This window comes from Cenococcum geophilum, assembly GCF_001692895.1.
Source record: "Cenococcum geophilum 1.58 unplaced genomic scaffold K441scaffold_49, whole genome shotgun sequence".
In the NCBI taxonomy this organism is placed as follows: domain Eukaryota; kingdom Fungi; phylum Ascomycota; class Dothideomycetes; order Gloniales; family Gloniaceae; genus Cenococcum; species Cenococcum geophilum.
The window spans coordinates 1,198,802-1,270,890 of record NW_027137607.1 but is presented as its reverse complement, the minus strand read 5'-3'; the positions used below and the strand labels follow the sequence as shown (position 1 = coordinate 1,270,890).

The 72,089-nt window shown below is 39.1% G+C and overlaps 6 protein-coding genes across 6 annotated transcripts; 4 read left to right on the top strand and 2 right to left on the bottom strand.

The window, feature by feature from the left end:
* Nucleotides 1-39,741: 39,741 nt before the first annotated feature.
* On the bottom strand, nucleotides 39,742-46,427 carry pks4 (polyketide synthase; the record flags this gene model as incomplete). Its single annotated transcript, XM_067644390.1, has 7 exons — nucleotides 39,742-41,328; nucleotides 41,382-42,152; nucleotides 42,203-44,636; nucleotides 44,687-44,952; nucleotides 45,002-45,742; nucleotides 45,792-46,083; nucleotides 46,141-46,427. The coding sequence occupies 7 exons, from the start codon at nucleotides 46,425-46,427 to the stop codon at nucleotides 39,742-39,744; spliced, it is 6,378 nt and encodes a 2,125-aa protein (XP_067499720.1).
* A 362-nt stretch (nucleotides 46,428-46,789) lies between these two features.
* Nucleotides 46,790-47,327, top strand: K441DRAFT_689655 (uncharacterized protein; the record flags this gene model as incomplete). The annotated part of the gene is made up of 3 exons (XM_067652323.1): nucleotides 46,790-46,954; nucleotides 47,011-47,207; nucleotides 47,252-47,327. The coding sequence occupies 3 exons, from the start codon at nucleotides 46,790-46,792 to the stop codon at nucleotides 47,325-47,327; spliced, it is 438 nt and encodes a 145-aa protein (XP_067499719.1).
* A 2,635-nt stretch (nucleotides 47,328-49,962) lies between these two features.
* On the bottom strand, nucleotides 49,963-51,524 carry K441DRAFT_707933 (methyltransferase; the record flags this gene model as incomplete). The annotated part of the gene is made up of 2 exons (XM_067653749.1): nucleotides 50,538-51,524; nucleotides 49,963-50,490 (listed from the first exon to the last, which is right to left on the bottom strand). The coding sequence occupies exons 1-2, from the start codon at nucleotides 51,165-51,167 to the stop codon at nucleotides 49,963-49,965; spliced, it is 1,158 nt and encodes a 385-aa protein (XP_067499718.1). The 5' UTR covers nucleotides 51,168-51,524.
* Nucleotides 51,525-51,563: 39 nt separating this feature from the next.
* On the top strand, nucleotides 51,564-53,343 carry K441DRAFT_707932 (putative O-methylsterigmatocystin oxidoreductase; the record flags this gene model as incomplete). Its single annotated transcript, XM_067653748.1, has 3 exons — nucleotides 51,564-51,854; nucleotides 51,913-52,513; nucleotides 52,563-53,343. The coding sequence occupies 3 exons, from the start codon at nucleotides 51,564-51,566 to the stop codon at nucleotides 53,261-53,263; spliced, it is 1,593 nt and encodes a 530-aa protein (XP_067499717.1). The 3' UTR covers nucleotides 53,264-53,343.
* A 442-nt stretch (nucleotides 53,344-53,785) lies between these two features.
* Nucleotides 53,786-54,848, top strand: K441DRAFT_580545 (NAD(P)-binding protein; the record flags this gene model as incomplete). Its single annotated transcript, XM_067644386.1, has 3 exons — nucleotides 53,786-53,924; nucleotides 53,980-54,564; nucleotides 54,631-54,848. The coding sequence occupies 3 exons, from the start codon at nucleotides 53,786-53,788 to the stop codon at nucleotides 54,846-54,848; spliced, it is 942 nt and encodes a 313-aa protein (XP_067499716.1).
* A 1,073-nt stretch (nucleotides 54,849-55,921) lies between these two features.
* K441DRAFT_680599 (FAD-binding domain-containing protein) lies at nucleotides 55,922-57,668 on the top strand (the record flags this gene model as incomplete). Its single annotated transcript, XM_067651382.1, has 3 exons — nucleotides 55,922-56,155; nucleotides 56,205-57,440; nucleotides 57,609-57,668. 3 exons carry the CDS (start codon nucleotides 55,922-55,924, stop codon nucleotides 57,666-57,668), a joined length of 1,530 nt encoding a protein of 509 aa, XP_067499715.1.
* Between the last annotated feature and the right edge of the window lie 14,421 nt (nucleotides 57,669-72,089).

Below are 72,089 nucleotides of genomic sequence, written 5' to 3'. Positions count from 1 at the left end.
AAACATAAGCCAATTTACTTATAACCCCTGCTTACTCCACCTTAACAACCCCACAAATTTCGGAATAGTTGGTTTATAGACTAATAATACCCTCCTACTAGCTAACTTAGTCTTTACAGCTTTAGAACAGAAGAAGATTAAGAAAGCTAAGTTCCTAACTAAGGAACGTAAATAACTTACACTAGAACACCCAATTAAGTTTAATAGAGGCATTATCTAACAATAGGATTATATAATTACGCTTATATAGGAGCGCTAATGCTAGAACTTGATCCTTATTAATATTAAGGAAGCTATTATAATAACTAGTTCTAGAGGCACTATTCGTATAGCACTTACACTTAAGGACTAATACATCGCCTAATAAGTAAGAGGAGCTTATATTGCGTCCGTATGCCAGCCTAAAGCTTCTTTTAATTTATTCTACGCTGCCTAAGTAATTAACCCTAATAAGAAAAACGCAAAACTGCTTAATAAGAGGATTTAGTGGCAAATTAAGAACCTAATAAAAGGTTTAAACTTTATTAAACTTAACATAGAGACATTATAACTACTTATATTTACTAATTCCTTATTTATAAACAATAAGGATCTCTTATTATAGATTAGATATATCCTAGTACTAGTAAACTTATTAAATAAGGCGAACATTATCTACTGGTCCTTAGTTAAGTATAAGAGAATTACTAGAAGCATACTAGCCTCCGAATTATATGCTATAGCCTATAGTTTCGATATTGGCGCTACAATTAAGGCTATAGTTAAATTGTAACTTAATATTAGCCTACCGCTTATCCTTTATACCGATTTAAAGTTAATCTATAAATGCCTTATTAAACTAGGAACTACACAGGAGAAGAGACTTATAATTGATGTTATGTGCCTACGTTAGTTATATAAAAGGCGCGAAATAGCTAAAGTTAAGTAAATTAATGGAGACAGTAACTCTATAGACGTTATAACTAAAAGCAAACCGTTATTAACTCTTAAGCGACTTATTAATATAAACCGAATTAAGTTAAAGATAGTAGAATGGGTAGAACGTGCTACTGATAATAGCACTAATATAAAGGCATAAAGTAAGGAAGGAAGGAAGAAAGGAAGGAAGGAAGAAAAGAAAGAGAAGTGTATATATAGATTTTCGAACTGCATAGTTATAGGATACTAGTCCTCCGCATTTTCTAGAGTACTCCCAGTGTAGCTAGAATATATTGCATTGCAATAGGAGGCAAGTTGCCGTTACGTATTACCGCGGCACTAGCGTGGTAAGGAACCTTAAGTTCCTCACCCTTCTTTGTATTGAAAGTTAAGATCCACCTACAACACCGCATAGTACATATTATCGTGATATATGTATTCTGCACGTTGTTAAAGCATACCAACAAATAGGTTACGCTTATAGGTATTAAGAGTGGCTGTAAATGTTTAACTTATTATATATATATATATAAATAAACGGTATAATCTAACGACTGCTATCTAGCGACTGTGGCCGTTCTATATATACTAATTAATAAAAGACTAAATATAAATGCAGCAAAAAGGTTGTAATACTAATAAGAAGAATAACTTAGATTATATTTAGCCGTTCCGCAACTTTATATAGGGCTATAATCTATTTAATATCTATAAGATAATGGCGCCTAATTTCCTACACTAGGTGCTTAAAGGCCTTACTAGTAAATACCTTATATACTAGATTAAGGGGCTTATATAAAGCAAAATATAAGCTAGAAAATATTTAGGCCTTAATATCCCGTATATAGATAGTTGCGGCTAGGAGATATTAAATGTTAATATACTTATTACTACCCGCTTTATATAGGTGGAATAATTTACTAATATAATAGTATGGGATAGCTAGGTAAATGTTGGCTAATAAATAGAAAAGATGTATAAATCTCTATTACGACAATTAGTCCCTATTATAGCACCTTTACTAAAATAGAATAAAGGCGCCATGTTATTTATCTAGGCGTTTATGGACTTTACTATACTATCTTAATATATATTACACAACGAATTAACTATCCGGTACCTAGTAGCAGCTATTTATAAAATAGATAAGATAAAGGATATATTTCTTCCGTTTTAACTAAGTAAGGTAGGACTACTATACTTTAATATTCCTAAGCTATATGCTATTACCTACTATCTAAAGAGTATCTAGCAACTAGGAGTAATTGGAGGTATAGATATAAAGTATTTAGAGTAAGTATATAAGCTATAGAAGGCATTTAACTATAGGACTAATAAACGGAACAATTATAAAGAGTAGATGCTATAATATAACACTATATATCTTAACACGATACTTTAGAATAAACTTAAACTATAGGCGTTAACTATTATAGTTAATACGGTAGACATAATAAGCGCAATATAGATAATACGGCTAGGTCCTATAGTTAATATATACGCATATCGCTTATATATATAGAACTTCGACAACTATATAGCTTAGGCACTTTAAGGCTAGAGAATTAATATATCTATCTGGCGTACGGTTAAGGAGGTATAGCGCTAGATAAAAATTACTGACTTTATATCTAAACTGGCTCCCTTTATAAGGGAATATTATAAGTAGATTAATAAAATCTAGTAAATAAACTAGGACGTTAACTAACTAAAGGCTGATAATAATTGGGTATTAAAGATACCCCTAAGTATCTATTACAGCGTTATATACTACATTCGCTTTAGGAAGGACACCGCTAATACTAATAAGCTTAATAAAGTGTTTGCTTAATATACCCCATTATAGGCTAATACTAAAGCCCCTTACTATAATACTATAATAGTATAAGAATATAAGTAGGTAAATAATAGCCTCTATAGCAATAAAGTGGGGAGGCTTTATCTACTACTTATAATCTAGGATACTAGGCGATTAAATAGCGACGGTAAATACCTAAAATACGCTGGTGCTTTAGTAGAGACCCTCTAAGTTTATAATAGTAGTAAGATTAACGTAAGAACTAGAATACTTAGAGTATAAAGTATAAAGCCATTTAACAGTAGGACGAAATATACGCTAGATGCCCTCTAAATATATAATATTAACTATATTATAAGGCCCATCTTACTTATACTAACGGATATTAACGTTATAGACTATTTCTTTATAAATAACTATAGCGATTAGGATATATATAATACTATATATAACGAAGACTTTAAGCGAATAAATAGGGTATAGGTTAATGCATATATAAAGAAATAGGCTTATACTAGGTAGTAAATAAATATAACTTAGCTAAAATAGCGTTAAGTTATAACTAGCGGCGCCGGATTATAATAAAGGGGTAGATTACTACGACTATAATAAACTAGAATATAATACTACTCTATATTGCCCTTTATGCGCTAACTACCCTTTATATCCTATATACCATACCCTCTACCTTAAGAGTAGGTAAATATTGCGAGGAACTGGGCTTTTATACGGTATAGAAAAAATATTATATAAAGTAGAACCCTATGCTATAATAACGTAATCTAATTACCCTATTATAAAGCTTAATAAATAGTTAAGCTACCCTCCTAACTTATTATTATAAGTTAGTTAAAGCTCCTTTCTATTTATACTTAGTAAGAAAAATCTAATTTATACTATAAAAGTTAACTAGGTTATTATTTAAAGTATATTGGGTATAAAACTCTAGACCGTCTAGTGTTTCTTAGAACTACTATCGTCCACCTTAACCTCGTATTTTAGACGTAGGTAAAACCTATAGCAAGTATAAAACGGGCTTATACCTATCGTACTATATTTAGTATTATTATAGGCAAATTTAGCTAGTAATAAGAGGCCTACCTAGTTACTCTACTTTTTATTATAGAATACACGGAGGTAATACTCTAGGGTTTAGTTCTGGCGTTCTATTTACCCGTCTGTTTATAGATAAAATGCTATACTTAGCCTACGTTTTATCTTTATAGTAAAGTATAGCTCTAACCAAAACTTACTAGTAAAGATACTACCTTAATTAGATATAATCCCCCTAGGGATTCTAAAACGGCGTACTACTTTATTAAGGAAGAGATCCGCAAGTTTGGTTATAGTAATAGTTTTTACTATTAGCAGATATAGGGCCACCTTAGTATAGCGGTCGACTACTACGTATATCGCGTTATATACCCTATTACCTTATCTGCTAGGCGGTAGGCCTATAATAAAGTCTATTATAATTTCCTACCACGGCTTATCCGGGTAAGGCAGCGCTTAGAGCTTACTATAAGGGCAATATTAAGGCGTATATATACGTTAGTATATATTATAGGTAGAGATATAGTTTATAACGTCCGCATTTATACTAGGCTAGTAGTACTTACGTAAAAGTAGATTTAGAGTCTTTTTCTTACTAAAGTGGCTAGCTAGGGTATTATTGTAATGGATCTGTAGGAGCTCTATATAAACTACTAGGTCTAGGGGTATATATAGCCTCCCGCGGTAATAAAGTAGTCTAGCGGAATTAAACTGCTAGACTAGCTTTAAGCGGGCGCGTTAGGCGTCTTACTGTATCTACGCTATCGCTGCGCTTTTTTAGTATAAAGTTATCTTTAGTTTAAAGTCCTTTAATAAGCTTAACAACTGTTTTTGTGTTAGACTTATAAGCACTCTCTTAAGTACTTGCTTCTCTTACTTAGGTCTTTATTACGCGCTACTTAATAGCATATATATAGGTTGCCTAGTTAAACCGTAATGCTATATTACCTAGGCGTACCGCCATTAGGTCGCTAGCTATAAGAGATATTATTATAGATACCTTGGGTTGCCCTTAAAACAACCCCTAAATGCCCCTTAAATGGTCGCCAGTTACGTGCTAGAGGCACATACCTATAGTATATAGTCTCTACGATTGTAAAGGCCTTACCTCCTTAAGGATTCGTCTCTCTTACTAATCTATTCTGTTCCAATCGTGTCCTTATAGCCCCCTATCTACAAGATCCCCTTATATTTAAATCCTTCCTACTCTTTTTAGAAGGGTAGTCGGCTTTAAGGACCAGATTATTTATTTATATCTTTTATTTATAACTACTATCCTCCCTTAAAATCTCGCGATAACCTAAATAGAAACTCTATGGATACCTTATGGAAAGCCGTCGCGCAAAGGTAGGAAGGTCCCTCTAATAGTAAGAGATTGTGACAATATAACCCTTTGGGTAAAACGGCCGAATAAGCCCTAATACCTAGATGCTCTAGGAGCTTAAAGACTCTTATACACCTATAGTTACCACTAAGAAAAATGTAGACACCCTTTATAATGGTTATAATACTACTAAAAAGTAACCGGAACCCCTCTAGCCCTACCTAGGCTAATTAAAAGATTAAGCGCTAGAGGTAACTCTAAGATCTTCCCCTAAGCTAGAAATGCTAGAGGAATATACTAATGCGTCTAACTAGGGAACCAACTAGAACCCTTCCGGAAGACTACCGGCCTATAATTAGTATAGTAATAGTATATAAACTGCTTACGAGCTAAGCGGGCTTACCCCTTTAAGTAATCTAAGCTAACTACTAACTTAAGACCCGAGCCTTATTAGGAAGCCTATACTAGCTACTAGTACTAATACTATCTTTATAGTAGGAGCTTCCTTAGGCCCGAGTTCAGAAGGTTAAGAGCCCTACACTAATCTCCTTTAAGATAGATATTGGGAAGCTATTATAAGGCTCTCGAAAGCTATATAGGAGGAAGCCACTAATAAATATATTAAAACCCTTTAAGGGCTAATCTAGATCTAGTAGGGTTTAATCTAAGCTAGGCAAATTCTTTTATAACCTAGTTAAGGCTAAGGGCTTCCTAAAAGCTACCTAGTACTTACCTAAGGAGGTATAGAAGACTTAGAGAGTTATCTACGCTATAAATAGAAAAAGGATATAGACTGACTAGCTAAGGCCTTTAGTAGTTTAGAACTTCGCTATAGACCTAATACCTAGTAGTTAGACGATTAGGTTTGTAAGGTAGATAACTTCTTTAAAATACTAATAATACGAGATAATACCAAAGAGCGTATACGCTAGATTATTAGTAAGATTAAAGACCGATTGCTAAACTAGATCGCACTTAATTAGCTTAATAAAGAGCAAATTACTATATAGCTATAGCTGCAAACCTTTTTAAAGAAATGGACTTAAGATCTGTATATTATATAATATAATAATATAGAGCTATTCTGGAATAGGATATAGCTAGACCGCTATAACTTCTACCAGTTTATAAACTTTATAGAAACTTATGCTTAGTAAATAAATCTAAAGCCCTTTAAAAATAAAGACGGTAGTATCTATAAGAAGGAGAAAATTGGGTTTATCTAGGCTAAAATTAAGCTAGCAATTTATAATAAAATTAAGCGCGTGGGAGCCCTATTGCGGATTACTATATATACGGATTTTAAACAAGTAGTTTTAAATACTAAAGATGCGGTAAGGAATTAGACCTCTTCTAGTAGAAAGCTAAGGGGTTACTAAAAGCGTAGGCACTTTAGTAGTAATATAGGGCAGACTTAACCTTTAAAGAAGCCGTTCTTAAAGAGAACTTTAGAAGGGTTAAAGTTAAAAACCTTAAATAACGGAAAAGACTCCTAGGGTTAACCTAATACCCATCTAGCACCTTTATAGGAACACTCTAAGAAGTTAAGAGAAAACTCTAAAGGTAGATTCTATTAGAAAAATAAGCAGGGCAATAACCGCACTAATAATCTAAAAAAAGAAAAGCCCTAGTTATAGACCTCTCCTAGCTATAACTAGGGCAAGATATAGAAAGAAAGACTCTCCGTATTACTATTAAGCTAAAAATAATACTCCCTATAGGTAAGGTATATTAGTTCTAAGCACTACATAATAGCAGCGTTAAAATCAATCTTATATAATATAATTTAGTAAAAGAGCATAAACTTATCCTATTGTAAAGGTGGCGGAAACTTATTATAGGCTTCCTAGATAAGTATTGGATTAAACTACACAGTACCTATAAGCTTATAGTGTTAGCGGCCGACATATATAACCGCACTAGGGTAGTTGGCCCATAACCCTTCTGGGCGGCTAACTTTATAGGTTATAACCTTATCCTTAGATACCCTTAGCTTATAAAAGTAGATTTTAAAATACGCTTTAAAATAGAAGCCTTTAAATAGTGGAACGATAAAGATTTAGAAGGGTGTATATTACTAATAAGCCTAAAGGATATCCTAGAGAATATAGCCCTAGGCGAAATAGTGTACGCTCTATACCTAAAGGAGTATTAGATCTAACCCCTATTTAATAGCAAGATAGGTATAGAGCCTAGTATAGGTAATAACCCCTTTATAATAGAGGCCCTATAGGGAACTACTAGATAGGTCGCGGAGACATTATAGGGAGGCGGCGATCTTAAAGATCTTATAAGATACTTTAACCGCTATGGGTTACTCTGGCTTAAGCAATACGCGAAGAGTATACTTTAATACCTTAAACGTTGTATTAAAGAATTCCCTACCCTTTACTGGCTACTATATATAACGGTTTAATATATAGTAGCAACTATATACAAGTAACTACTATAGCGCACAACGCTGCCTGTAAGTATCTTAAGGGAGCTTTAAAACCTATATAACAATAATGCGGAGGATAAACGCGACCCTAATTTATTAAATATTCTAGTAGGCCTAAGGGACTTACTAAGGGTATTTTCGGGCAGGAGAGCTAAAGTCCTACCGCAGAACTTAGAGTACGATTATATAATTAATCTAGAAGAAGGTAAATAACTGCTAACCCTTTTTATCTATAACCTCTCACGTAAAGAGCTTAAGATCCTATAGGAGTACCTTAATGGGTTACTAGAAAAGGGGTAAATCTAGCTTAATAAGTTACTGGTAGGCGCGCTAATCCTTTTTATCCTAAAACTAGATAGGACTATAAGGCTATACATAGACTATCGCGGTCTTAATAAGATTACAATTAAAAACTGTTACCTACTACTACTGGTTAGTAAAATGCTAGATTAACTATCTAGGGCGAAGATCTTTATAAAGCTAGATTTATAAGACGCCTATTATAGGCTCTGTATTCAAGAAGGGGATAAGTAAAAGACCACTTTTAAGACCCAATACGGCCACTTTAAGTATTTAGTAATGCCTTTTAGGCTAGCCAATACGCCTATAATATTCCAATCGTATATTTATAGAGCCTTAGGGGGACTAGTTAACCGCATATACGTCGTCTATTTAGATAATATCTTAATCTACTTAAAAGACGAGGATTAATATAAGTAACACGTCCGCGAAGTACTGGAATATTTAGATAATTAGGGCCTCTATGCTAAGGCGTTAAAGTATATCTTTAATACTAAGCAGGTTAAGTTCCTAGGTTATATTATAACGCCTATAAGTATAGTTATAAACCTAGTACTGGTATAGATAATTTAAGAGTAGCCAGAGCTAAAGAGCTACTAGGATATTTAAGTATTTCTAGGCTTTGCCAATTTCTATAGGCGCTTTATTTATAACTACTTANACGTNNCNTAATACCTATNTAACTATATTANNGAAGCTTNNTAAGACNTAACCTAAGGAGNAAAAAGCTTAAAGGCGGTAAGGAAGAAAACTAAAAAGGGACTAACTAAATAGTATGAGCTATGGTTATAGCCTAGAAAGGTTTAAAAGGCCTTTTAGAAACTTCGCGTAAGGTTTACGGAAACTCTATTACTACGGCATTTTAACCTAGATTAGCTATTAATAATAATTACTAATGCATTAAATTTTGCCCTTATTAGTATTCTACTATAACCTAATAGGCATTCGGACGCTACCTAGCTCTATTAGAGACTAGTAGCATTTTATAGTAGAAAATTCTAGGGACCTAAAGTTAGGTATTATACCCATAATAAGGAACTACTAGCTATAGTTAACTGCTCTAAATAGTAGTAATACTACCTTAAGCACGTGAGCAATACCACTCGTATGCTCTTAGATTACTATAATTTATACTACTTTATAACTATAAAGGAGCTTATACCTTAATAAGCTAAATAGGTAAAGGAGCTTGCGCGATTTAATTTTAAGATTAAATATAAGCTAGGGGAAAANAACCCNANTAATAGACCNTNANAACGGCCAGACTATACNAAAGGCTTTAAAACGGGAGAAGGAAAATAGATAATAAATATCTTACTCCCTATATTATAGAACAAGCTCTAGGTATAGGATACTTAAGCACCTATAGCTCTATATACTAAGTCTTAGGCGGTATAAGCCCTATTGGTTTCTACTAACGTTCTAGCTAGTACCCGGTCTGTTACTAATAAGGGTCTAAATATACCTAGATAGGACGTCCCTAATACATTCTCGGAACCTAGTAATACACTATCCTTAATTACTAAGCTATCCCCTTAAACTAATAGCGAAGCTATAGAGTAATTGGAACTCGGAGCCCTATAATAACTAAAGGACTTTAACCTTATAGCGGCCTTCCTAATATACGCGCATTAAAAAGTTATAAGATCTATAGTACTATCTAGTTTTATACTTAGAGTAGTATAGAATAAAATAGCTTTTACCTAGGAACCATTTAAAAGGTTAATAGATCTTATCCGTAAGGTGTAATAGAGGGACGCTTTCTATACTATCCTTAATACAGAAGTAGACCGGAAACGTAACGGAAAAAAAGCTGCTAGGCGCTACTATTAGGAACTAAACCTAATGGGCCTACTATATAGAGGTAGTAAGGTTTGGGTGCCATAAAAAGCAAATCTATAATAGAAGATTCTTATAAAGAATTACGATAATTCTCTAGGCGGCTACTATAGTTAAGTAAAAATAGTAGAATTACTTTAACGTAAATACTATTAGCTAAGGCTTAATTGGGAAGTAAAGGAGTACATTAGCTATTATAAGAAGTGTTAAGTATATAAGATCCGCAGGTATAAGCCATAGGGTCTACTTAAATCAGTTTCCCCCGCCAGTAAGCTATAGCAATATTACGCTATAGACTTTATTACGGATCTCCCACCATTTAAAGATAGCTAAGGATAAATATACAATTCGGTCCTCGTACTTATTAATAGGTTTTTAAAGTACGTCTAATACCTTCTTATTAATAAGACAATTAACGTATAAGCGCTAGCCAACCTAATTAAGGAGAAATGCTTTCTTAAAGTAGATTAGCCGTACTCTATTATTACTAATAGGGGCAGCGTCTTTATAAGCTAGTACTAGTTGGACCTATGCTTCCATTTAAAGATAGACCACCATTATAGTATAGCTTTCTATTTATAAACAGACGGGTAAATAAAACGCTAGAACTAGGAACTGGAGTTTTACCTACGGATGTATTTAAACTACTAGTAAGACAACTAGTATAAGCTACTTCCGTATACGGAGTATGCTTATAATTCAAAGCAATATATATTATATAAGTATATACTAATCTAGATTGCCTATAGCGTTTAACTATTTGGATTTAATAATATACCTAATAATTACTAGCTAAGGCCATATAATTAGTTATAGGATCCTACTGGAAAGTTTAAAGACATCTACTAAAGAGTATAAGGATACCTTTAGGAATAGGAGGAGTAATAAAAGTATACAAAGCAGAGCCTATAAGATGCCTAAAAGCAGTAGAGACTTTAGTATAACCGCAAGCACTAGGATAAGCATTTCGGAGTAAGCAATAAGGTTCTATTACGTTTAACAAATATTAAGACCCGTTAACTATTAAAGAAGCTTAATATAAGATACCTAGGTCCCTTCTAAGTTAAGGAATAAATTAGCAAGCTAGCCTATCGTCTCTAGCTACCCCTATTTATAGCCCATGTATATCTAGTATTTCATATAAACCTACTAGAGCTATAGTATAGACCACCACTAGAAAAGAACTTCCGTCTAGGCCCAATTAAACACCCTAAGGTGGTAGGCGAGTGGTATAAGGTTAAAGCTATACTATACTATAAGTCTGTCAAGAACAAGCTTTAATTTAAAGTTAAATGGCTAGGCTAGCCTACTAAGGACTCTATATAGGAACTAGAGGATCACCTCAATTATTACAAAGATATTCTAAAAGAATATTAGGACTAAGGTCTATAATCTACAAGTTATAGAAAGCGCTTTAATACTATAGTATTATCGCGACCTATAAAGAAAGCTCGTAAAAAGAGTAAATAGGTTAAATTGGATATAGAACGGACAGGCTCCGGAAACTATAGGGATAGGGCTACGGCCTAAGGCAGGATAGGTCCTTAGCCTTTTTACGTATATAGTATAGAGTTAATAGGGCATTTTGCTAGAATTATATTCCTATTTATTAATCTATACCAGGAATATTGTTCCTAGGGCTTATAAGGCCTTTCTAAGCACCTAATTAAGGTCCTTAATTACTACTATATATAAGAACAAATCCTAAAAGTCTAAACCATAAATGCCCAATCTAAAAAACCACTATGCCTTATTATTATTAGGAGTAGAATTAGTATCTATTAGGCTATTAAGTAATGGCTAATAAGAATAGGATCTAGACCCCTTAGTAGGGGTATAAGTAGGCATAAAAATAGGGGTAGGATAATAAGGTATAGCTAGGGCAGAGATCCTTAAATACTTAACACTAATATTAGGTCCAAACCAATACTAATAAAGCTCTTACGGCGTAAGCTTATAGTTAATAAAGATACGCTTAAGCCTAGAATAAACAGAGATATTGGCTAGCTAGTATAGTCCAGAACTACTAAGACCTTACTATAGTAACTATTAGTCACCTATCCGCTAGGTATCTGAAGGGTAACCTACCTAATAGCGTATTATATTATGCTCTTTTAAAACTTAACACGTATACATAAACTCCTTCCTATAGTAGACAGCGACCTTCTTCTTATTACCCCTATCCCGTACCCTATCCTTAGTATACTAACCTTACTCTTATATTAGGCGTTACTAGCTAGCTTACTAGGAATTATAGGCAGCATAGATGGCCGTGGCATAGTCTTAAATTTGGCTAAGTTATTTAGCATTTATACCGGAATAAAAAAGAGCCCAGGCGATATAGTAGTTAAAGATATTAAAGGAACGTTGCCACTTAGGCCTAGGCTATTAAAGCTTAAAGTTAGTAATGGAAATCTATTAAGAATAGAAAAGCTCACCTTAATGTAACTACCGCTCTTAGTACGCATACATCGATTATAAGGACTAAAGGTATTAGATCTAATGCAGTACGTCTTATTATAAGCCTCTAGAATCCTATTATTAGATTTCTAGTCTTTTAAAGACGTGCAGGTAAAATTATTTAAGTAGGACTAGTACTAGTTACGGGTTAGTAGGGGTTAGGGTTCTATATATAAAGGTAGGGCTAGGATATACTATAGAATTTACTTAAAAGAGCAGTTAGCAGGAGAACGAAGAGGCATATTAAATTATTAATGAAAAAGAAGAAAATCTTAATAATATATCAAAGATATGTCTAAAATTGGACGACGGTTGATGGCGAGAAGTAAGGTATTTAAGAAAAGGAGCAGCTCGATAAGCAAGGTGTCTTTATACTTTACCTTTTAATACCCTTTTAGTAAATAGCCGCAACCTTGCCGATATAACTCCGTTATAATAGCGTTATTTAGAAGGAAGGAAATACAAGCATATATTATCTGACTATTACTTCCTTATAAAAAACTAAGTACGCGGCCGGGGGAAGGCAATTAAGACATTAATTAAAGACGCATATGGGTTAAATTATACCTAAAACAATACTATAGTATTAAAGAATAATATTATAGACGTTCTTAACAGTCGTATAATAGCTATAGGTGCTATTGCGAAGAGTCCCTCCTATTTACTAGGCAGTAGAGCTACGCTAAATATATAGCACAGGACTATTAGATTTAAAAGCATATATACTAAATCTTAGGAGATAAGTCTCCTTAATTAACTAATTAATACCTTAACCGCATCTAATAGCCTAAGGGTAGATACAGGAACAATGTATTAGTAACGTAGAGGATTATATAAAACGATTACAGATTATATCTTAATAGTTAAAGACAACGTCAAGTCAAGGCTCTATATATTAAATCCTATACTAAAAGGTTCTACGGAACTATACTAAAACACTAAATTGCCTATAATACTTATAATTAATTATAGACCGGTATAAAGGCTTAAAAGCAAAGTTGCATAAAAATCCCTATATTAGCCTAGGTAGTTACTAGCATACTTCTAGTAGGCTTCTAATAGGTCTTTTAGCAATCCTTATATCTTTTTCCTAGTTATGTTTTTTCCTTATTAAGGTTTTTTAGGAGTTTAAAGCAGGGGTTAGATAGATAGATAATATACAGCGGTATACCAACACCTCTTTAATATCTCTCCGAACCTCTTCTAGGATAAGCCCTTATAATCTCCCTACCGCAAGGTAATAGCGATTAGGGGCCAACCGTAAGAAGGGGGGGGGTAATGTAAGGGATATTATTGGGACACCTTAGGTTGCCCTTAGGATAACCCCCGGACGCCCCTTAGATAGTCGCTAGTTACGTACTAGAGGTACGTGCCTATAGTATATAGTCTCCACGATCCCAGAGGCCTTACCTCCTTAAGGATTCATCTTTCTTACTAATCTATCCTGTTCTAATCGTGTCCTTATAGCCCCCTGTTTACAAGATCCCCTTATACTAGCTTATAGCTATAAAAATAACACCTTTATAGAAGGCTCGCTTTCTTATATACCTAATAGGACTTTTACTTTAGGTTAGTAGCCCTATATTTCTAAAGTTCTTTAAAGCAATAGTAGTATAGTATCTTCTTTTAGCGGACCCCCTGCGCCTAGGGGTTGCCTTAATAGCACGTCTACGGGGTTTATTTTTCCCGCCCTATGCTTAATAATAAAGTTATAGTCAGCTAATGCTATAGCCTATCTAGCTTGCCGTCTATTAAGGGCTTTTATAAAACCCTTTAGATTATTATAATCTATAAGCACTTCTAGTTGGCTTAATAGCCCCTTAATATAGTATCTCTAATGCTTAAAAGCCTCTACGATAGCTAGTAGCTCTTAATTATAGGTCTTATAATTACGCTCTACTAGCGAAAGCTTCCTAGACTAAAAAGCTATTAGATACCAAAGGCCGTCTTTAAATAGCTATAATATAATAGCTGCCAGGCCTTATATTAAGGCATCAGTCTCTAATTATATTAGTAACCCCAGCGTATAGTATTATAGGAGTGGCGCCGTCGTAAAGGCGTTGTAGAGCTAGTGTATTGCCTACTCCGCCTCTTCTAGCTAACTAAAAGGCCCAGTTTTACGGCCGTTCTTTACTCCCTTTAGGAGATTAGTAATAGGCTTTATAATAATTAAGTATTTATAGATAAACTAGTAATAGAAGTTAGTAAAACCTAAAAAGACTTAGATATCCCTATAGGATTAGGGGCTCTTCTATTTAGTAATGGCTTCTACCTAGCTAGGATCTATTACTACGCCTTTAGGACTAATAATATATCCTAGGAATTTAACCTCTTGTACGCTAAACCTATACTTCTTAAGGTTTGTATATAGTTGGTATTACTATAACCTACATAGCACTTCTAGTACGTAGCGCCAGTGTTCCTCTAGATTTTTAGAGAAAATTAGAATATTATTAAGGTAGACTATATAGAAGACATCTACTAGTCCTAATAAGGCTCGATTAATATAGCCCTAAAAGGTCACTAGTCCGTTAGTTAGCCTAAAAGGTAAAACTAAATATTTAAAGTGACCGTAACGTATATAGAACACTATCTTTTACTTATCGCCCTAATGGATACAAAGGCAGTAATACGCATTTATTAGGTCTAACTTAGTAAAGATTTTAGAACCTACTAAGCGGTCTAAGGTTTCGCTAATTAATAGTAGTGCGAGACAATTCTTAATCGTCACCTTATTAAGGCCTCTATAGTCTATACAGAGCCACAGCTTCCTATCCTTTTTAGGTATAAATAGGATAGGTACCCCTATAGAACTAGTACTTAGTTAGATCTAGCCTTTAGCTAAGGCGTTGTCTAAGTACTTCCTTAGTACCTCTAGCTTCTTAACTAAGAGGTTATAAAGCGGTCTATATAGAACCTCCTATCCCTCTTCTAGGTTAATAGCATAGTCGCCCTAATAGTATTGGGGTAGCTTCCCTGATTCCTTATATAAAAAGATATTACTAACTTCTTTTAACTGTAGGGGAAGAACTAGTAAGCTGTTATTGTCTTACTTACTAAGTATTAATCCAGTAATTACTAGGGCAAAGACCCTAGATTCCCTTTAGAGAGACTTTATAAAACCCTTAGGGGTTTATAGTAATAGGGATAAGCTATCTAGCTTCTATCGCTACGCCTTTACCTTATAGTTAATAAGAAATTAGGCCTTCTTTAACTCCGGTATACCTAGGGTAATAGTAGGGGATGCGTTAGCTATTCTATAGTAGACAAGGGTTACTTCCCTAATCCTACCCTAACTATTCTTTATTCTTAGTAGTACCTTATAGGCTTTATAGCAATATGCCTAAGTTTTATTTAACTAGGAATAGGTAGGCAATTCTACATTTAGTATTTTAAAGTTACACTCTATTATAAATCGCTAATTAATTACATTTACTTCGGCGCTAAGATTAAGCATTACTAAGGTCTCCTTCTAGGTCTGCTTAGATAGGACTTCCCCTAAAACAGTAATAGCTTCCTTATAATCTAGTAGTAGCTTACGCCCTATGGGTATAAGGGGCTTTAAAGGCGCCTGCCTTTTCCTAGCATAGAGATAGCGTTTACGCTACTTAGCGGCGGCTAGTACTATTATAGCTCTAGGCACTATTGCTACTAATATCCTAGCTTACTATAATTTTTGCAGTTCCCCTTAGGTTGGGTTAAACCCCTAGCGGTACTACTTCGCCCCGCCGTTATGTTACTAGCGGTAGTTTTAGAGTCCGCTTTCCCTAAGTTACCTAATAGGGTAGTCTTTATATTTAAGTTCGCGGCGCGCCTATTACTTCTAGCCTATAGGGCGCTTACGCTCTTCTGGTTTTCCTTTAATAGGGCAGCTAGGGAAACTAGCTAATCTTAAGTTTATAGAAATTTCTAGTAGTTAGTAACCGCAAGCTATAGCTTTAGCCGTAGCTTCGCGAATAGGTATATTATTAGATGCTTTATATTACAGGGAGGATTAATTTATACTTCTAAGGAGGTTAGGTAAGCAGTAAACTTATTTATAGGTTAATCGGTTCGCTGCATTGCCCTTATATATATTAGGGCTATATAGAGTTCTTAATTAATAGGACTTTTAATCTAGTTAAGTAGGAATTCCATTAGCTCCTCCTAGGTAAACTATATATCTAAATGGTTATCTTTATATTATAGCTAAAGGGTTTAGTTGGTCCCCTTTATATATTATATAGTAAACGCAACTTTAGTATCCTTATCCGCGAATGCGTTAAGCTCTAGGCGGAATGCTAGCTTTAAGCTATTACGGAAGTCTTAGTACTCTTATATGCTCTTACTATAATATAAAGCAATCTTCTCTATTTTAACGCCCCGTTTTAATAAAGCGCCTATTATATTAGTAGCCTTCCGCTTAAGGTTTAGATGCCTTAAGCTACCCTCTAAGTACTCTAATGGGATGCTCTAAGGTAGTGGATTTAGGTTAGGAACAGAAGTCGACGTTTTTTATTTTTTTTATTTTATATCCGTTGTATTATACTACGTATAATACTGCGCATGCAGCCTCTGGGCTATGGCGCTATAGTTCTATATACATAAATCCTTTCTAGGCAGCTTAATATGTACTAGTAGCTATATCCTAATAGTTTATAAACCCCTAAATTAGGAGTTTATAGTTTCCTAGTAAAATACTAAGATACTACAACTACTAGGGAATAAGAAAATGGTAAGAAAAACTATAAGAAATCCTAACCCCTGTCTCTGTCCTTTTGCAACTTATTTTTATCCTTTTGCTCTCTACTATCTTTTTACCCAGAAGCCTAGTAGGAGTTACCTCCTTCTAGACTCCTATTAATTTTATTCTTCCATAGAATCTTCTACGCTAGTACTATGTACTAGTTTAGCCGCTCTAAGATTCTCACAGTCTTTACTATTAGCAAAGTGTTTTTCTTTACAATTAATGCAAAGAGGGGTGGTATGCTTGCAAGGCCTGCCGCTTATTAAGCAGGTAGGACAGCAGTGGTCTTTAAATAGATATACAGCCGCACAATACCTACAGGCCCTAGTAGAGCATCTATCTCCTATATGGCCAAATTTTTGGCAGCTATTACACTGCGTAGTAGGAGAGACTTTAAGGTATTTTACTACCTTAGTAGCTGTACCTNNAATTAATATNTCTTTTTNCTTAAGGNTTTCTTGTCTTTTTTCTTCNTTCTNTATAGTAAAAACTATNGAGCCAAATCTGGTCTATAGATTGTGTCTTTTTACACTAGATAAGATCTATCTAGGTAGTCCTTATATCCTTATAGGATTAAAAGTCTCAATTTCTTCTTTTAGAAGCTTAGAGCCTCCTTCTCCTAAAAAAGGTAGGGTAGGAACCCTATAGGCTATATTACAGGACAAGGGCAGTAGCTACAAAGCGTATGTATTTAAGGAGTCTATAAAACATTACGCAATCGATCGTAAGGGTTAAGGGCGTAAGGAGGTAATATACCTACGCGTAGCTGATATAAGCTGTACGCGAGGTATACGCGAGAGCACGGGGCTCTCCTATAGAGGCCCCTGCGGTAGGGTTCCGTAACACTACCCCCCCTCTTATAGAGGCGGAGCTCCGGCGACGCTGTGGTTACTATATATATATAAAAGAGACACTTAAGGTATAAAAAAGAAAAAAAAGGGGGGTATCGCTAAAGGCTTAAAATAACGTTATATAATAGGGCTTAGCATTTAAGAATCCAACTAATTAGATAACTTTAACCGCCGGTCGAAGTTCCTGGACATCTTAACGATATTCCGGTTATGTAATCGCACTTTACCGCAATCTAACGGCAATCTAACGGCAATTTGCCCTTACGTGGTAATATACAACGGTTTAACTCTATAAGGGCTTCTATAGAGGATTAGGTATAAAGTCTTTGCTTAGGCCCGGTTTCTATAGGTTTGCGTAGTAAAAGTCGCTAATTAAATCCTTTACATTTTCGAAGTCTTCCTATAGTTACCATTCTAGCTAATCTATGTCGAATCCTGTATATATAGCTCTGTAGTAAAGCCGTCGTCCTCTGCCTTTGCTAAAGTATTTAAAGTTAATAATTTATTTAACGGTCCACTCCTTATGGTTCTTATCTTTATTCTTATCTCAGATTAGTACTAGTAGGGGTTTAGGCTATATCTACCCCAGTAAGGGGTTGGGCTAATAGAGGTATAGTAGCCATAGGTAAAATACGGGCTATATCCTATAGGTAGCTAGGGTAGGCGGGAGTTCTAGCTTATATACGGCTCCCTTATTAATAACTCATTTAATTGGATAGGGGCCGAGGTTCTTATAATTAAGTGACTTTATAGGCCTCTATATAGAGATATTGCGTGCATTTAGCTATACCTAATTACCAACACGCATCTCCGGTGGTGGCGTTTTATAACGGTTAGCAAAGTAGGCCTACTTTACTTAAGCCCAGGCCATTTCTCCCTTATAGTAGTCGAGTAGATTTTTTATATGGTCTGCATACTGGTCGGTAAGTAGCATCTTAAGGCGTTTTCTATATAGCAGTTTCTTATTAATAGGTTCTAGTGGCTCTATACCGGATTAGGGGTAATAACCCTTATTCGCGAAGAACGGGGTAAGTCCTATAGTAGTTAAGACGTAGTTATTCGCTGTAAATTTACCTAGTGGGAGGTAATCCACCCAGTTATCTTAACTATAGGCGACTACCTATCGTAGGTACGCTTTTATACTGGCATTAGCGTTTTCCGGTTACCCAGTAGTTTTATAGTAAAAGGATATAGATATCTTAACGGAGATGCTAAGGTGTTAGCAGATTCGTCTCTATACATTAGAGTTAAATTATATACCTTAGTCGGACGTAATCGAGTTAGGTAGCCTATATAGTCAGTAAACTTCGCAAAGGAAGGCGTTAGTAACGTCGCTAACGGCTACGCCTTTAGTTGGGACGTAGTGGCGCTCTTTTATAAGTCGGCATATTATTATAAAGATGTTCTTATAGGTACGGCCGTGTTATTTATAGGGTGGTAGGTTAATAACGAAATCTATAGCGATATCTGCCCATTGTCGTATAGGTACTAGTAGAGGGTATAGTAGTCCTTAGTACTTTATATTAAAGGCCTTAGCGCGCTTATAACTATAGCAGGCGCCTATAAAGTGTTTAACTAAGTCTATTATTTTTGGCTAGAAGTAGTATCGGCTAAGAAGCTTATAGGTTCCTCCTCTACCTAGGTGGCCGCTTAATCAGAGGTTATAGGCCATTTAGATTAGTTACCGTTATAAATTTTCTAAGTTAGGGATAAATAGGCGGCCTCTATAATAGAGCCTGTTCTCTTTTACTTCCAAGGCTGCTATATTAATCTAGCCTAAGCTTTAGAGGTTAATAGGCAGTGTATAGGCGCTGGCGGTCTTTGCGGCAATAAGTTAATATAGTAATGGGTTAACAGAGGCGTTATATGCCGTAGTAATAAGCTTATTAATTTCGGGAGGTAACTTTAGTTCTATAGTATAAAGCTAGGGTATAGTTAGCTCTATTATAGGTAGTATACCTAGGGCCAAATTTTATGCTTTTAGGATTATCTGTTATTGGAACTAATTATAGGGGTTATCTTTAAACTAAGGAAGGTCTTGCGAGCGGCGTATTAGGCTATTAGGTTTAGTACCTTATACTCCTAGTCTATATATAATTTTAAAGTTAAAACTAGAGAGGAACTCATTCTAATATGCTTGGCGTTAGTTTAGCTGCTTTATAGTTATAAAGTACTTAAGATTGCAATGGTCCGTAAGGACTTTAGTTGGCTAATTAGGCTCTACTAAGGAGAGTTCTAGTTAGAATTCTTTAAACGCTTATATAATTGCAAGGAGTTCTTTGTCATAGATCTCGTAGTTATACTCTTATAGTATAAGCTTAGACGAGTAGAATGCGACTAGGTAAAGAAAACCGTCGTCGCCCATCTAGGAGAGGACGCCTGCGTTAACGTAGTCTAAGGAGTTGGTTTTAAGGTAGAGTTGTCGTCCTAGTATAAAGTAAGCTAGGACAGGTGCTTTAGTAAAGGCATTTTTAAGGTCTTAGAACGCCTTCTCGCATTTGGGCGTCTAGGTAAAGCGTAGGTACGTTTTTCTTCCTTTTATAGAAAGGCCCTTCGTTCGCATTATTGCTATAAGTAGTGCTACTACGCCTAAGAAGTTATATATAAATTTCTAATAAAAGTTGGCGAAACTAAGGAAGGCTTATACGTCCTTAATATAGTTAGGGGCTTGCTATTTAGTAATTATGCGTACCTTCTTGGGGTCTATATAGACACCCTTAGTAGTAACAATTAGTCTAAGGTATTTTACTTCTGTGACTAAGAATTCGCATTTCTTTAAATTAATATAAAGTCCTACATCCCTAAGGCGCTATAGGACCTTTTAAACGTGTTCGGTATGCTTAAAGGGGTTATTACTATAAATAAGTATGTCGTCTAGGTACGCAGAGTAGAAGTCGTTAAGGTAGTCCTATAAGGCGTTATTAATATAGCTTTAGAAGGTACCTAGGCCGTTATATACGCTAAAGGGTATAACGGTATATTTAAATTAGCCGAAGCGCGATACGAATGTGGTTTTCCATTCATTACCTTCCCGTATTTAGAGATGGTTAAAGGCGGCGATAATATTAAGCTTAGTATAGATTTTGGCTTAACTAAGCCGCTTAAGGGTCTCATATATAAGCGGTACTAGGTATCAGTTTTTAATCGTAATAGCGTTAAGTCCTCTATAGTTAACATAGAATCGGATACTTCCTCCTAGCTTCTTAGCGAGAAGGATAGGGGCGGCTGCTAGTAANATGCTAGGACGAATAAATCCTTTATTAAGGTGCTCGTTAATATACTTTTTTACAACTAGAAGCTCGTCTTTTAACATTAGGTAGGGTCTCTTATAAGGTAGCATTTTTCCTTATTTAATGTTAATAGTATAGTTATTAGGTTAATATAGGGGGAGTATATCTACGCTCTTTTATAAGCATATNTNNNTAAAGTTATAGTACCTCTTAGGGAGGAGCTTACGGAGTTCTTCGTTAGTAAGTCCTTTTTTAAGCTTTATAAACTTCTTAAAGTCTAAAGGTAAAAGTCCGTAGAGTTCTATAGGGGCGTTATCTTCTAGAAGGTCAACTATATCTATCCTATTACTATAGAGGACGTAGTCCTATTCTTTATTAAGCTTATATAGAAGCTTATATAGTTATAATTAGGAAGCTGCAGTAACAGTCTAGCCTTTCTTACGTGCTATACAGTAGAAGGCCAGGGCACTTACGTAGTAGTAGTTAGTTATAGGTAGGGTAATAAGGGGTTCCTTGGGTTAATATCCTGGGGAGTAAATAAAGGCGGCTAGGCTATACCCTAGGTAAGTCTCTCTACAGTATTTAGAGTTAAAGGTTACTTCTCTCTTATTCCAGTTAATGGCGGGGTTATATTATTTAAGCTAGTTCATTCTAAGGATAATAGGGTAGTTGGTAAGTAGTGTTATATAGGCCTAGAGTTCTTCCTAGTGCCCATTTATATCTAGGTGGAGTTGTGCTATATAGGTAATCTTCTATGCGGTATAATTACCGTTAGCGAGTTATAGGGCGCGGGCTTTAGTAAGGGGTAAGGTAGGTAGGTTATAAGTACACATAAATTAGGTATCTATAAATTTATTAGTAGCTTCGCAATTAATTATAGAACGGCTTTTATATTATTTTTTGGCAGTAGTTCCTATTATAGGTAAAACTATCTATTTCCGTCCATTTATTTTTATAGAGTTATTTATTAAGCAAGCCAATATATAGATCCCTTTATTATTAGGGCGTCTTAACCCGCGACTTAGGGCTAGGATTTAGCGTTTTCCATTTCCGTATCCGATTCTACCGCTATTACTACGTCTTTATCTTATACGGTAGTGGCGTATAGCGACGTATTTAGTGTTTGGGGTATTAGGTTAGGTATTAGGCGGCGGCTACTAAACCTAGCTATTAGGCAGTTTAGGTTATTGCAATAATAGCCTTCTTAACGGCATCTATAGCAGTATCCTAGTTTCTAGAGTAGCTCGCGCTCTCCATCTAGGAGTTTCTATAGGAAGGTTAGTATAGAGAAATCGATATTAGTTCTAGTAGTACTTAAGGTAGTAGGTGTCGGTGGCTTAGTATATATGGGTTTAGTAGGCCCAGGGGGCTTCTATAGAGAGGTCTTTAGGTAAGGGTTAGTAGTAGCAATCTAATTTAGTTGTCGTTTAATCTTTTATAGAGCTGCTACTATATTATAAACATCGTTATAGTTATGGCTGGCGGCTGCGTAACTAAGGNAATAAGTAACTTTTTTAAGGAGGTCCTCCTAGTCTTTAGTATCGTCTTAGGCGAGGGCTCTAGTGTATTCCTGGAATTTAACATAGAATTTGTTAAATAATTTAGTCGGGCTTATCTTTAGGGCACGTAGTTTAGCTTGGTTAGTGGCTAATAGGTTATAGTCGCGGTATATTAGATTAAGATCATTAAGGACTTTTTAGTAGGACTACTACTTCTAGGGGCTACTAGTCTCCCATTAGGCGAAGAGTCTATTAAATAGTATACCCTTTATTCGCCTAATAATATAGCCAATCTTAGTATCTTCTATAGGAAAAAGGTAAGCGCTCTAAGTTAGTTTCTTACGGATTTACATCTTCCAGTAGCTGTATTCCTTACAGTCTCCCTAAAAAACTAGGGGATTAAGGTAGCATATATTAGACTCTATAGTGGCAGTTTAGGTCTAATTATTATAGCTTTTATCGTTGCTGCTTTAGTAGGGGTTCCTATTAGGTAAAGCTACTTAACGCTAGCCCTCTATTAAGCGTTAAGTAGGTAAAGTTGCCAGGGGCGTAAAGACTTAGGTGGCGTTATATGTAGTAGAGAGGTATTTGGCATTATTACGAATATGCTTATTAAGCTAAGATTATAGGTATTTAATTGTGCCTTCTCTTTTAGTAACTGTAGTAATTAGTGCAATCTTAGCCTTCTTTAACTATTAGACGTCGCGTTTAGACACATAGAGGTTGTCTTCGGTTTCTTAATATATATTATTAGCGAGCGCCTTATAAGCTTATAGGTCTTAGATAATATCGCGATCTTAGGTAGTACGCATCTCGGCTTGTATAAGCTTTAGGTAATAGTTCTATAAAAGGCGGTAGTATTTATTAGGGTCTTATGCTACCATTTTTATAAATATCTTGGCGTCTTATATTTCGATTTTAATGGGTAGTAGCCCTTCCGTTTGCTTGTCCGTAGTTATATAGTTAATAAAAGATAAGATATTATCGGTGTCCGTCTCCTTAGGGGTTAAGGCTAGGGCTAATAAATCAAATTCTCCTGGGATTAATTGGCGTTGTAGGTTAAGTGTAGGTATTAGATTGTTTATTACGGACGCTTTAAGTACAATATTACAACTACTTAGAGAAGAGACGGAAGAAGCTAGTTAGTTAATACAGGCACGGTCCAGGATGGAGCCGATAGAACTATATGACGAGGAATAGTAACTAAGGTTATATAATATAATCTATGTAATCTATGTAATCTATAAGATCTATAACGGAGTAGACAGAGCACACGTATATTATATATAAGAAGGATTTTATAGGAGTACGGTTATGTATTTAAGGACCCTTAGTCCCTACCTAGATAGTTCCTTCCTTATAGTAATTCTTAGAATACAATTAGAGTTAATCTATTGGGCAACTACTCCACCAGTTGTTATTACATTGTTGACTTTTATACTTATATTTCCTATACACCTAGCCTAATAACGAGCCCATCGTAGTTCTTGCTACAAGGTTTTATTACATAATTACTACCTAGTTACGGTATTAATATAAGAAGTTAAACAACATGCCACCAAAAGCAGCCACTGTAATGCCATTAACGGCAGCAACTACTTTAAAGACAGGAAATAATACTAGTATAGCAGATACTAACTTATAGCAACCTATAACAGTTAGACAGCTATAGGAGATAGTTAACTAGCTAACAGCTAATAATATAGTGTTGGAAAAAAGACTTAACGGGATAGGAGTAGCAAAGATTAAGCTACTATTAATTAAGAGATTTATAGGAAAAAGGTTAAAGCTTAAAGGATTCCTTACATAGATGCACTTTAAGGTCTTATAGGAGGGAGTAAAATTACCTACACCTATAGATCAGATAGCCTACGCAGGACTATTCTTATTAGGAAAAGCACTTAAGTGGTTTAAACCTTATCTTACGGAGATATAGGTAAACAGAATAACGACTACTAACTAAGACGTGCGATTTATGTTCTTAAGTTGGGAAGAATTCGCAGAACAACTTACATAGATATTTAGAGACCCAGAAGAAATAACTATAGTAAAAAGAAAACTCCAGAACCTCGTACAACGAACTTTAGCAATTAAGTATATAATATAGTTCTAGACACTAGCAATATAAGTAAAGTAGAATAATAGGGCGCTTATAGCACAGTATAAATAGGGATTTAAGGCTAAAGTCTAGGACGTAATTATCCTAATAGAAGATATAGATACCCTAAGGGAACTAATAGATTAGGCGATTAAAATTAATAATTAGATCTACCAAAGGGAACAGGCTAAGAGAGGCTAGGATAGAGTTCTATAGTTGTATAAGGCGTAGAGTACGCAATAACAAAAGCTAAGTTAGAAACTATGGTATAGCGCAGAGCTAATAGACCTAAGTGGTACTAAAGAAGCCTATAAGAAATAGAGTAAACCATAGAAACCCAGAGGACAAGGATTAAGTAATTAAAGGTCTAAAGAGTAGAGGCTAAATCAGGAATCTTAATAGCAGAAGACATTTAGGCGGACTCTATAGTAAGAGAAATAGTTTAAAGAAGGAGCTTACATAAATTACGGAAAATAGGGTTATTACGTCAGAGACTGTAGAAGTGGGTAGAGTTACTACGTAGTAAAAGGCACAAGACTAGTAGATAATATACACGTATAGAGGGATAATAATATACTATAAGGAACAAAAGAGTGTTTAATTAGAAGTTTTGCGTTTTATTACAATAACGTATACCAAATTTATAAGGACGCTAAGTACGGCGTAAGCTATTAGCTATAAGAGCTAGCACCTATAGGATATAGAGGAACCAACAAACCAGTTCGCAGATCGGACATTAAGGACGATAAATTTAACCTAGGTAAAACATTCCGTGACAATAAGGTAATAAGGGCCGCTTACTAGGAGCAAGTAGACCTTAGAGATGTTATACTAGAGGTAGAGGATAATTCCACTATAGAATAGGGAACATTAGTAGGGATTAAGACCCTACTAGATATAATATCTATCGCTTCGCAAGACGTAAGAGAAATAGAATAGCGAACCACTTTGGCACTTAATAAAGGTAAAAGGCCAAAGGCTTAAGATTCTTAAGACGAGATAAGAGATAACTAAGATTCTTAAAACAAGATAAGGCACACCTAAGGACCTACAATAGACAAAAACCAATAGAGTAGGGCAGTAGCTTAGTTTAGAAACATATAAATAAGCTTAGGATAGAGTTTCCCACAGGCACAAGACTCTTAAGATAAGATGAGTGAGATTTAAGACTCTTAAGACGAGATAAGAACACCACGGATACCTAGTTAGACTAAGGCGGGAGCTAAGCTTAAGTTAAAAGCAAGCTTAGGATTAAAGAATCTAAGGGACTAAGATTTCGGAGTATAAATAAGGACACCCATAGATAAGAGGCAAGGAGCTTCTTTATAGATTAGAGAATCTATAATACAAATAGCAGCTAGACTAGGAGACAGATATATAAACCCAAAAGACTTACCAGGGGAACGCAGTATTCAGCCTAAAGATCAAAAGTTTAATACTAGGATTAAGAAGTAAGATAACTTTAAGGATTAAAACATAAGGCGTAAACTAAAAGAAACTATAGAAGAGTTTAGGCAAAGAATTATTACATAGTAAGAACAGAAACTAGATAAGAGATCTAGCACATTAGGACGTATAAAGGACAGAGCACTAGTATAAAGAATTACTAATAGGCTAAGAGTAGGCATACTAAGAGCTAAGTGGCTTACTAAACTAGAAAATAAAGAGGATCTAGGGATTCTAACTAGGTTCGAGAAACAATATATAAAGGGCTGTCATAATATAGTAATAAAAAGATACTTCCTTACGGATAAGCCGTATATACTCTAGTAGCTATACCAAAAGTAGTATAGGCAGAGGCATAATAATAAGTGGGAAGATTTCTATATATAGTTAGATAAAAAAGTTATCTAGGACCACCTAATTATAGAAAAGGCCATAACGCATATTAAAGGAGCCTTAATTATAACGTTAAAGGATCTAGAGGAATATTTAGAGGACTAGAGAAGCGAGAGACGCATCTTAGTACCTATAAATAAAGTTATAACATTTAGATCAGCATAATAAAGGTTTAAACTTAGGAATAAAGACGAGCTAAGAGTTAACCTAAAGCACCTAGCACACTATACGTTATTATAGATTGCGTATATAGACGACATATATAACATATATAAGAATCTAAAGGAAAAGAATTAGAAATACCCTATAAGAATATATTAGATAACAGACGAGTAATAGTATAGAAATACTAAATATATATATGGATGGCATCCAGCAGAGGTCTAAGAGGAAGGAAGTTTAGTACTTTAACCAGGAAGATTCCTTATAGAAGAATGCTTAGACGGACAACAGTGGTAGGAATGCCCAGAAAACACGTGTCTATAGTATATTAAAGACAAAAAGCGAACTAGATATTAGCTAAAGAGCGAGCCAAGTGCACCAGGATTAAGTAGCTAATAGTTAGGAAAAGTAGAGGCCTATAGAACTAGAGGGAGCCAGTAGTAGAGCCTTAGACCCTTAAAGGAATTCAAGGACGACACCTAAATTTATAAATTAATTGGTAAGATTAATAGTTTAAAGCGCTAATAGATAGTAGAGTAACGCGAAATCATATCTTACTAGCAGTAGTTAAGAGAATAGGACTACCTTATAGATAAAAGGAGCAACCTTACCTATTAGTTACAATTTTAGGAGATCTAATAACCTATAGAGGAGGGATTATTAATCTTAAAACAGGACCTATTTAGATAACTATTAAAGGAAGACAAATCGAGATATCTTTTAATATCCTACCATTAGGACGGGATAAGGCAGTATTAGGCATACCTTGGTTACAGGAATACAATCTAAAGATCAATTGGATTACAGGTTAAGTCGATATTAGAGATACTTAACGCCATAAGATATAACAATAAGCCAAGTTAGTATGGTACTAAGTAGGAGCAACCTATAAAGAAATAGAAAAAGGACTAAGTTATATACCAAAGAGATACCATAAGTATAGCAAAAAACTATAGTCACCGGAAAGTGAAAAGCTGTTAGAATATATAGCATAGGACTATAAAATAGAGTTAGAACTAGGAATAAGTCCAAAGTTCTTTCTAATCTACAAGCTTACCGAAGAAGAAGGTAGAGCGTTAAAAGAGTTTATCCAGGAGAATCTATAAAAAGGATATATTAGACCATCGCAGTTATTAGCGGGTTATCCAGTACTATTCATACTAAAGAAAAATGGTAAACTAAGGCTGTATATTAACTATAGACAGTTAAACAGCATTACTAAGAAAGATAGGTATCCTTTACCCTTAATTAGCGAAATCTAAGACAGGATAGGCAATGCGTAAATCTTTATAAAGATAGATCTAAAATAGGCGTACCATTAGATTAGGATTAAGGAAGGCGACGAATAGAAGGCAGCCTTTAGGTTAAAGGAAGGACTATATAAACCATTAGTTATGCAATTCGGGCTTATAAACGCACTAGTAACGTTCTAAAAGCGTATTAACAGTATATTAGGAGAACACTTAGATGAATTTATTATAGTATATCTTAATATTATTATTATCTACTTAATAATAGAGAAAGAACACGGAGAATACGTTAAATGGGTCTTAAAGAGACTATAAGAAGAATAGATGCTAGTAGCAATTAAGAAATGCGAGTTCTTCACCAGGAAGACTAATTTCGTTAGATTTATTATCAAACTAGGCTAACTTAGTATAGATCTAAAAAAAATCGAGGCTATAGTGAATTAGTAGGAACTAGAGAACGTTATATAGTTAAAATCGTTCCTAGGGTTTTGCAATTACTATAGAAGGTTTATAGCGCAGTGGTTAAAAGATATTAAGCTATTTACGCGGTTAATAAAGAAAGAAGAACTATAGGCATAGGGAGAGGAGTAAAGAGAACTCTTTAAAAAAGTTAAAAAGTTGTTTACCTAGGAGCCAGTTCTTAAGATCTATTAACTAGGACTAGAGACGGTTGTAGAAATAGATGCATTAGACTATATACTAGGGGCGTACTTTATATAAAGGCATTAAGATAGATAGCACCCAGTAGCATACTATAGTCGGAAAATAACACCACTAGAGTTAAACTATAACATCTACAATAAAGAGTTATTAGGTATAGTTGCAGCATTAAAGAAATAGAGAGCATTCTTGCAAGGTATAGAGAAACTATTTATAGTTAAGACGGATTATAAGAACCTAATAGGATTCCTAATAATAAAGGAACTTAACTAAAGACAGGTTAGATAGGCAGAAATGCTTACGGAATACTATTTCAAAATTTAGTATACTAAAGGTACAGATAATACGCGGGCAGATGCTCTAAGCCGTAAAACTAAACTATAAAATAAGGAAAAGCCATTAGGGGCTTTATTGCGAAAAGATATAGACGGATTAATTAGGTATAATTATCCAAAAATTATAGCAACTTAAGAAGACAATAAATTAAAGAAAATCTACAAGATACCGGAAAGCTTTTAGGTATAAAGAATTCTAGAAGTATAGCTAGAAGATCTATAAACGGATATATACGAAAATTAAGAAGCAAAGTATATCCCAAAAAGCATAGTAGAGCAGTTCGTGGAGAACTTCCATAAGGGACTAACTTAAGGACACAATGGAGCTACGAGCTTAGTGTTAAGACTCTAGGAGGAGTACATTATTAATGGAATTTAGGGGATAGCTAGAAAAGTTATAAAGGAATATCTAGATTGCTAAAGAAACAAACTAATAAGGCATAAGCCATATAGAGGGCTACAACCTATTAAAATACCAGAGAGACCATAGGAGGTTATATTATAGGACTTTATTATTAAATTACTAAAATTAAAAGATCCTATTACCGGACAAGATTATAATGCGATCTTAGTAATAGTAGATAAGCTTATAAAGTAGGGATACTTCATAGCATATATAGAAGAAATCTCAGTAGAAGATGTCGCTAAAATCTACGTTAAGGAAGTGTTTATAAGATATAGAGCACTAAGTAAGATTATATCGGATAGAGATCCAAGATTCGTAGTAGCATTTTAGGAAGTGTTCTTAGCGGAGCAAAAAGTTTAAGCAGTAACTTCCACTATATATTATCTACGGACAGATAGTTAAATAGAAAGATTAAATTAGACACTAAAATAGTATTTAAGGCATTATATTAATTATACATAGAATAATTAGGTATCGCTATTACTAGTTATATAGTTTGCATATAATACAACACCTTAAGAAGGGATAGGCATATTACCATTTAAGGCAAATTACAGATATAAGCCAAGGACATTATTATTACTATAGTAAGTAAAGAAAATAAGTAGTACAGCTAAAGAAAGAATAAAGACGTTAATAAATCTTTATATAGACCTTATAAAATTAGTAAAGAAGGTATAAAAGAGAATAAAAAAGTACTATAATGCTAAGAGATCTAAGGGACCAGATCTTAAGGAGGGAGATAAAGTATGGCTACTACATAAAAATTTTAAGAGTTAACGACTAAGTAAGAAATTAGACCATATTAGACTAGGACCTTTTAAAATTAGGCAGAAGATTTTATTGGTTACGTTTAAGTTAAACCTACTAGCCAAAATAAAGATCTACCCTATACAGTATATTGCAATACTAGAGCTAGCATACGGGAATATTAAGCCACTAGTTTATAAAGTAGACATATATAGAGGATAAGAAGAAGATAAATGGCAAGTTTCGAAGATTATTAGTTATAAGGACATTGACGACAAAATATAGTATAAGGTTAAGTGGATAGGCTATACTAAGACTACCTAGGAGCCACTAGAGAATTTAAAAAATGCTAAGGGAAAGGTATAGGAGTATTAGAAGAGATTAGGTTAGGCAGTATTAATAAAGAAGGATCGCTAAAGAATAAGTTACCTAAGGGGGACCCAAGAAGAGCAGTTGCCGAACTACTTAGATCTATTTCCTTCTCTACTAAAAGAGAATCCGTTCTTTTATTACCTAGTTCCTATAAACCTTATTCCATAAGTTTCTACTCCTTAAAATAAACCTTCTTACGCACTTTCTTAAGACGGATTAGTCGAGCGGACGCCGCCAAACGAGACTTAAAAGCCCGTTGCTGAGTATCGGTAGCCTCCTATTTAGCGTCCCAAGATTAGCGCAATTTAGCAAGAGCAACAGACAGTTCGTTATCTAGCTGCGCAGCAGTAGATTAAATATAAAACCCTAAGATAAATTAATTAGGGAACCAGACGACTATTAAGAGTAATAGGTCGCGTATATTTAGCATTAGAAGTAGAGTAAACGTTATAGGATAAACGAATATTCGCTTTAGTACACTCTAAGTAAGAGGATAGTTGTTGCGAAGATAGGTTTGCTAACGCAATATAAACTAACCCCTCTTTTAAATAACGAGAACACGGAGACGGTATAATCTCACTAAGAGATAATATTATAGCAATAGTATAAGCACGACGAGCAGTTAAGGAAGAAGAAATTGCTTTAGGTATAATAAGTAATAATATTAACCAAATTAATTAGATGGATATTATACCTTTAATAAACGACTTAAAGATATTTTAAATCTTTAAGGACAAAGATAAAGAGGAGGGAGATAGTATTACGGACGCTTTAAGTACAATATTATAACTACTTAGAGAAGAGACGGAAGAAGCTAGTTAGTTAATATAGGCATAGTCCAAGATAGAGCCAATAGAACTATATAACGAGGAATAGTAACTAAGGTCACATAATATAATCTATATAATCTATATAATCTATAAGATCTATAACGGAGCAGATAGAGCATACGTATATTATATATAAGAAGGATTTTATAGGAGTACGGTTGTGTATTTAAGGACCCTTAGTCCCTACCTAGATAGTTCCTTCCTTATAATAATTCTCAGAATATAATTAGAGTTAATCTGTTGGGCAACCACTCCACCAGTTATTATTACGTTGTTGACTTTTATACTTGCATTTCCTATATACCTAGCCCAATAACGAGCCCATCGTAGTTCTTGCTACAAGGTTCCGTTACATTGTTCTTTAGGTTTAACATAGTAGCTAGTAAGGGATATCGTCTTACTATTATAGGTTCCTTAGAAGTATAAAGTAAGGTAATTTATAGACACGCTGCTTTTAGCAGCGCCTGCAGTATTACAGAGACGTAAAATTGGTCGTAGGCTAAGCGTCGGTAGTAAAAAAGGCGCAACGTAATGTCACGGGACGAGGGCAGTGGCTATAAAGCGTATGTATTTAAGGAGTCTACAAGACGTTACGCGATCGATCGTAAGGGTCGAGGGCGTAAGGAGGTGATATACTGTCACGGAACGAGGGCAGTGGCTACAGAGCGTATGTATTCGAGGAGTCTACAAGACGTTGCGCGATCGATCGTAAGGGTCGAGGGCGTAAGGAGGTGATATACCTACGCGTAGCTGACATAAGCTGTACGCGAGGTATACGCAAGAGCACGGGGCTCTCCTATAGAGGCCCCTGCGGTAGGGTTCCGTAACAGGCTATAATTTAAACCCATGGTTCTAGTTTTTGTTCTCTTTAAAAGGTAAAGCAGTTATGCCAGATTTCCTTATATTTGACTAGGAAATCTATATTATACTCTTCCGTAGTCATAAGGAGAATATTTTGTTTTCCTTTAGTTCTAGCTATAGATGCTAAAACCGGTTTTTTTTACTTGTAGTTTTAATACAAATAGTTAATTAACTTTATTTCGTATAGAGAAGGTATCTAAAGGTTAGTCCTTTTAGTCTATAATTAGGACTAGCTTTCTTTCTTATAGCTGCTTTTTCTTACTTCTAGTAGAAGTAGAAGGAGTAGGAAATAGTAGTAATAAAGAGGGTAGAGAGGACGAAGTAGGGAGGTCCTTTTTTAGCCTCTCTGCGTAGGTTTCTTTAGTAGGGGCTACCTCTTTACGGAGAGCTCTTACTTCTTCAACTAGTCCTTTTAGGACATCTTTTGTCTTTTCTTTTCCTTTTATAAAATGATTTTCTCCTACTAGAACACTACGTGTATAGTCCTTTAGCTATTTAACTTATTTCTTTTTATCTTCTTCTTCTTCTTCTACTAGCCCTTTATAGGCCTAGGTTAGGCTATCTAGAGCCTTTTATAGGTGTTATTCTGGAGAAAGGGTAGAGAAAGATATACTAGGTATNCCAGCCGTAAAAGTTATTAGTTTAGTTGTCTTTTTTGCAGGTTTTTGGTTTTCTTTTTTAGTAGAAGACTAAGGATGTCCTCTTTTTTCTCCTATCCCAAATAGGCTAGGAGAAGGAGAAGGGCTAGAAAAAGTGAATGTAGATATAGACTCATTATCACTTATTTCTATAGGAGGTTTCTTTTTAGGCCTACCGGGCCTTGGCATTGTATCTCTTATAGGGGGGTTTTCCTAGTTTTTACTATCCTTATACCCTTTCTCCTTACTAATCCTACTAGAAGATTTCTGGAGATTAGGCTAAGAGGTAGTAGGGAAACTAGCCCCTATTTTGTAGTTTTGGTATTAGTAGTATTGGTGGTAGTAGTAGTAGTTTTGGTGTTCCTGTCCGTGCCTCGCTTATAAGCTAGGGCCACCCTTAAAGAAATTTTTCTGTTAGGAGAAAGGGGGTAAAACAACAAATAAATCCACCTCTAGCTTGCTAGGCAGTAGGAATTAGGTCTTAAAAGTTAGAAAATCAATTGTTTTTAATGGTAAGATGGGTATGCGTAAGTTTTGGAGTGTGGCGTTACCTTTTAGTAAGGTTGTATGTGTGGTGTAAGCTTTAGAAGTCGACGTTATTTCGCCGCGTTAACGCCGTCTTAGCATTTCCACCTCTTCCCTAAGCAACTATAGTTTTCCTTACTCTAGAAGTTGTAGCTTCTTATTTTCTAGCCGTTATATTTCTTCCTATATAATATTCTCGCCCGTAGGTTTTGGTTTTATCCGGGATATAGGTCTACCTATATCGTTCTAAGGCTAATCCCCAGACTTGGTACTACGCACTACGCTAACATTACGCCTACGTCTCGCCATTAGGTTAGTAGACTATAATATAGTTAAGAAGTATAGGTTATCTTTTTAATAGAGGGCTATCGCTACGTAATCGCAGCCTTAGCAGACCACTATATTACCGGACCGCTACCCCTAAAAAGGGATAAGAATTTAGAACTATAAGGACGCTAAGGCCCTAAGGGTATATAGTAATGTAATAATAGTAGTGGGATGTAAGGAGTATCTGGTTCTTAATAAAGTAGAACTATAAAACTAAATTCTGCTATTCTCTAATACTAGGCAACTACGTTTTGTAGGCGCCTCGCCTACGCCTCGCCTACGCTAAGCCGGTTACGGCTAGTGCGTCTTTATAGCCTAATACTTTTATTCCTAAATCTATATAAATCCTCTAAAGAGGCTAAGGGAGCCTTTTCTCCTATCTCTATATAGGGGGTTTCTCCTACTAGTTCTTCTAGTGCTAGGACTTTTACTTCTAGTTCTAGCTCTTAGGCTAGCTCTACTAGAGAAGTAAAGAAAATCTCCTAGTTTGCCTTTTTTATAGAGAATAGAGTTTCTTAAAGAGGGTTTAGGTATCTTTACATCTCCCTAGTAAATAGAGAGAAGGCTATAGTCTTATAGTTAGATCCTATTTCTTCTATTATAGTCCAATTATCCTAGGTACTTTCTTAAAAGTTTCCTAAGTAAAAGGCTAGGTCTATAGTAGATTTTTCTCTTATATTAGATCTATAAAAGGTCCCTTCTTATTTATTAAATTTTAGTAGCTAGCAGTTGTGTTTATTTAACTAATTTACTAGTTCTTTAGCCTCTCTGGTTAAGTTCCTAGCCAGCGCGTTCCACCTTATATAGTATAGGTTATAGTCTCCTACTAGTAGAACGGGGAGGTTTATTTCTAGTTCTAGAATGGCCCTAGAGATAGTAGATCTACTATTTCTTTAGGTTCTAGAGTTCTTGTCTAGTTGTCTCTTATTATAGATATTAAGCAGTAGAAATCTTTTAAATTGGCCATAGATTTCTAGTGCTATAGTATCTATATCTTTATAGATATCCTCCTTATTTCTATATTATAAAATACTAGAACTAGTTTTCCTTATATAGATAGCTACCCTAGGGCGAATAGCTAGATTATTAGGGAGGATAAGGTTAAATGTAGGATGTAAAATAGAGAAGTAGGATCCTTTTTGTCTATTATTTTAGGTACTAGGTTCTTATACTAGAATAATATCTATTTTTCTCCTAAATCCTATTTCTAGTAGGGGTTTCTGTACTTCTTATCTTTTTCCTACATTATATTATATAAAGGAGATTTCTTCTCTAGCTTTAGAAGCTGGGGAGATTTCTTCTTTTTTCCGTATATAACTTTCTAAGTATATACTTATTAGTATATTAACTTAGCTGCTTTAAAAGACTCGCAGTCTTTACTAGTAGTAAAATGTTTTTCTTTACAATTAATGCAAAGAGGGGTAGTATGCTCGCAAGGCTTACCTATTATATTACAACTTGAACAGGAGTAGTCTTTAGATAGGTGTGCTACTATATAAAACTGACAGGCCCTAGTAGAGCATCTATCTCCTATATGGCCAAATTTTTAGCAGCTTATATACTGTGTAGTAGGAGAGACCTCTAGGTATTTAACTACCTTAGTAGCTACCAGTTATACTAAAAGTAGTATTAATAGAGAAAGAGCAATAACTAGGAAAGATTTTATAAATAGTTAGACGGGTATATTGTACCGGATTAAGCCATTATAGAAAGATAGATACCTATACTGGCTCCTAGCTTATATAGGGCATCTAATTTTATATAAAAAGGCCTACTATAATTCTAATTTTATAATATAGAGCTTTCTTCTCCTCCTCCTCCTTTAATATTTACGTGTTTAGTAGCTTTATTTACCTATACCTATACCGCGCTTACGCGTTTCCCCTCAACCTCTTATAGAGATAAAGTCTTTTAAGAATCTTCTTACCTTATAGTCTACTTTATAGTTAAAGGAATCCCCCTTAGCCTCCTCCTTCTCCTCCTCTTATAGCCTTTAGAATAAATTTAAGGCCTAAATAACGCGGCTATAGAATATTTATAAGGCCTAGCGTTTAAAGAATACTATAAGGGCGTATAAGCTAAAGTAGAAAAAGTAGGAAGACTAGTACGTAAGACTAAAAGGTAATATAGACGGCGCCCAGGTAATAGAAGATAAACTTTATCTATTTTTAGAGTAGTAAGTTATTAACTAAAAATTATAGGCTGCTGGCTATTAAAAATAGAAGTTAAAACGGAAAGAGATATAGAAAGATAGTAAGTAGGTAAAGAAGAGGTAGAAGATAGTTAAGCAGGTAGGGCAGCTAGGGGGAAAGGCAGCTATAGGGGCAGCTGTAGTGGCAGCTGTAGGTATAGGGGAGGAAGCTATAAAGGAGGAAGGGGAGATATAGGATAAGGAGGCCTTAGACGCCCTATTTAATAAAACAGTTTAATACTTAATTATAAATAGCTATGTCTTCGCTATTACTAAGCTTTATATATAATAGCTAGAAGGTAAAACCTCGCAGCCGTTATAGGAGGCGAAGCTCTTAGCAGTACTAGACAACGTTTACTATAATAAGAACCTAATTTAACGCGTTAACTTTATTAATTAAGGCCTATTTACAATGTCTAATGGCTATAACGTTAAAGGGCTTAAAAAGGCAATTAGTGCTAAGAGACGGGCTCTAAGATACTAGGTTTAGTTAAATCTTACCTTTTAAACTGCAGCTAAGTATTTATTAGGTTTATATATACCCTATCTAGTCTATATAGCTACCGTTTTCTAATCTATTTCTTAGGCTATACTACCATTACCTATAGTAAAAGTAGATAAGACGTTTAGCTTAATAACCTTATTTTTATTAAACTAGAGAACGAAGGGCCTAAACTAGATAAGTTAGCACTATATATAATTATATTAATAATATAAGGGAAACAGAATTAGTACGGCAAGGTTAAGTATATAAGCTATATACGGAACGCTAACCCTATCCTTTACCCTCTCTCTATAATAGCCTTCTACTTCTTTAACTGCTAGGGTAAAGATAGCGCTAAGAGCTTCCTATCTTTTTAGTAGCTAGAAGACTACTATAACCTATATATCTTCTCTAGTAGTATTAAAGTACCACAACGGCCGCTAAGCTATTATATATAGTTTAAATAGAATAAAAAAAATTCTAGGAGGTAGGAATTTACTTAAAGAAGAAAACCTATAGCGCCTATAAGCAGAGCGTCTGGTATACTAAGCTTAGCGGTATTAAGGAGACTTAAATTAAATAGGCCTGACGCTAGAATATAGACGCGATAATAGGAGCCTACCTTAGCTACCTACCCTATACGTTCATATGGTTAATTACCGGCTTTCTAAAGAAAGGAAAGGGCTACTTTTTCCCCACGCACGGGAGGTACTAGAGAAGGCCCTTTATTTAAAGATATGGCCTAAGACTAATATCTAGCTAAAATATATAGAGTCCTACTACCTAGGTAAGGTCGATAATAAGGTTATATAGCTTAACCTTATAGGCTTAGGATTTCTACACCTCCTCTACGCGCTTAGGGTAATTCTATTACAGGACTTAGTAATTTTACGTAGGCAGTTCCCGCTCTACCCCCTATAGAAGGACCTCCTCTTTAGCTATAAGGAGTACTAGAGGTTTACCGCGTGGGTAGAAAGCTTACTAGCTAACGTAGTTACGCTAAATAAGCTAATAATGCGGAAATACTAGCCCGCCTATAAGGCCGTAGCTAAGCTAAGATATAAGGCCGCGATCTTTAAGATAAAGGGGGTTTAATTACGCGTGTAAATAATTTTAGAACGCCTTAGCAAGATAAAAAGGTTATTAGCATTATTCGCACCTATATAGATCTAGTAAGGGAAGATAGGTATCTAGATAGGGCCTATAGAGTCTATATATCCACCTTTAGGCAAGCTCACACCGTTTACTATATTTGTATTGCCCCTACTAGCGCAGGTATAAGCTAATACTTAACTATCTCTCCTACTTATCCTTAACCTATAGGCGCCGCTAAGAAAATATTAAATGCTTTAAGGCGGTAATTCGGTCTTCTAGCTTTAGACTAAGTAGATTTTAGAGCTAGTAGGTAGGCCGTTAATTAAAGCTCTTAATTACTGCTAGGGGGCACGTTAGTGGGTTAACGGTGAGGCTATATTCTATAGCTGTCGCCGTAGAATAATTAAGGATATAAGACGGCGCGTAGAAGATGGTATGGCAAGAGATAAGAGATAGGCTATTAACTAGCTAAAATAGCTACGAGGCTGGCGTTCTTTAAATTAGCTTTATAAGAATATCTAATTACTAACTAGCCGTTAGGGCGAGGGAGGGAAAGGGAGGGAAAGGCGTCTGTATTAAGTAGTATATATATATATATAATACTATTTTACTATAGGACTACTATAGTAACTAAGACGTCTTAATATAGGACTCTATTAGTAACAAAGACGTCTTAATATAGAACTGTACTGTAGTAACCGAGACGCCTTAATATAGGACTATACTCTAGTAACTAAGACGTCTTAATATAGGACTGCACCGCAGTGACTAAGACGCCTCGATATAGGACTATACTTTAGTGATTAAGACGTCTTAATATAGGACTGCACTATAGTAACTAAGACGCCTTAATGTAGGAAGAGAGCCCGTTTAGATGTTGTAAATTTAGAGTAACATTACGCGACTATCCAGAAGTACTAATCTAACACAAATTATATACCTTTTCGCCCAAAATCGCGTGCGAAAGTACTTGGGGGCGGTCGCTGCGCGACCTCGTACGGGGTTCGGGTGCGTTACTGTCCTTTGCAAAAGATCGTGAACTCGCTTAGGGCCGAACGTCGCGCATCTCCCACCCTATTAAAACGATACACCCCTTATAACTCTACTAATATAACTTTATATTTTATAAATAGGGCCTTATTTTATAGCCCTTTACTAGAGCTATAAAACTAGCCTCTATTTGTATAAATTAGAGCTATATTGGTAGGGCTGTTGGGGGTATTATAAGGTACTGGCTTTTGGGGCGGGTAGCTAAAATTAGTCAGCGCAGAGCCTCAATTTGAGTTTCCACAGCTCCACTAAGACACCCCCCGCAGCTCCACCAATATGGCTTTATATTTTGAAAATAAAGTCTTATTTTATAGCCCTAGAATCAAGCTATAAAATTAGCTACTATTTATATAAATTAGAGCTATGTTAGTAAAGTTATAGGGGGTGTATCGTTTTAATGGGGTGGGAGATGCGCGACGTTCGGCCCTAAGCGAGTTCACGATCTTTTGCAAAGGACAGTATTAGTAGGGGTGGCCCTAACCTCGTATTAACCCGGGTCGTAACCGCGCCAAATCAGCCCCCCCGATATGTGATAGATATTATATCGATAGTGGATCGTCGATCCGTATCGTAATAAGATTAGATTTCGCCTATACTGATTAGTAGTGTTTTAGGGGGTATTAAAGAAGAGTTCTTCTTAATTCTAGATCGCGACTTATACGCGAGAAGGCTCGGCGTAGTAGAATAATTTATACGGAGTGAAACTTAATACTAAAAGTGTATTACTTGATTACACTCTTATCTAAAATCTTATATATATATTTCCTATCAAGCGGGTAAGCATGTAAGCAAACTGGGCCTAATTAGATTTGCTGGCTTGCTAAAATTAAGCCTTTTAGCTTGCTGGCTTACTTGATTACTAATTAAGCAAGTAAGCAAGCTAGTCAAGCTAGCTTGCTTGTTACCAACTCTGTCTACCTTATAACGCCAAAAGGGCAGTTAGCACTAGCTATAGCAATTCATTAGATACTACCGTACGACAGTCATTTATAGTATGAGACCGAAAAGACAGTTAGTAGGCCTATAGCAATCTATCGGACCACTACCGTATAAGGGCCATATTGGACTTAAATGGAACAACAAGGACGTAACACGACGAAGAATCGAAGCTCGCGCGGACGTAAAGTCACTATTGGAAGGAATCGGCTACCTTACGGTCAACTAAATATTAGGTCGACGAACAGTATCGCACGACATACATGGTAAGACGTCTACTAGACGTACACGATTATTAATAGCTTACGCATTGGGTCGTTATCGGATGGGATAGGCCACCTTAGGGTCATATATAAGATACTGCTGCGAAGATAGAACGGCTGCTGAATCAGGTTCGAAATTTTAAACGACTAACTAAATACTGCTAGTAGGTGTCGACCGCTCGATTCGACTTGCTTACACTAAATATCGACATCGAAACCCCGCTAAAGACTTCATCCCGCCAGGTAATTTGCAATGAGCTGGCTCACAGCCCGCGCACTGTCGGCCGCTGCCACCATAGTATAATGGTTCGCTTCGTCCACCACGCTAACCCGCAAATTCTTCCCCCCTACTAGCTCCCTCCACCCTCCGCCGCTGAAATCAGTACGGTTATTAAGCAGCCAGTGCATCTCGCGGGCATCATCCGGCCGCACCTCTGGGCGCGGGTCCCCAGGATTCTTACAAAGCCCATCGCGTGCATAGATTATATGCGTCGTAGGGGTCGTCTTCCCCGAGAAGGCGACGGGACGATATTGGTCCAACATTGTAATGAACGCCGTGAAATGAGGCCGCAGCCAGCTCGGGGGCTTGCGACCGTTCAAGCCAAACATGTCCAGCGACTCCAAGAAGTCGTACATGCGCTGCGGAGGACTTTGGATTCCAACTGGGTCTGGAGAGTCGAGCAGGATGAGCTTTGCCGTCGTCTGGCCCTCTCGTGCGAGCTGTTGGGCTGCCTCATAGGCCAAGATGCCCCCGGCAGACCAACCACCAAAGTAATATGGTCCAACGGGCTGTCTGCGATGGATCTCGGTGATGAACTTCGAAACGTATTGCGGGAGGGAGCAGCGGAGGTCCTGGGGGTTTTTCATCCAGGGACAGTTGAGACCGTACACGACCACATCGGGAGAGATTGCTGGCAGCGGTGTATATGAAGCCGCTGATCCTGCTCCATCAGGGAAGAGGAACAGCGTCCTTCTGGGATTGCTCGAGGACCCTTGAAGCCGGACGGAGGTTGCATGGGGAGAACCATCAAGCGCGATTGGAGTGAGGCGATCTGGCGCCCTGTCTTGCGCCAATACCGGTAGATCTGGTGCTTGAGGCTTGGGCAACATTCCATTCTGAGATAGCGTCTTTTCGATTTCTTGCAGAGTGTGCTTCTCCGCTAGAAGGTCTGAGGGAACCTCGACACCGAGCTCGTTGAGTTTTCCTATGATGGTCAGAGACAGGAGGGAGTCAACACCGAGCTCAGAGAGATCTGTGGTGGCAGTCAACTCTTCGAGGGGAACGCCGACTTCCTCTGCGATGGTAGCGCGGACTGTGGCCATGACTTCAGGCTCCTCATCAACTGAAGTGGCGTCAGTCTCATCCCCCAGATCGTCTTCGTCTTCCTCGGGATACGGCGTTGAAATGCCTGAAGTAGATGATGATGCGGGCTCCAACGGAGCAACGTGATTGACCATATCGTTCAAAGTAGAAAAGTCGACGAAAGATGAAGACGACAAGTTCAATCCCAGTTCGTCCTGCAGGCGGCTGGAAATAGTGAGCGATAGCAAGGAATCGATACCGAAATCGGCGAATGAAGTGTCCGAATCCAATTCCGCAGTGTCGATGCCGGCCTCTTCGGAGATGATTGCTTTGAGCCGAGTGATGACGGTATTCTGAACTGGTACAGGCGCAGGCTTCTGTTTACGTGGTACCACTTTGGGTTCCGGTATGGGTATCGATTGTATTTTCACCGAGCGCTGCTGAACTCCCGTGGCGTTTGGCCGAGCCTTAGATGGCAAGAGATGGTCCAAAACAGAGCGAGGGACGCGTTGAAACTGGAAGCAGTCAGCAAGATGATGTCGCTACAGGAGAAGCCCAAGCATCGTACTTTCACTCCCTCGAAGATGGCCACAATCATGCCATTTTCCAATATGTACGTGTCACCGACATACATGTTGCCTTTCTCGTCCTCGGGCTGCATCTTATTGTATGTCTGGTACGTTTTACCGTACTCAATTCTCTTCCCGCACCGCATGGCACTCCAGCCGTGGTTGACAAAAACGTGATCTTTCGAGTGAATGTTGTCGTTGCCGTTCATGATGAAGCCAGCGATATGCCCAAGACTGTCGATCCAGCACGGATTCCAAGAAAAGCCCTCGTCCCCAACTTGAAAGACGACCCGCGCAGTAGCTTCAAACCCCTCGGTATCCAGGACTACCTCCTCCATGCCTTGGTAATTGTTTGCATACTCGACAAGAGAGCTGAAGAGCTTGTAAGCCAAACCGCGTTTCAGCTTGTGAGAATAGCCATCGTCGACACTTCTCTGTAGAGAGGAGATTCTTCCCTGGATGAGGTGGGTTAGTCGCTTCCACTCCTGCAGCCAGAGTGCAGCTGGAGCCTGTGTGACTTTCACGGTGCAGATCGCGTGGTCGGCAATCCTCCGCGACTCTGCATTGACCGAGAAGAGTGCGAGCGATACCTCACCTCGAGACCAATCCGCAGATGCCGAGACCCGGAGCAACTGAGACGTAGAATCCGGAGATGCGATTAAGGGGCGATCAACCTTCATGTTTGTACAGTCTAATCCTATATCGGCTGGCATATTATTCGCCTGGAGCATATACCGGACGACAGTGAGAGTCATGTCGGCGTAGAGTGACTAAGCCGGTTAGTGATATTCAGGGCTTCCAATTTCCAAGCAAAACTTACCGATGGGCACAGAGCCGCGCCATTAACCTTGTGACCCTGAAGGATCGGGTAGAGGCGTGGATCGTGAATATCGGATTCCGTAAGCAACGTTGACTTGTCTGTTGCATGGCGCTCTTCAAGGACACGGTGCACCGAAGACGACAGGTAGGGAGCTGGTGGAGCTTCCACCAACTTCTGTGTTGGCACCGTCTCGTTGCCCTTAGTAAGGCAAAAGTTTCCTCGGTACATGATCCAGTAGTTTTTCAAATCCCATTTGTAGCTCGGAAGGGGAAGTACCTGGTGAACAACGGAGAAACCCCGATGGTATTCATTCCAATCAATCTCAAGGCCACCAAGGTAGAATGTCTGTACCGCAGGTACCAGGGTTTTCCACGGATCTGTGGCCTGTCTCAGAGACGGTATGATGATGGTTTTTGAGCCCATGGTACGCTTGATGAAGCTGGAGCAAGCCGGGTGGGATCCAATCTCGAGCCAATTCGTCTCTTCGTTGACAATTCCAGCGTCTCTCGCAGCCTCGATAGCGCCGAAGAAGTTGACAGTAGCCCTGCAGGCCCGGGACAGGTAGGATCCGTTCAAGACGCCCGCTTCACCAGCCGAAACGGTTCTCCCAAGTAAAGGCGATATGTATGGTACAGTGGGTACATGATACTGTATCTTGCTAGCTGCAAACTCGAACTCATCGACCCAGGATTCAACCTGGGCAGAATGAAAGGCGAACGGAATGTTAAGTAGGACGCACTCGAGCCCTTCGGCGCGTAAATTCTCCGTGATGCGGTCGACCTCTCGACTTGGCCCACTAATAACTGTGTCCGTGGGTGAGTTGGCGCACGCTACATCGCAGGAGGATGCCGAGATAGTACGCTCTATGGTGCTTAGGGGAGCTTTGACGGCAAGCATGCAGTGACTGCCCCTAGCGCAATGGAGTGACAAGAGCTCCGCGCGGACACCAACAAGATAAATCGTATCGCTAGCGCTCAGTACTCCTGCTGCATAAAGAGCTGGGTATTCTCCCAGACTGTGTCCGATGGTAAGACTTGGGACTACACCCCATGACGCCCAGAGGTGATGTAGAGCCATTTGTACGCAGACAAGTGCGACATGAGCTACAACAGTGTCGACTTCTTCAACGATAAGCTCATCGGGCCCGGATGTGATGAGTGGCAGGAAACTCGGAAAGCCGTGTTGCTGTGCAATTCGATCGAAACGAAGAATATCCTGTCTGAAGGAGTGGACTGTCTCAAACAGCTGCTTTCCAAGGCCAGCATAAAGCGTTCCTTGACCAGTGAATGTGAATGCCACACGAGGCAGCCTTTTCGCAGACGGAATGGCAGACATATCTTCGTTGCTCTCCAGTCGGCATTCCAGAGCACTTTTAACGGAGCCAATCTCGCTGCCCACAAATGAGACTCTGAACTTGTGGTGGGTCCGGCGAGCAGTTGTTGTGTATGACAAAGCTGGAAGAGAGGTGCCCGGGTTCTTATCAAGGTACCTGAGGAGTGAGCCCATATTCGCTTTGAGAGATTTTGAGCTGTTCGCTGTAATAACCACAGGGTGCAGTGCACGAGCATCGGCACCCGGATTATGTTGCTGGCGCTCGGGCGCGTCTTCGAGGAGGACGGCAGTGTTGCCACCGGCGGCGCTGAAGTTGTTTAAGAAACTAACACGCTTTCCACCGGGACAATCAGCCCTTCTCCACGGAGTGGGCTTGAACGCAATATTGACGTTACGCTCCGCAAGATCAAGAGGATAATTTTTGTTGATTCTGTTTTTGATGCCCACATGAGGCGGTATCTCGTCGTATTGCATCATCATGAGAACTTTGATCAATGCGGACACGCCGGAAGCAGACCCAGAGTGGCCGACATTTGCCTTGACCGCACCCAAGTACAAAGGGTGGTGAGGCATACGCTCGCGACCTGGAACCATGGCAGCAAGGACTGACGACATTTCTGCAGCGTCCCCGGCTTGAGTACCTGTGCCATGCATCTCAACATAGCTGACGTCGATCGGATTGGTGTTAGATTGTCGAAGGATGCGCTTGAAGAGGGAAAGCTGATCGCCTTCGTGTGGCCGAGTGATGGATACTGTCTGACCACAGTGGTTGGTATTCACGCCGGCTATAACGCCAAAGATAGGATCATTGTCGGCCTCAGCGTCTTCAAGGCGTTTCAGGACCAGGGAGGCAACGCCATCTGCTCTGCAATAGCCACTGGCATCGTCATCGAACGGGTTGCAGTTTCCAGTAGTCGAGAGAAAGTGGCCTCTATCTAGACCGGCAAAGTTGTCTGGATTAGTAAGGATGTTGGTGCCGCCAGCTATGGCAGTGTCGCATCCTCCCTGCCACAAGGATTGACATGCTGTGTGTAGAGCCGCAAAACTGGAAGAGCATGCAGTGTCGACGCTGATACTAGGGCCAGAGAAACGGAAAAAGAAACTGTGCAAACGTGAGCCGTGACGTGAATGGAAAGGAAAAGAGGGACATACGTGATGCGGCCTGGTACAAAGGCACGGTTGCCACCTGGAATGAAGTAGGTGCCCACATCTTGGCCGCTATTGACCTCACGCCAGTCATCGCTAGTTGTCCCAAAGAAGACGCCAACCCTGTCACGTTGTGACGAAGCCGTACGGTCGGGGACAAACCCAGCCATCTCCAGCGCTTCGTACGTGGTCATCAATGCCAAACGCTGCGCGGGATCCGTATCCTCAGCTTCTCGTGGAGACAGATGGAAGAAACGAGCATCAAACATTCCCTACGTGATTGTCAGTATAAAAGGAGAGGCTAGCATGTGATTTACTTACCGGTTCATTAACAAAACAACCGTACTTGACTCGACTAGTGTTCTTCGTCGCTCCAGAAGGATCAAAGTGCGCCTCCCAGTCGAAGCGATCTTTCGGGATAGTGCGATGTGTATCTTTGCCGGATCGCAGCAATTCCCAAAACTCATCGTTGGAAGCTGCATCTGGAAAGCGGCCAGAGAAGCCGATGACAGCAATTTTGGAGTCTCCGAATCGCCCAGTGGGCATTGCAGGTTGGGTGTTCTCGACACTAGTGTTGAGCGCATTGCTGATGGATACACTTTTCCTCCCGATGGAGCTCAGAGTCGACGACAGAAGCGTGGCGGCGGTGGAAGCGCAAGGCAGGATGGTGCACCCTTGGCAAATCTCGTCCTGCGATATCAGATCTGCACAAGCAGGAGGAACCTTGTCCCACCGAACCTGCTCACACAGAGTATCATGGGTAGCTTGACGCAGGACCGCTTCGAAACTGCCCTCTTTGACCAAAGTTCCAGAGGCTGGAGATAGGATGGGAATTCGGAGCCTGTATGACTCGAGGCTTTCATTTACCGGTTTGCCGAGTGCTTCGCCCACATCTCCAGATCCATAGAGGTGGGGAGCATGATAAGGCGTCTCAATAGGCAAGAAGTGAGCCCTCGGCGTCGTAGAGCTCAACAGGTCCTCGAGGCTGCTTGGTGGCCCACTGATGGTGACATTTGTTGGGCTGACTGCACTGATGAACGGACGATGTCTCTTCGGGATACCCTGACAAGATTAAGACAGATTCAAGTCTCAAGGTAGACACGCCACTTACCTTTTCCGCGACAAAATGCTCAATTAAGTCAGCAGCACGTTGCTCCGGCAAGCTAACGACAGCGGACCACGACCGTGGCTCGGCAGATGATGACCTTTCCAGGTCTCGTTGAAGCTTGAATGAGTGGAGGCCAGTCCGGAAAGCGTGGATGACCGCTTCTACACCAGCGGGGATGAGCTCGACGATGGTCTGAGAAGTTGAGATGGCGGCTGCGGCAAACGATCCCGTGCAAAGCCCAAGTAGGTACGTGTTCTCTGGAGTAGGATACACCATGGCAGGTTTTCCAAAATGACTAGAAATCACTACTTAGCTGGATGCACGCCTGAGGTTGGTTCGTGTGAAGTATTACCCGATGAAACGCCCTATCTGATACAAGCAAAGGAGCGCGAATTGCACAGCGGGCGCTCCTTCCGTCCTGCCGACATTTTCAAGAAGATCAACTAGATCCGTGAATCTCGGCAGCCATTCTTGTTCCCGCTGCGACAGCAAGGCAAATTCGCGACGAAAGGCGAAAGACACGCGGGCGAAAAAGTCCGCAAGATTAGCATTGTCCTTGATGTGCAAGAGTTGCTGGAGGTCTCGCTGGAAGCTGTAGGTTAAGTCACCGAAGACGATGATGGTGCGGATGGGAGGCATGAAAGGGGCCGATTGAACGAGGTTGTCCATCTTGATTGAGGTAAAGATTGCCGAGTAAAACTGTGCAGGTCATCACGCGGCGCAGCTACAGTTCATATCTCACTCCCGACGACGACGCAGGTCCTAAAGCCTCGACGCCTCAATGGACACTTTCTGCATCGATAAGCTGCCCCCTGAAAGGTAAGCTGTTTCGGGTGTTCGGTGATGTTCGCCGGTGCATTCCAGGCTCCCCGAGAACCGTCGGCGAAGACCTGGAGCGAGGTAATTGTCAGCTTAATGCTATATTTAAGCGTGTGGCTCTTTGCGATGGGGCAATTCTGACTCGGATAGTCACCTCTTCCTTACCGCTTCTAGTTTTCAACATGGGATCCATAAGCCAAGAACCGCGGCGATTGTTTCAATGGACGGTTTGCGCCTATCGCAAGCCCGGGATGAGCGAAGAAGACTACCACAAGTACATGAGCGAGAAACATGCGCCACTGGTCAGAGGCCTCCTGGCTAAGTATGGAATAATCAAGTTCACCATGGCAAGCATCAGCGCTGCACCAGCCTAGATTCGATACAGCTGGGCTGACCTTTTCAGACACACAACACGACCGAGACCAGAAAGCTGATGACCAAGATTGCTGGCCCGCAGTTCGACAACCACGCCGATTACGATAGCCTTGTGCAAGCCGTATTCAAGGACGTAGAGGACTTTGTCCGTATGAAGGCCGATCCATTCTTTATCGAGGTGGTGGGCCCAGACCATGAAAATTTTGCGGACACGACGCGATCTCGGTATGTAGGCCCAGTCTGCAGCGGAGTTGGACTGACAGATGAAGCATGACTGTGGGATGGGTCGAAGACCATGTCCTCGACGGGAAGGTGGTTGAGTACACGATGCATGTGGTGAAATAAGGAGGATTATAGATTAGCATTCAAACAAAAATGTGATGATATTGCACTGGGAAGCTGATGAAGTTGATGGCGTGCGACGTGCTTTCGGTGTCTTGTGAATGCATCTGATCAAAACGATGGGTATGGTCCCGGGTAGACCTAAATTGAAATGTGACGATATTGGGATGGAGGTGAGGAATTTGAGGTGCGACATGTTAAAATAGTCTACAATGTCACCCTCTAGATGCCCACGCTAGGCACAAAAATGGTGGCACATTTTATGGCTCTCTACAGCTTCGAGTGCAGCGAGGCCAGGGGCTTGGGGGACACCCCGTAAGAGAGAGATGAGAGAGACACTGCCTTTTTTATGGGGGTTCCCTCCAAACCCCTGGCCTGGCTGCGCTCGAGGCAGGCCTCAAATGATGGTGGCGTGCGACAAGCTTCGCCCGGTCAGAATCTGTTTCCACACTTTAGAGACAGTCGTTTATATCGGTAAAAATTACCAAGCTGCAGTAGCGTGCATTACCCCCTATAGCCTTACTAATATGGCTTTATATTTTGTCAGATCACTGGCTAGGCTGGCGGAAAACATATATGAAAGGCTCTATGAGGAAGAATCTAAGGGGCTCGATGGCCCGAGAAGAAATCTACAAGATGACCCATGCGCTGTCACGTGACCTGTCACGTGCACGTCGCCGAGCTTAAAGAGACTGCCCAAATACCCCCCTACTAATATAGAGATGGCTCCAAAGACGCGGGCGATGACTACAGAGAGGAAGGAAGGGAAAGGAAGGAAAAAGAAACGGACCGCTTTTACGGACGACTCGAATCCTTTCTCTCCGCTATCACAGCCTCCTCCTTTACAGCCTTCGTTACACCTTTATTCTCCAACCCTATACTCCCCTAAATCGCCGCTCCCGCCATGCCCAGCTGCATCTCCTCCACTAATACCTTCGCCTTCGCCTTTACCTTTGCCTCTACCATTGACCCTAGCCACCCGCTTTAGAACGATATCCTCCCGTATAAGCTCATTCACCAATCACTGGCCCCATTAAAATCTCTCCCTAGTAAAACTCGCCGCCGCCGGCTTCTACCGTCTAATCTTAGGTGACGGGAAGGATACTGTAAGATGCGCCTTCTGTCGTATACAGTGGGAGGACTGGGATAATATAGACTACTCCATTGGGGAGCTAGTAGAGGATTATAAGGATAAATGCTTGTGGCCAGAAATTAGGGATGACTTCTATAACTATCTCCCACTACTCGCACCCCAAAGCACCGCAATACCAAATAAGACCCCTACGCCTACGCCTACGCCTACGCCTACTACACCTCATATACCTCAGATACCTTAGAAACCGCTTCTAAGCCGTATACCCCAGCCATTACTAAAACGTAAACCACTACCTCAATCGCCACAATCGCCTTACCTACCACCTCTACCCCCCCCTTCGCCGCAATCCCCTCTACAACCACGTATATACGCCTCAGTACTAGCATTATCCTCACCCCTACAACCAGTGCGACCTTACCAGAAACCACTAGGCCTAGTACTTACAGTTTAAGACCTTATGGCACGATTTTGGGGTAAACCGTCTCCGTTCCAATTCTAATTCCAATAGCTATAACCACAACTACAACCATAACTACCACTACCACTACCAGCAGCTCAGTCGATTGCACAATTCCTATTATATATACTACCAGCGTTTATAAGTGGACGTGGTCTAAGCGACATTACACCCGTATACTGTAACTAACCCACGCACCCTCGTGCTACCAGCAGATCTCGCTTTAGTCGCCGAAGATAGGACACTAAACACTTGGAGGAACGGCCCCCCAGGAGTACCTGCTACTAACTACCCACGAGATCTCATAGAATAAGGCATAAATAGTACTAGGGAGTACTAAATAAGGCATATGTATGGGCTTGTACGAGAATATGGCGAGACTAAAAGAAGCGAAGTTATGTAATATAGTACTAGTGCCCTCTAGGCTTAGTGCCTCCGGGCGGAATAAACTTCATCATCATCATCATCACCCCTACTAATATATTTTATCCCTTAACCCGCCAAAATTCGTCCACACGTTATCGATAAGGATTTACCAATCAAATCAATGCATTAAAATTACCGTGCTCAGGAATATACAGTTGATGCAGAGAAGTTCGGAGTCGGGCAACGGCCAAGGCTCCGGGGGAGGCTTTTTTGAGACACGATTTGGTTGAACGTTATACTGAGTCGGCTGAACAAGGTCTATATCATTGGAAGTACAATTGGAAGGCATAGATTGATGGTTTGTATTGATCAAATCTATACAGCCTATATGCGTTGTTCTGATCCTGGCGTTCTGCACGGACCGCTTGCTTTGTGGACGTTGGCGGGTTAGGGGATAAATAAAGGCCTATTTTACAGTCCTAAAATATAGCTATAAAATAGGCCTTTTGTTACGGTACTTACTTGATACCTTAGTTAGCAAGTGTACCGCGACTTATATATTTTAGGATGCTTGCAGTACTCCTCCCCCTCTCGCCAATAATGCCATCTCCATCTCTGCCTGGAGGAGCATCACCATCGACCCATAGCACGTGCGGATGTTCACTGGTCACAAACAAACGTTCCGATCGATTGATAAAACAAATAAGCTATGAAATGCCTTACAAGACGGCCGAGCGCGAAATCTCGATAATAGAGTGCTGACTGCCTTCTGGGTGTCGGATAGCGACAACGCGCAATCCCTCGTCCACCTTGCGAACCAACGCATGCCAGTCCTCGATTTCTCTCTCCCTAGCATTCAAGACCTGTCGCATCATAAGGTCCTTTTGACGCAGCGCTGCCTCGAATGTCGGAGAGGTTGTTCCCGGTGTGGGGAGCACCATGTCCATGATGACGATTCGGCTACCCTCTTTCATTACCTCCACCAGTTCCTTCAGGATCCTGACTGCATCTGCATCAGGCCAATCATGGATGATCATCCGCAAGAGGTAAACATCGGCGTCCTTCACCGGCTGCGGAGTGAAGAAGTCATGCTCTAGGAATTCAATCCTCCCTGCAATTTCTGCGGGAAGCGACTCGGCTTGAGCTCGAGCGTTTTGAATGGGTTCCGGGAGATCTTGGACGACAAATCGGAGGTTTGGAAATCCCTCTGCCAGTGCCAGCGAGGCGCTCCCGGAATTCCCGCCAACCTGTGCTGTGTTAGGACTGGCCAAAGTTCTTGAAAGACATCACTCACATCAACTACTTTTGCTTCTCCCAGAGCGGCCCAGTCCAGCCCTTTCAATAGATGATCCACGCTAGCCCCCGCATGCACCGTGGACTGGCTCTTCATGTACTTGCCAAACTCGACGCTGAGGTCTGGGTTCGCCTTGAGATGGTCGAAAAACGAGAGATCGGTGTTCATGGCCACGTTATATGCCGTCTCGTTGCCCTTGGTCGAATCGGGCCATTTCTCAGTGGCTTGCGCGAATCCCCTCATACAGGGAACAGAGCGATTAAGCATGTACGACAGCCACGTAGCCAGGCTAGCATCTTCCACGAAGACGGCTGAGAGCGAATTGTGCGCGAGTCTTCTGTCTTTAGTCTCGCGCAGGAAGTTCGCCGTCATTGCCATTCGCGCCACCGAGCGGAGGGTTGACTCCGATACTTGGAGCTTTGTCGCAACATCGGCGTATGAAATGGATCCGGGTGGCAGTGGAATTTCAGCGAGGACCTTGAAGTGACAGATCCATTCGATGCAAGCGAACTGTTGTTGCTGGACCAAGATATCCGTCATAAAGTCGCTCGGATGTTGCGTGAGCTGCTTGATCCGCGTCGTCGAATCGAAAATGTCTTGTCGCGTTTGAATGTTTGGGAAGGCCACCATTGTGATTCGGCTTATTAGGCTCTGCGTATGCGAAGTGAGGTAGAATCAATCTGCAGTCAAAATGGACACCGTACGTTCGATCAGTTTACAATCATTCCTTCCACCGTTTGGGGCGGCATTTCACTCTAGAATCTAAAGTTCAGAGAATGACCGGCCACGTGATTCATCCTTTCGGCGAGGCTGCGTCTTGGAACCTTGAAATCCGTCGGTCAGCGTCATGTACATGGTACCAGACCCGTGGGACCCGGGAGTTGTTGTCTCTAGAAGGGTTTGGTTTTGCGAGTTCCACCGGACAGGACCCGAGTCTCGTCCCATCTCGTCCCAGGGGCGGGGATTAAAAATAGTTATCAAAATTGGCCAGAGCATCCCCATTCTGTTCATTTGATCAAATTCAACATGGCTATCGTCGACACGCTTTACGCGTATCCCCTGCCGGTTGCAGCAGGTATTCTTTTCTTACTCACTGCCACTGTGCTATGGATTCGCAAGGATAGACGGCTGAACAAGATTAATGGACCGAAAGGCAACATTTTTGTCGGTATTGGCCTGAGTCTTCCTCTATATGCAACCCAAAGACTTCGCGAATGGGCCCAGCAGTATGGGGAAGTGTACAAGATCCGCATTGGATGGTACCACTGGGTTGTGCTAAATAGTCCCGAGGCGATCAAGGAAGTTTTTGACAGACAGGTGAGCGATCCTTCTATCCACCTCACCAGGCTTACATGTTAACAATTCCATTGTGCAGTCGATCTCATGTTCGTCGAAAATGCCAGCACCGATGGGGGAGCTAGTCGTAGGAGGCATGAGGATGTTGACCATGCCATATGGTCCGAAATGGCGTGCATATCGCACACTTGTGCACGGCCTATTGACGCCGAAAATAGTCCAGACCTTCGTTCCAGTTCAGACGCTCGAAATTAAACAACTGATGTACGATCTGGCCTACAATAATTTCAACGACGCTGCGTTCTACGGGCATATTCGTCGCGCTCTCTTTTCCATCATGATGACGGCCGTGTACGGAAGGCGTATCGACCGCATGGATCATGAAGACATCAAGTATTCCGAGCAGAGTGGTAAACTTCTTGGGAAACTCGGCAAGGCCGGAACGTTCATCGAAGATGAGATTCCTCCACTGGCGAAACTTCCTACATGGATGCAACCGTCAAGGACGAAAGCACTTGAGCACGCCAAATGGGTTCTTTGGGTCAAGATGCGTATGTGGAATACTTTGCAGGAACAATTTGATAGTGGCACGGCACCGCCTTGTTATGGAGCGGACATCATGCGGAGCGATTATGCATCTCAAGGACTTCTGAAGGAAGACTGTGCTTGGATTGCTGGAGGTAAGCTGTTCTTTGCCCTTTTGCATGCTCATTCACTCATTCTCTGCAGGTCTTGTTGAAGCTGGATCACAGACGTCTGCAGCGACACTCAGCAATTTGATCCTCTACCTTGCTGCGACACCAGATGCTCAGGCAAAGGCATTCCAAGAGCTTCAAGGGGTCGTCGGCGAGTCTCGCGCCCCGACATACGATGACCTCGTGAATCTGCCCTACATCAACGCATGNCTCAAGGAAATTTTGCGCTTGTGTCCTGCCCCGCCATGGATTTTGAGACATTTTACCGACAACGATGTCGTGTACAAGGACTATGTCATTCCAAAGGGCACCGCTATCGTCGGAAACACGGCCGCAATCCACTTCGATCCAGTCCGATACCCTGATCCATTCAAATTCAAGCCTGAGCGTTATATGCATCACACCAAGCGGGCAGCCGAGTATGCGGCGATGGCAGACCCTTATGCACGCGACCACTTCACTTTCGGCGCGGGTCGAAGAATATGCCCGGGGTCGCGATTCGCTGAGAACGCGCTGACTCTGGCTTTGGCGAAGATGATATGGGCGTTTGAGATTAGGCCAACTCTAGTCATGGTTGACGGGAAAGAGCGTGATGCTGAGATGAACCTGTCTGACGATGCGTTTGATGAGGCGCCGGTGAAATCTGCGAAGCCGTTTAAGGCGAGGTTCTTGCCGCGCAGTGAGGCGAGGTTGGAGATCGTGAAGGAAGACTGGCTCGCGCATGGGAAGGCGTAGGTGGTATCGCTCACCATTGTTCTATCTAAAGCATTGGGATGACAAGTATCTACAATTTGCAATGTGCCCGTTAGAATACGCAGTTGTTTGCAATACAAGAGAATTTCTGTCTACGGTTTTACGAATATTGTAGCATGGTACACGTATGTTTTGTCACAAATATGCGCCCAAACTTTCCGCCTTTTTCTCTCGTTAGGAGAGTGCTTTGAGTCCATATCCGTCCGCCCTCAACGACGACGGCGAGAGTGACAATCTTCGGCGGCGGTGAAGGCGTTCGGCAATCTCGTGGCACAAACGGGAAGCGAGCCTCTTAACGTTCCCGGCTGCGGAGAGCGTGTAAGCACCTAAACGGCAATCTTGAAGGGATGCGATTGGTCCAACTCGAGCATTTCGCGTTGGTTGGGTGTTCTTTTCTAGGCATTAGGTATGCAAAGCAACAAATGTCGAATTTCAACCTTGTACAATATAAACGCATGTCCAACGCAGGAGTCACCAAAAATCACTTTCTACGACAGATCAACCATGGCTAAACACACTCCCAATCCCCTCCCCGACCTCCCTAGGCCAACGAAGGCGTATCACAAGACTGCATATCCTTACATTTCTCCCGATCGACCAGAACTCAGTGTGTCAGGAAAGACACTCTTCATTACAGGAGGAGGTTCGTCATCACTACAGTCCTCCTCTCCATCCTCTTTCTGAATAATTGAATGTAGCTGGCGGTGTCGGACGCGGCATCTGCAAGGCCTTCGCGCAAGCAGGTATAGACCGTATCACCATCGTCGGACGCACGCTCTCGACTCTCAACGAAGTAAAGAGCGACCTGGAATCAAAGTACCCCAATGTGGAGGTCACGGTGCACGCCGCGGATGTCACTGATAGCGCTGCCATGCAATCCATAATCCGCGCGACGGGAAAAATCGACATCGTCGTCAGCGCCGCCGCAATCTGCCATCAAGTAACACCGACCTCGACCATCGCTCCATCGGTGCTTTCCGAAATCCTCCAAACGAACACCGTAGGGCCCTTCCAGATCATCAGCGCTATTCTGCACGAGCGCGCAATCCAGGGCTGGGACCATGAGGTGAAGGTCATTTATATCAGTAGCGCGTTGAGCCACACGCACATCTGCCACTTGTCTGGGTATGCGGCAAGTAAGGCGGCCATGAATCTGCTGGTTTTGCATCTCAACATGCAGTGGAATTCTCGCGGTGTTTCGATCTTCTCCGTACATCCTGGTCTGATTTATACCACACTTACGGGGAAAGTGTTCCCCGCGGATTCGCCTATCTGGGAAGATGGTGGGTTTCCCCTCTCGTTTCTCCACGCCAACTGTACTCCAGGCAGAACGCTAATGTGTGAAATAGCGAGCTTGTCAGCGGGATTTTGCGTGTGGTTGTGTCATCCTGAGGCAGCTTTCCTGAGTGGTAAGGTCTTGTGGGCGCAGTGGGATGTGCAGGAGCTGTTGGCGCAGAAGGAGTGGATTGAGAAACACCCTTGGCATTTGGAGATTGGGCTTAATCTTCCGACCACGGAGAGACCAACTGAAGATTTCTTTGTTGTGGACACCAGGACTAAGAATTAGGCTGGAAAATAGCAAATGCTGTCTTCCATGGGAGGGCATGCGTGTTTTGGGAGACTGGGGCAATTCATCGCTTGCGAGATTGTTGTTGAGAAGTTGATAGAGTCAAATGTAACCTTACTATGCAATTCATCCCCTGTTGATCAAGAAAATGTAGCGGGGAAGCTGCGGGCTGAGAAACTGCAGTAGGTCGTGACAGGGTGGACGCTGCCGATTGGGCTATCTTCGAGAGATGGTCGCAAACTCCAGAGCCTTGGAATCTTACAAGTAGTGCTTCGCGGTTTCGATCAGATCTCAGGCCGCACCCCAGATTGCAAAAGCATGTACTCCACCTGCATCCCACACACGCTGACCTCCTTTAGAATTATGAAGTGGCACACAGGGAACACTCCCATTGCGCAATTTTACTGTGCCCACACCTTTTTCCAGCGCGCTTCAATCGCTTCTCAACACCCAAAATCTATCATCCCTCTTCCCACATGTTTTTCATGTTAGCACTAACAATCGGCGAGCGAATGGCGACCGAGCGGGAAGCGAGCGTAGAGCGAGTGAAGCCATACCCCGTAAGCTGCGTAGAACCGAAGGACTAGATGAATCCTTCCATGCCGAAAGTTGATTAGATCACAGACCAAGTTAGCATTAGGATACAAAAGCATTGCCCCATGAGGAATGTTCCAATTAAATGGCATCTGCAGGGGCGGCTTACCAACAGGTCAGCCTTACAGTAAATGCGCCTCCAGCAACCTGGCTTTGGTATCCGTGACCATGTCATTGGGTGGAGCAAATCCAGGGAATTCTATTGAAGTCCGTGTCAAGAGCAAGCCTCGCAGCATCCACAATCCACGTTTTCCAAATCTTAGCCCACATGCCGCTGTACGAGGCAGGTTCACAGGAATCGCTCCAGCTGATTAGGTGCTCATGGTGTTTCGGAACGGAGGCGTGCTGGGGCGTTATTGTCGGGGGCGGAACTTTCAGCTTTCCCATGCCTTGGTCATATTTAATCTGCGCTCAATGCCCTCCAGGGTTGCATTTCCCATTGTCGCTGTCCAGTCCGGCCTTCACAGCAACTGCAAGCAATGGCCACCTCTATCCTAAGGGCCGCGCTTCTGGCCAGTCTCGCTGGCACCATCGCCGGTTCGCGGGTTGGAAACCTCACCAAAGACCTCCAACCGCTGCTTTCGAAGGGCGCGCAAGTCTACTACCCGGAATCTGACGGATACACCAATGCGACTACTAGATGGAGTGCCGCCATCAAGCCAGGCCTCGACGTGGTTGTGAAGGCTGCATCGGAGGAAGATGTGCAGCACACCGTGAGTCTATACTCGAGTTTTGGGAGAGTTGATTGTTGATACGCTTTAGATCGAATATGCAAATGCGCATAACGTGCCTTTCCTCGCCATTGGGGGTGGTCACGGGACATCATCTGCGCTCAACTCGATTCATGGCGGAATCGGCATCTGGCTGCGAGGCCTGCTCGGTGTCGAGATAGCGGGCACCAATGGATCGGAAGCAATCATTCAAGGTGGGACGCAGTCAGGCGAGGTAATTCAAGCGTTGTGGAGCCAGGGAAAGCAGGCCGTCACTGGCGGTTGCGACTGCACTGGCTTCACCTCGCCCATGCTCGGCGGCGGTCATGGCTGGCTTCAAGGCCGATACGGGCTCTTGACCGACAACCTTCTCTCCGCGCGCTTGATGCTCGGAAACGGCACCGCAATTACAGTCTCTGATACCCAGCACTCTGAATTGTTCTGGGGACTGCGGGGCGCTGGACACAATTTCGGCATCGTCACATCTGTCCGCTACCGGATATACGATCGTATTCCTGAGCAGGATGGATTTGCCACTGCAACCTTCACGTTTACCCAGGATAAGCTGGAGGACGTATTCACGATAGCGAATGGGTGGCTAAAGGCCAAAAATCGACCGGTCGAGCTGACGCACTTCGGAACAATCGCCATCGATCCTGCTGTCGATTCCAAGCCCGTGATCGTGTTCTTGGTGTACTGGCAGGGCGGTGCCATTCCCAAAGAGTACACCGACCCTCTGAATGCACTGAAGCCCGTCAGCGTCGCTGAAGAGCACGTGGACCTTCTGGGCGCGAACTCGATTACCGGAGCTTCATACGACGGGCCAGCCTGCGCGAAGGGCGTGAGCCATCAAACCTATCCTGTAAACTTGTACGAATGGAACCTGACGAACCTGCGCAGGGTTCTGGAAATTTACGCTGAGTTGCCAGCTGCTCTTAGCAATTCTGTTATGCTGCTGGAGGGCTTCGCGACGAACCGAGTGGACGAGATACCGAAGAATAGCACTGCGTATCCAGATCGAGGCAGTCAGTTATTAGCCTCGCCGTTGTTCACGTACCCCGCGAATAATGCAACTTTGGACAAGACCGTGTTCGAAATTGGGAAGCAGATCAGACGTACTCTTCTGAACGGAACAGGCTTAAAACTGAATGCATATGTTAATTATGCGCATGGCGATGAAAGCCAAGAAGCCGTTTACGGGTACGAGCCATGGCGGTTACAGAAGTTGAGGAAGTTGAAGAAAACGTATGATCCGCAGGGGAAGTTTAACTTTTATGAGCCGATTAAGGTATAGCCCTGCGGCAGTCAATTTGGGCGCACCAGAGTCTTTCACCTCTTGGGGAATGTCTGCACTAACAACTTGTATTTTTTATGTTCTACTCGGTTTTAGACTTTCAACAGCCTACGGTATATCCGGTACTGCCTTTCTTGTAGCTCTTTATTTGATGTATTTTAGCTTCTCGAATACATGCTCCTATCATCTTTTCGCAACTGCAGCTGGGGTGTGGATTCTTAGTTGTTCAAGTGCAATCAGATGTTGATTCTTATTCAATAGCGGTCATTATGTTTTGATAGTGTATTACTAGGCTCTATTGATGCCATCCCGTCGCCTTGGTGCAATACAACGTCGACGTCAAATTTGCCTAATTGACTTTGATCGATATTATACCATTTCGAGGTAGGACAGTACTATCGGCTTAAATGGCCCGCTTCTATCTTAGCGTTAGGTAAAATACATTAGCGATCTTTTTAATATAAAGTCAGTAGTGCTATCAATATTCAGTATCAGAATAAGGCCATATTGGAACCTTCACCGCACATGCAACCTTACCAAAAGGTAGCGCCACACTCCAAAACTTACGCATACCCATCTTACCATCAAAAACAATCGATTTTCCAACTTTCAAAACGTAATTCCTACTGCCTAGCGAGCTAGAGGTGGATTTATTTGTCGTTTTACCCCCTTTTCCCAATAGAAAAATTTCTCTAAGGGTGGCCCTAGCTTATAAGCGAGGCACGGACAGGAACACCAAAACTACTACTACTACCACCAATACCAAAACTATAAAATAGGAGCTAGTTTTTCTACTACCTTTTAGCCTAATCTCCCCAGAAATCTTCTAGTAGGGTTAGTAAGGAGAAAGGGTATAAGGATAGTAAAAACTAGGAAACCCCCCTATAAGATACAAAATGCCAAGTCCTAATAGGTTAAAAAAAAAGAAACCCCCTATAGAAATAAGTGATAAAGTGTCTACATTTACCTTTTCTCCTCCTTCTCCTCCTCCTGGCCTGTTTAGGACAGGAGAAAAAAGAGGACATCCTCAGTCGTCTCCTAAAAAAGAAAACCAAAAACCTGCAAAAAAGACAATAACTAACGACTACTACGGATAGTACGGCTGATATGCCTTTCTATTCCTTTTCTCCAGAACAACATCTAAGCTTCGCTTTAGAAAGCCTAACCTAGGCCTATAAAGGGCTAGAAGAAGAAGAAGAAGAAAGAAAAGAAATAAAAGAATAAGTTAAATAGCTAGTGTACTATACGCAAAGTGTCTTATTAGGAGAAAATCCCTTTATATAAGAAGAAGAAGAAGAAGAAGAAGAAGAAGAAGAAGAAGAAGAAGAAAAAGAAAAGGCAAATGATGTCCTAAAAGGACTAGTAGAAGAAGTAAGAGCTCTCCATAAGGAGGTAGCCCCTATTAAAGAAACTTATGCAAAGAGGCTAAAGAAGGACCTCCCTTCTTCGATCTCTCTACCCTCCTCATCACTACCTCCTACCCCTTCTCCTTTTAGTAGGAGTTCTACTTCTATTAGAAGTAAGAAAAAGCAGCTATAAGAAAGGAAGCTAGTTCTAATTATAGACGAAAAGGACTAACCTTTAGATACCTTCTCTATACGAAACAAAGTTAATTAACTATTTGCATTAAAACTGCAAGTAAAAAAGCCAGTACTAGCGTCTATAGCTCGAACTAAAGGAAAACAAAATATTCTCCTTATAACTACAGAAGAGTATAATATAGATTTCTTAGTTAAATATAAGGAGATTTAGTATAACTGCTTTACCTTTTAAAGAGAATAAAAACTAGAACTATAGGTTTAAATTATAGCCTATAGGGTTCCTACCCTACCTTTCCTAGAAGAAGGAGGCTCTAAGCTTCTAAAGAAAGAAATTAAGACCTTTAATCCTATAAGGATATAAGGACTACTTAGATAGATCTTATCTAGTAAAAAAGATACAATCTATATACCAGATTTAGCTCTATAGTTTTTACTATAGAGAATAAAGAAAAAAGATAAGAAATACTTAAGTAAAAAGAGATATTAATTGCAGGTACAGCTACTAAGGTAGTAAAATACCTTAAAGTCTCTCCTACTACGCAGTGTACGAGCTGCTAAAAATTTGGCTATATAGGAGATAGGTGCTCTACTAGGGCCTATAGATTCTATACAGCTGTATATTTATCTAAAGACTATTCCTATCCTACCTATATAATAACAGGCAAGCTTTACAAGCATACTACCCCTCTTTGCATTAATTGTAAAGAAAAACACTTTGCTAATCAGTGTGTCTAATAGTCAGCTTAGCTGCGAGCTTGAGAAAAATAGCTAACTGACTGCGTCAATTGGATCGCTCACTATCCGCTAACTGTTGGATAACGTACGCTAACTATAAAGCTGTCAGCTAGCTGTCCCAATTAGGAAATTTATATAGACTTTATAGTATTTCATTTTAGATTTTTGGCAGCACCTCTCTATATATAAATATCAACATTGCCCGATTAAAATTTAGCCCTAATTTACCTAATATAGTATCCAAATATAGCTAAATTCGTCCCGCGCCCGTAAAGGCTTAAAAGGTAGGTAAAATAGTCGGTGGTAAGGACTCCGGAGGCTCTATTTCTATATTAGATTTAATTAAATACAAAGCTTTATTAAGTCTACCTTACTAAGCTGGCTTTTCTACCTCTGTAGTTGGCTTATAGCTAGTAAGATTAATATTTAAGCTCGTTAACTAGGGTGTAGTTAAAGCTCCATTTAAGTTAATATAGTCAATTAAACTGCTTAATAAAAGGCCTTTAATTAACTACCACTTCTAACATTAGTCTGCTTTAATCGTGTTAGCTAAAAGTCTATTGCGCTTATTAGTAACGATCTTTTTAGCTTAACTAAAGGCTTATTTATATGCGAAGCTTATTACTAGTATAGAGAATATATTAAGAGCAATCTTAGCAAGCGTTGGATAAAGGATTTAACCAATTTTAAGCCACTAGTTGAGAGGATTAGGAACAACGTCGTTCCGCTTATTGCTGTCTTTAGAATAGATCTTAATAAACTTAAGGCCTGCGTTATAGTAGCGGTTAAGCTTACTGGCGAGCTTAATACGCTTTTAATTGCACTTTAAGGAAGTAAGGCTCTTATCTACGACTAAGGACTGTGTATATTTATTAGTTAAATTATTATTAGATTTATAAGGAACCTTTCTACGTCGTAGCTTAACTAGTTTCTTATCTTCCTTATCTACTTACTTATTAATATAGTCATTAAATAAAGTCTCTATGCACTGCTTAGCGTGCTTCTACTACTAGGGCCACCGTTTCTATTTATCGCGAAAGTAGGCGCGTTTAAGAGACGGATAAAGGATTACTGCGATAAAGTAGTAAGGGCTTTTGGCCTTTATTTTATTAAAATATTTATTAATTTTTTTAATAGCTATATTAACACCTAATTTAAGAAAGGAGTTGTATTCGTTCTTAAGGCTTAGCTAAGTTCGCTAAAGAATTTAATAGAGGAGCTCTATATTAGTAATTAACTCCTATAGAGCGCTATATAAGCCTTTAATACTAGGACTGTTGGCGTCGCCTTTTATGCGCTTGGTAGCTAATATAAAAGGCTTTAGGATCTTAACGAGCTGCTCTACCTACTGCTAATCTTCATTAGTAAGCACGTCCTAAGATAGATTATAGCTATTATTAGCGGGCTTTCTCTAAGCTAGTAGATATTTGTTAATCGCTTTATAAAGAAGCAATATACGGCGGAGTATAAAGTAGGTCGAATTCCACTAAACGCCTCCGTCCTTAATAAGCAGAAGCTCTACTTAATTAAAAAGATCGTCCTCGATGCAGGCCTTACTCTAGTTCTTAGCAAAGTCTTTATAGCGTCCTGTTAATCGTATAATATATTTAACGATATTATAAATCTTGCCTACGAAGCCTCTCTACCGCATAAAATCAAATTTAATATAGTCGCTCGCGCCGATTATTAAGCGCTTAAGCTTACTAACGCCTTTGCCGTAACGTGTTTTATCAGTAAGCTGCGCATATCAGTAAACTGCGCACCGAAAATCACACCAAAAATTGGAAAATTCGAACCTTAATATCTTAACAACGACTAGGTAATAAATTCTAAAATTTTAATGTATTATATGCAGTGCCTAAATCTAAAGGTTATTAAAATTTTTAAATACTAAAAGCTTATAGTTTTAAAATAGTAGTTTTTGGCCCCAAATTTAAAAAAAAATTCACCTTTTTCCTTAATATCTTAAGAATTTTAAAAGTTCCACTCTTAGAAATTTAATGGCCTCTATTTCTAAGTGCTATCTATTACCTATTAAATTTTTAGAATTTATTACCCAGTCATTGTTAAGATATTAAGGTTCGAATTTTCCAATTTTTGGTATGATTTTCGGTGCGCAGTTTACTGATATGCGCAGCTTACTGATAAAACACGTTATATTAAGGCCTTAACGATAAGGTTGATAATATAGCCAACGCACCAAAGCCGCTCCTTTTTAGGCACTAAGAGGCTTTATAAGAGATAGTCGTAGAGCTTATTATTATTACTAGCGTTATCGGCCATTAAGGAGCCAAGCTTATAATTAAATTGATACTTTTAAATTACCGATACCAGGGCTATTGCTATATTCTTAGTAGAGTGTAATTCTTATAGTTGTGGAAGGCCTAAAAGCACTAATTAAAGCTTTCCGTCTTTATTAATAAAATAAGCCACTATACCAAGTAGTGACATTCCGTTTGTAAATGTCTAGATATTATAAATAAGATTGATTTTACTAAGTGCAGTAAGGAGGAGGTCTTTAATATTAACGCGCCGCTATTTAAATACGGTTTTAATCCAATCGCTTAGTAATATAGGCGCCTTTATAAGATAGTCTTAGATCTAAGGACGGTTAAATATTAGCAGAGCGCGCGTAGAAGGACTTATAGCTTAACAAAAGGTAATATCTTATAGAATTGTCTAATTAACATAGGCTTAAATATAGCCAGCTGCCTAGAACGGCTGGCGTTTATAACTGCTAGCGGAAGTAAAAGCTTCTGCGGCTAGTAGTCGTATTCTACTACTATAACTTTTAGGGTTAATAATAAGGTTATACTTTAATTTTAAATAGCCGTTAATATAATCGTTGCCGTTAATTATAAGTAAAGCACCTAGTCTTTAAGCTAGATAGCAAAGCTTATACAGCTAAAGCCTTTTTTTGCCTAAAGGACCGTTTTAAAAAAGGTCTGCCCTATGCTTCTATATTGGTAATATAGGAGCTTTACTTAATAGCAGCCGCTTATTAGTAACTTAGTATCTATATTTACCAGTAAGCTTGCCATATATTATTAGGTAGAGATTGTCCTAATTAATAGAAAAGATACAGCCGTAGTTCTAATTAGCTAGAGGAGGCTCTTGCGATACGGAATTATCTTAATCGCCTAATTCGGTATCATTGTTAATTAGAAGAGGGGAGGAAGTAGTTAATCTATAAACCCTACGCGGTGCTAAAAGAGTTAAGTAACGCATAGATTATAGATTTAATAAAGAAGTAGAGGAAGAAGCAGAAAAAGAAGTAGAGGAAGAAGCAGAGAAAGAAGTAGAGGAAGAAGCAGAGAAAGAAGTAGAGGAAGAAGCAGAGAAAGAAGTAGAGGAAGAAGCTCTACTGCCTAGCTAACGCGTAAAATGTAATATACGTTACATTTTGTATAGGTGGCATAGGAGAACGGGTATACGGCGCGTAATGGAGATATTAGGGAAAATGCTTTATTTACTATGGCTAAGTAAGAGATTCTCATAGGTTTCTTATTACTTGGCGTATAATCTTAGTTAAAGATTTAAATATCCTTAACTTCTACCAAAAGCTTTAACTTACCACTAAATCTTACCACTAAGGCAGCGAGCTGTTAGCTAGCTGCAGTTTTATAGCTAACTGACTGTTATAACTCTATAGGCTCGCTAACTGCTTACGTTATCAGCCTCTTGGCAGCGACGCTGGCAGTAACGCTAACTCTTAGACACACTATTGCTAATAGTAAAGACTGCGAGACTCTTAAAGCAGCTAAACTAATATATAAAGAAGATTTTATAGAAGAATAAAATAGATATCACGGCACTGACCTAACACGTTGTTATGACTTAGTGTTGTTATAACATGAGCACGGACCTAACCCCTAAGCGACGTGTATATATACCACCTTACCTCCTATATAGATCCTCACATAACATCGTTTATCAATAATATACAGTCACCTCGTATATCGTACCTTGACAGTCCGCACGTACTATGACAACAGATAGGATTCTAGAAGGAGGTAACTCCCACTAGGCTCTTAAAAAGATATTAGAGAGTAAAAGAATAGAAATAAATTGTAAAAGGACAGGGATAAGTATTGGGATTTCTTATAGTTTTTCCTACCGTTTTCTTATTCCCTAGTAGTTATAGGAACTTAGGGTTTACTAAGGAACTATAAACTACTAGGACATAACTACTAGTATATATTAAGCTGCCTAAAAAGGATTTATATATATAAAACTATAGCGCTATAGCCTAAGGCTGTATGCGTAGTATTTTACGTAGTATAATACAATAGATATAAAAAAAATATAAAATATAAAAAAAGGCCATATTGATATTGATATTGAATATTGAATTCCTGCTAAGCCTCTATATAAATATAAGGTGCGAACCGTGCCTCGGCCTAAATGCACGCCCAAACGCCGCCTAAAATAGATAGTAAAAACTAGCAAGGCTTTTTTACCTAGTTTTTCACCTCTAGAACTAGGAGATAAAAGACTTAAAAAGGTTATTATCTACTGTAAAAACTGGGAAACCTTCCTATAAGATATAAAACGCCAAGGCCTAATTGACTTAAAAAAACCTCCTATAAAAACAAGTAATAATAAGCCTATATTTACTTTTTCCATCCCTTTTCCTTCTTCTAGCCTACTTACGATAAGAGAACCTTCTAGCCTATTTAGGACAGGAGAATCTCCTAGCTTATTTAGGGTAGGAGAAAAAAGAAGATATCCTTAGTCTTCTCCTAAAAAATAAAATAAAACCCCTATAAAAAAGACAATATAACTAATAACTACTATGGTTAGTATACCTAGTATATCTTTTCCTCTCCTTTCTCTAAAACAATACCTATAAAAGGCTCTTAAAAGCCTAATCCAGGCCTATAAAGGGCAAAAAAAAGAACAAGTTAAATAGCTAAAGGACTATATATGGAGTATCCTAGTAGGACAAAATTCCTTTATAAAAGAAAAAGAAAAGGTAGAAGATTCCCTAAAAGGACTAGTAGAAGAAGTAAGAGCTCTCCGTAAGGAGGTAGCCCTTACTAAGAAAACTTACGCAGAGAGGCTAAAGAAGGACCTCCCTTCTTCGTCCTCTCCACCCTCCTTATTACTATCTCCTACCTCTTCTACTTCTACTAGAAATAAGAAAAAGCAACTATAAGAAAGGAAGCTAGTCCTAATTATAGACTAAAAGGACTAATCTTTAAATACTTTCTCTATACGAAACAAAGTCAATTAATTATTTATATTGAAATTGTAAGTAGAAAAGCTAGTTCTAGCGTCTATAGCTAGAATTAAAGGAAAATAAAATATTTTTCTTATAACTATAGAAGAATATAATATAGATTTCTTAGTTAAATATAAGGAAATCTAGTATAAGTACTTTATCTTTTAAAGAGAATAAAAACTAAAACTATAGATTTAAATTATAGCCTATAGTGTTCCTACCTTGCCTTTTTTAGGAGAGGGAGGCTCTAAGCTTCTAAAAGAAGAAATTAAGACCTTTAATCTTATAGGGATATAAGGACTACCTAGATAGATTTTATCTAGTATAAAAAAATCTATAAACTGGATTTGACTTTATAGTTTTTACTATAGAGAATAAGAAGAATAAATAAGAAATCCTTAAGTAAAAAGAGATTTTAATTGCAGGTACAGCTACTAAGGTAGTAAAATACCTAGAAGTCTCTCTTACTACCGCTTTTATACTAAACCCGTCCCACACCTATAATATACCTTACTCCAGCAAAAATAAATCTAAGTGCTTTTATTACCGCAGCTAGAGAAAGACCTACGTACTAATATTTTCCATTCTATCCTATTTTAAATTTCGCTAATTATACTAGATCCTTATTGTTTATACGCGTAAAACTTATAAGCTCTAGCGCGTTATCTAGGATTTCTGCTTATATTTAAATAGTAATAAATAGGGATAGAGGGTGTTATCTATTACTTATAAACTCTTTAATTTAATAAGGGTTTCTACTACTATAAAGATGTAACGCTTTTGGACGTATAGTGTCTAAGGGCGCATATATAAATAGCTTACCCTTATAAATAATAACATTCGCACTCTTATATAGGCCTTTCCAGCTAGGTAAGTTTCTCTAGTAATATATTTAGAACCTATACTAATTCTTTTAGCTAACGGCTTTCTAATCTCTACTTAGATGCTAATTTAGAGCCTAGGGATAATACTAAAAATAGTAACAAAAGTTAAGATAAACGTTTTCCTTGCCGGTCTTCTACCTATACTAGTCTTTCTAATTACCGTTACTCTAAGAAGAATATTAGTAAAAGTGCTAATGCTTCTAGGGATAGAAGTGCTAATAATACCGCTAATAATAACGTTAAGATAGAAGAGAAGGCTCCTATTACTACTGCTAGTATTTAAATTATATTTAGTTCTTTCCTTCTTCTTGTAGAATAGCTTTATATAGTACTTCTCAGGTGCCTTTAAGATGCCCTATTATTAGGAATTAACTTTATACTTTAGGGATATCTTTATTTTAAGCTTTAGTAACAATCTATATAAAAGCAGTGCACTACTATAATCCCCATATATAATAAACGGGTAGTATTCCTATAGGTGCTTTATAATTTTTTAAATTTTTCAATTTTTTATAGGCTGTCTTTTTACTCCTCTTCGTACTATTAACTTTACTGCGTATCTCCGATGCCAGACTAAATACTCTCTTTTTATTCCTAGGGGATCTTTCTAAATCCCTAAGACCTCTTCTTATAATGCTACTACTTGTTCTTAAATAGTGTCTTCTTTAGATGGTATCCCTAATAGTTCTTTTATAAATCCTTATAGGGTTCTAGGATCCCTATTATAATAGCGAAATATTTCCATTCTTAATGCCTATGCTTAACCTTATAGTTTTAATTTATGGGGTCCTCCCTATCGTCTTATCTATAGTATATTTAGAACTGTTACTAAATCTTTACCTTTAGTCTTTAGAAAGGGTTTAATTACTATATTATATCCTAGCTAAAGGTATTCTTTAGGTTCCTAACTATTATACGCCTAAGAGTATCCTTCCTAATAAACTAAAAATTCGTACTTCTTCTAGCGCCATCTTTAGTCTAGAATATCTTCTATATTCTATTCTAGTTCCCTATTAATTTTGCTAGGTAGTAGTGGTTTTATACTATCTCTTCTCTAATATAGCTTTAGTAAGGAAATATAAAATATAGAATATATTAGATATAATTTCGGCAATTCTAATTTATAGGCTTAATTTCCTTTAGTTTTCCTAACTATCTTAAAGGGTCTAAGCCACTGGTAATCTAGCTTCTTCTTAATACGTTTTATTCGGATATTTTTTATAAATAGTAAGACTTCGTCTCCTATCTTAAATTCTTTTAATATATATTTTTTATTATAGTACCTTTTTTATATAGGCGTCTAGTAAGTACTTTTTAAGTTCTTTTCTATAAATTCTCATTTGCTTAATTCTCTTAGATACTATTAGTGCCTCCCTTTTAAGAACGATATCCTTAACGTTCTAGGGGTTATTAAATTTTACCCCAAATAGTGCTTTATAAGAGGTTATTTTTATACTGCTATAAATGCTTATATTATATACGTGCTACGCTAAAGCTAACTATAATATCTAATTATCCTATTAATAATTAATATAGCAGCGGAGGTAGTATTCCAATAATGCATTTAAACGCTCTATTAGCCCGTCTATTTATAGGTAAAAGGTAGTACTTATCCTTCGCCGTATTTTTAATAAGAGATAGAATAAAAACTAAAATATACTATTAAATACGGTACCTCTATTAGATATAATTCCCTTAACGTACTAAATAAGAGCCACCGTTTCAAAAACAGGTCTATTAGTTTTGCTACTGTAATCGTTATTATAACAGTAAAATATCCTAAAAACTTTATATATCTATTAACAATTACTATGATAGCGTTAGCAACCTCTTTAGTTCTTATTTTAGTAGGGGGTAAGCCTATAATAAAATCTATTATTAATTCTAATATAGGTCCCTATGGAATAAAAAGCACTAATAACTCGCCGTATAGGCAATACCTAAATATCTATACTCTTTAGTACATATTATACCTTAATACATAGTCCTTAACTTCTTTAGATATTTTATCCCAAAAGTATTTCCTTTAGACGGCCTTAAGGGTTTTATTAGCACTATAGTAACCCTTAAGAGGGTTGTTATAGAAGATCTTTAGAATTTTATCTTAGACCGCTTAGTCCTTTAGGATATATATAGTACCCTTAAAGCGCAATAGACCCTTTTAGTCTTACTACTATAGCTTTTTAGTAACTCTAGCTAAGTTAGTCTCTACTATATCCTTTTACCTCTCTCTAGAAGCGAAGGCGTCTCTCTATTATACTTAAAGAAGAAAATCTAGAAAGGTTTTATATAGATTACTTACTTTTATTTTGCCTACTGCTATTATAGACTTAATGTATAGTATAAGACGTTTTAAACTCTTAGTGCTAGTAAATTTTCCTACCGTTATAGAGTATACTACGCTACGGATAGGCATCTTACCTATCCCCCTTAGATCTAGAAACTTACAGCTAATACGCTATTAAGTTAAAGGTACCGTAATACCCCTAGTATATTCTAGAAAATTCTCGCTAATTCTAGGGTACGCTAACTTTATAATATCTACTTAGTCTATAACCTAGTCTATAACTATATCCTACAGCTCTATAATTATGGCGCTTTATAGCTATATTACTAAGACCTTTACCCTATTATAAAATTTAGTAGTTTTAGGGGAAGAGTTTTCTTTCCTTTTAAGCAAATTTTATAATATAGGAATTATTTCCCCTATACTATTCTAGATCCTCCTAGTCTTATAATTAAGACGTCTTAATAACCTATTAGTAGGATTTATCTTTCTTAAGTGGTACATAATTTTAAAATTATACTATAATAGTGCCTCTACCTATCTAGCTTATTAACCGCTTAATACCTTTATAGTTATAAAGTATTCTAGGTTATTATAGTCTGTAAGGACTTTAATAGGATAATTGCTTCCTATATAATAATGCCGCTAGTGCTTTATTACTGTAACTATTGTAAGTAGCTTCTAGTTATGCGTTATATAACGCTATTTTATAGCGGTTATTTTCCTTAACTAAAACACCATAGGATACTATTCCCCGTCTTTTAATTAAAATATAATTACCCTTAGGGTAAAGCCGGATATATCTGTTTTAATATATATATATAGCTCCTAATAGAAGTGTATTAGAATAGGCGCTAATATAAATAAATCTTTTAATCAGTCTATAGCTTACTTAGTAGCTTCCCTAAATATAAAGGGTTCTATTTTCTTACCGTTCTTAAATCCCTTTAGCAGCTTAGTAATTAGAAATGCTACTTGTATATAGTAAATAATAAACGTTTAGTAGAAGTTTGCCGTGCTTAAAAAAACCTATACTTCTCTAAATATTATAGGGTAGGGCTATTCCCTAATAGCGTCCACCTGACTTTTCTCTATTAATACTCTATTAACGCTAATAATAAAGCCTAAAAAATTAATACTGTGGGAGGGTACGACCTCTCTAAGATAGGAAAGTCACGGCGCTGTCAGTCTGTCAGCTAGTCTGTCTGTCTGTCTGTCTATCGGTCGGTCGGTCAGTCGGTTAGTTGTAATTAGTTAGTAAAACAGTTAGTAAGAAGGAAAGAAAAGAGTGTATTTCCGGTAACTGGTAGAGTCGTGATATATATATAATAGAGGGAAGAAGGAAGGAAGCCGAAGGCTCTATAAATATAGGAAAATGCTAAGACAGTAGGCGACGTCCAATCTACACCACTATATACCTCCCCCACTAAGAACATTGTCCCCTAACGTTCTATACTATAGAAGAATAGCTAAACAAAAGTATAGCAAAAGTAGAATAAGAAAAGGAAAGAATATCCCTAAAAGAACGCAGGTAACTTTATCCTCAGCCCTCCATAGAACTGCTCTACGGTGTCCTTCCGTTACCCATAGCTAAGGTCCGATCTTCCTATTAGTAGCAACTAGGACAGCAGTAACGGCAGTAACAGTAACAGTGGTATAAACAGTAATAAAAGCAGACAGTTAGCGCGGTAAAATAAGATAGAACAGTCGGCGGTAGAACACCCGGTGGAAGAACTCGGTAACAGTTAGTAAGCAGCAGAACTTTCGGTAGCAGAAATCTCGGTAGCGGCAGACAGTCGATGGCAGTCAGTAGGTAGCAGTCGGTTAGAACGGTAGCGGTAGAACAATCGGAATAGTAGAATAGAACGGTCGGAATAGCAGTCAGAACAGTTAGAATAGCAGCAGCAGTAGTAGCAGCAGTAGTAGAACGGTTAATGGCAGTCGGTCGGAGGCGGCTAGTCGGAACAGCGGCGGTTAAAACGGTAGGGTACGGCGGTTGGGAGAGCAGCAGTAGAACAGGTCGGCCGGAACAGTTAGACGGTATAAAAGATCCAGCAGACCTAGCAGTAAAATAGATCTAGTAACGGTACAGATCTAGAACAGTAGAGATAGAGCAGTTAGTCGAGACAGCAGGGTCGGAATAGTAATAGTAGTAGCGGTGGCGGCACGGCAGTCGATCAAGGTAGCAGAGGCTCTGGCTTGATTTAATCGTTTAGCTGGTTATTTAATATTAAGACTCTGCATCTAGCTATGCGTCTGGCTGTGCGTCTGGCTGTGTATCTATATGCCTGCGTTGACTCTATACCTTTAACTCCTATACGCCTCTCTAGCGTTGGTCCAACCAGTATTATATTACAGTGGATAGTTTCCTAGCGTTCTTTCGTGCTCTACTTTAGCTCCTTTCTCTCTCTTACTATTATCTTTACTGGCCTCTTACGCGTCTCCCTTTCTCCTCTATNTGGGCCTAGGCCCTAAAGCAGCACTATTCTTCTTCTACTTTTTTTACTTATTTCTCTAATATGTCTTCCCTACTTTAAGGTTATTGGTTTGTTCTCCTATAGGGCGCCCTAGGGTCCCTCCATAGTTTATTTAGGCGTGTCTTAATATACTTTATAATATTAGAGTTATGTTTATTTTACGTCCTTTATATTGCAGCGGCTTTAATATATAGTTATAGGGGGGGAATATTAGCTTCCTTTTTAAGCAGTGCTGTGGCCGTTCGCTTATATACGCCTATTATACTCCAGAGGCAGGCTATTTAGACCTTTTAGAGTAGTTTAAGGAGTGACTTAAGGGGGCCTTTCTTAGATTCTCTAATGGCCTAAATACTGGACCTATACGTTATGGTTGGCCGGATAACTGCTATATATAATAGGCGTAACCTCTAAAAGCATAGACCCTATATAGAGTTAACAATCCTGGATAATACGATGTACTATACTTAGCCCTTATGGGCCGCTTACGTCGCATATACGCTCCACTAAAGCTTACTATCTACCTATACTCCTAGTACCCTTAGGCCCTAAACTAGTTAACCCTTAAAGCCTTAAATGCGAATTATATGCTAGAGATCTGTAGATTAATTACGTTTTCTTATAAAATGGATTAGCTGGTATTTCTCTAGTAAGAATTGGACTTTATATCGTCTTACCCATTCTATATAGGTGTTATAAACTTTCTCTAGTATTCTGCAATTTTTTACAGCTATTGGCCCGTATATAATTAGGTTTATATCGTTAACAAAGCCTATCCCCTAGGTTGCCCCTTCCTTAAAGGAGTTAAGTAGGTTGCTTATAAAGAAAAGGAAGAGTATAGGCGAGAGGGGTAATCCTTATAGTATTCCTATTATAACTGCGATAGGGGGGCTCTAGTATCCGCTAAAGACTAGTAATGTTTCTTTCTAACCTATAAACCCTTAAACAAATTGTATAATCCATTCTAGGAAGCCTTTTACCCTAAAAATATATAGGAGACGCTTATAGGGTACGTTGTTATAGGCGCTACTAATATCTAAGCTAAGCATTAATACTACAAAGTCCCTTCACATCGCCCATGCGGATTTAATAGTGGTAGCGAGTAGCGTAAGTACTAATAGTGTTAAGCGGTTCTTTCTTGCCCCTATTTAGCTTTATAGTAGTANNGCGTNTTCCTNNNCNNTNTCTNCTATNTNNTCCGCTATTACCNTTTNTANNATNTTNCTAAGGGTGTTTTCTAAGGCAATAGGGCGGTAGCTTCCTAGGATTAAGTAATCTACTTTACCTTCTTTTTATAGGACAACCGTCATTATAGATCTTCTAAGTCGCGGGTAGTAGCCTATAGTAAAGCATGCTTTGGCTATATCTGCAAGCCAGGGCGCTATAAGTAGTCTATAGGTCTTTAGGGCCTTATTTAGAATCCTATCTAGTTCTAGTGCTATATTATTTAAAAGGCGGCTAATAGTTCTAGCCATTTCCTCTATTATTATATCGCTGT